General features: G+C 35.9%; 8 protein-coding genes and 1 pseudogene across 10 annotated transcripts; 5 read left to right on the top strand and 4 right to left on the bottom strand.

The window, feature by feature from the left end:
* Positions 1-3,829: 3,829 nt before the first annotated feature.
* On the bottom strand, positions 3,830-7,227 carry LOC139896325 (ubiquitin-conjugating enzyme E2 2). Of its 2 annotated transcripts, none has more exons than XM_071878950.1 (6): positions 7,076-7,227; positions 6,637-6,778; positions 6,494-6,519; positions 5,875-5,964; positions 5,353-5,441; positions 3,830-4,204 (listed from the first exon to the last, which is right to left on the bottom strand). In XM_071878950.1, exons 2-6 carry the CDS (start codon positions 6,759-6,761, stop codon positions 4,076-4,078), a joined length of 459 nt encoding a protein of 152 aa, XP_071735051.1. In that variant the 5' UTR covers positions 6,762-6,778; positions 7,076-7,227; the 3' UTR covers positions 3,830-4,075. The 2 variants fall into 2 exon arrangements, with proteins under 2 accessions (XP_071735051.1, XP_071735052.1); XM_071878951.1 differs by having other exon boundaries at positions 6,637-6,771; positions 7,076-7,226.
* A 20,554-nt stretch (positions 7,228-27,781) lies between these two features.
* LOC139896324 (FACT complex subunit SSRP1-like) lies at positions 27,782-32,938 on the top strand. 2 transcript variants are annotated; one of them, XM_071878949.1, is made up of 16 exons: positions 27,782-28,098; positions 28,321-28,506; positions 28,634-28,739; positions 29,042-29,178; positions 29,331-29,414; positions 29,494-29,588; positions 29,676-29,772; positions 29,855-29,941; positions 30,038-30,130; positions 30,555-30,752; positions 30,835-30,980; positions 31,061-31,211; positions 31,589-31,687; positions 31,777-31,953; positions 32,496-32,574; positions 32,648-32,938. In XM_071878949.1, the coding sequence occupies exons 1-16, from the start codon at positions 28,045-28,047 to the stop codon at positions 32,776-32,778; spliced, it is 1,920 nt and encodes a 639-aa protein (XP_071735050.1). In that variant the 5' UTR covers positions 27,782-28,044; the 3' UTR covers positions 32,779-32,938. The 2 variants fall into 2 exon arrangements, with proteins under 2 accessions (XP_071735050.1, XP_071735049.1); XM_071878948.1 differs by having other exon boundaries at positions 27,783-28,098; positions 29,664-29,772.
* Positions 32,939-33,110: 172 nt separating this feature from the next.
* LOC139900096 (probable pectate lyase P59) lies at positions 33,111-35,018 on the bottom strand (annotated as a pseudogene).
* Positions 35,019-35,891: 873 nt separating this feature from the next.
* LOC139896322 (probable auxin efflux carrier component 8) lies at positions 35,892-37,366 on the top strand. The gene is made up of 6 exons (XM_071878946.1): positions 35,892-36,384; positions 36,477-36,621; positions 36,699-36,784; positions 36,895-37,052; positions 37,126-37,202; positions 37,300-37,366. Exons 1-6 carry the CDS (start codon positions 35,892-35,894, stop codon positions 37,364-37,366), a joined length of 1,026 nt encoding a protein of 341 aa, XP_071735047.1.
* A 1,106-nt stretch (positions 37,367-38,472) lies between these two features.
* LOC139900095 (uncharacterized) lies at positions 38,473-39,123 on the bottom strand. Its single transcript, XM_071882899.1, has one exon. The coding sequence runs from the start codon at positions 39,121-39,123 to the stop codon at positions 38,473-38,475; it is 651 nt and encodes a 216-aa protein (XP_071739000.1).
* Positions 39,124-39,415: 292 nt separating this feature from the next.
* On the bottom strand, positions 39,416-41,163 carry LOC139896321 (thioredoxin H2-like). The gene is made up of 2 exons (XM_071878945.1): positions 40,841-41,163; positions 39,416-39,777 (listed from the first exon to the last, which is right to left on the bottom strand). The coding sequence occupies exons 1-2, from the start codon at positions 41,111-41,113 to the stop codon at positions 39,628-39,630; spliced, it is 423 nt and encodes a 140-aa protein (XP_071735046.1). The 5' UTR covers positions 41,114-41,163; the 3' UTR covers positions 39,416-39,627.
* A 1,171-nt stretch (positions 41,164-42,334) lies between these two features.
* Positions 42,335-44,505, top strand: LOC139896323 (probable prolyl 4-hydroxylase 6). The gene is made up of 7 exons (XM_071878947.1): positions 42,335-42,426; positions 42,521-42,595; positions 42,721-42,778; positions 42,898-43,002; positions 43,182-43,415; positions 44,034-44,094; positions 44,201-44,505. The coding sequence occupies exons 1-7, from the start codon at positions 42,335-42,337 to the stop codon at positions 44,503-44,505; spliced, it is 930 nt and encodes a 309-aa protein (XP_071735048.1).
* A 576-nt stretch (positions 44,506-45,081) lies between these two features.
* LOC139896320 (uncharacterized) lies at positions 45,082-47,875 on the top strand. The gene is made up of 3 exons (XM_071878944.1): positions 45,082-45,211; positions 46,118-47,022; positions 47,645-47,875. The coding sequence occupies exons 1-2, from the start codon at positions 45,107-45,109 to the stop codon at positions 46,970-46,972; spliced, it is 960 nt and encodes a 319-aa protein (XP_071735045.1). The 5' UTR covers positions 45,082-45,106; the 3' UTR covers positions 46,973-47,022; positions 47,645-47,875.
* Positions 47,876-48,687: 812 nt separating this feature from the next.
* On the top strand, positions 48,688-50,732 carry LOC139900094 (uncharacterized). Its single transcript, XM_071882898.1, has 2 exons — positions 48,688-49,566; positions 50,460-50,732. The coding sequence occupies exons 1-2, from the start codon at positions 48,688-48,690 to the stop codon at positions 50,730-50,732; spliced, it is 1,152 nt and encodes a 383-aa protein (XP_071738999.1).
* Positions 50,733-71,330: the final 20,598 nt, after the last annotated feature.

Raw genomic sequence — 71,330 nt, 5'->3', positions numbered from 1 at the left:
CTAGATAAAAAGGATTTCAGTTATAGTTTTCAATGCGATGGCCCAGAACGAGAGCAATACGAGCTGAATTAGAATCTCTCAATAAAAGAAAAGTTTTCGGATCAATCGTAATCACTTTTAAAGATGTGAAACGTATGATATATAAAATGAATTTTTATCCGAAAAAAGAAATGAAAAAAAATGAAGTTACAAGGTAATGCTAGACTTGTAACTCAAGATTTCTCTCAAAGACCATGAATAGATTATGAGGAAAACTTATTCTCCTGTTATGGATGCAATTACTTTTAGATACTTAATCAGCCTAATAGTTTCTAAAAAAATTAGAAATGCATCTCATGGATGTTATTACTACTTATTTAAATGAATCACTTGATAGTGATATATACATGAATATCCATGAAGGGTCTAAGATATCAGAAGCATCTAATGCAAAACTCAAAGAAATGTATTCCATTGAATCACAAAGATTTTTATATGGGTTGATACAATAGTATAACTAATTAAGTGATTACTTAATAAGAAAAAGGGTATACAAATAATCTTATTTGAACATGTGTTCTTAATAAGAAAACAACATCCGAATATGTGATCGTAGCCGTTTACGTCGATGATCTTAACATCATAAGTACAAATAAAGAGATCCATGAAGCCATTCAACTTCTAAAGAAAGAATTTGAAATGAAAGATCTCGGAAAAACCAAGTATTGCCTTGGTTTGGAGATTGAGCATATGCCTAATGGTTTACTTGTACATCAAACAACTTATACAGAAAAGATTTTAAAACGTTTCAATATGGACAAGGCAAAACCATTAAGTACTCATATGGTTGTTAGATCACTTAATGTTGACACTGATCCATTTCGTCCCTGTGAAGATCATGTAGATATCCTAGGACCAGAAGTACCATATCTTAGTACAATTGGAGCTCTTATGTATCTTATAAATTGTACAAGACCTGACATTTCTTTTGCAGTTAATTTGTTGGCAAGGTTCAGCTCAGCTCCTACCAAAAGACACTGGAATGGGATCAAACACATATTTCGATACCTTCGAGGAACTAATGATTTAAAAAATTATTTTATTCTAACAATTCAAAACAAGATTTGTTTGGTTATACAGATGCAGGTTATTTATCTGATCCTCATAAAACTAAATCTTAAACTAGATATGTATTCCTAAATGGAGGTACTGCAATTTTATGGCGTTCTCAGAAACAAACACTTGTTGCTACACTCTCAAATCATGCCAAAGTCATTGAATTACATGAAGCTACTCAATGTGTTTGTTTGAGATCAATGACACAACTCATTGTTGATTTATGTGGACTAGAACGCGATAAAAGCCTAACAACTATCTATGAAGATAATGCAGCTTGTATAGCACAGATGAAAGAAGGGTATATCAAAAGTGACCGAACAAAACACATACCTCCTAGATTCTTCTCATACACTCAAGATCTCATGAAGGACAACCAGATAGAAATGAGATATGTTCAATCCGGCAAAAACTCTGCTGATCTTTTCACCAAAGCACTTCCAACTGCTATTTTCAGAACGCATGTTCACAATATTGGCATTAGGCATGTTCAAAAGATGTAACAGCTCATCAATGTCTACTTGAGGGGGAGACAACTCTATACTGCACTCTTTTTCCCTTAGCTAAAGTTTTTTCCCACTGGGTTTTCTTTAGCAAGTTTTTAAGTTGATATCTAATGAAAATAAATTGACATCCAAGGGAGAGTGTTATGATAATAAAGTCAAAGAAGGTGGATGCCAATTTACACATGAATCCAAATTTCATTACTATTTCACCTAACATATATCATTGAAGACACGGATGTATAGTAAAATTTTAGTATTATAAATCTCAATCAGTTGTAAGGATATTGAGTACACAATCATTCAATAATATTTCATACTTCCTTATTTCTTCTCTATTATTACTCCATAGTAGATAGTAGATTATAATTAAAATAAACCACTAAAGGTAGTTATAAACTACTAAATTACAACATTATTAACCTTTTACATAAAAATTATAGTTGTATGTTTTTGATCTAATTTAAAAATAATATTAGATTGATAAAATATAAGTGCTTAATGGTTAAGAGGTATTTCAACTATGAATGGTTCAACACTGAATGATGAACTATTCAACATTGCAAGTCATTTAGAGATCAGAAACAAACGCGTTGAATGTCGAATAGTCCAATATTCAGTGGTAAACCATTTAATTAAGAGGTAATCAAACGCGCATTAAATGATTCTAGTGAGTGGTTTCGATATAAAAATATTTCACGTTTTCATGAAACATTGTTTTACAGAATATATAGGTAACATACAAAAATCATGTCACACTATGCGTTACAAGGCGTTAAATTCATATTTGACCGTGACAATTTTGCGGCGTCTTCCCATATGCAACCAGCAAATCAAAATTTGATACCAAATAAAATTTTGACCCCTCATTTTCACTACTGGAGTATTTATTTTTTTCATCCAACTTTCAATTACGAATATATTTTATCACATCACACAAAAACCTTCCACTCAAATTTGACATTCATCATAACACAACTTCAAAATTTGACATTGTCATGTCGCACTCAAAATCTTTATATCATCCACAAAACATCAAATTTGCATTTAGATCACAGTCTGTGATCTTGTGAATCATCCCAGAAAATACTTTTTTGTTTCATCATTGGTTGACAATATTTGTTATATAGGGGTAACTGGACTTAGCCAAACAATTGTCAAAATTACAAACCACAAATAACCATGAAAGTAAAAACATATCAACAAAGGAGATGATATTTCCAACATCCCCTTTACTTCTTCCACCATCATTTCATCATTTTTTCCGAAAAAACCCCTTCATAAATTATAATAAAAAGTTTTTAAAAAATTATGTAAGTTTATCATTAATGGCATTTTAGGAATTTCAAGTGAAACAAGTAAAAATCAATGTGGAAATATCAATTCCCAACCAACAATGTCAACAAAGGATAAATGACATAACGTACATCTAAAAACAATAAATATACATAGCTTAAATTAAACAGTGGCAACGGTTGAGAGAACGAGGACCGTTACTTCAACAAAACATCCCCAACTAGTATAAAACACCAGGAGCCATCCCGAAATGGTCCCAAAAAAAAAAAAAAAAAAAAAAAAAAAAAACGGGTGCACCCCCAGATTTGGGACCAGATCTCTATCTCGGACAGAGAGATTGTCGTGCGGTCCAAACCCAAAGTCACCACCGAAAAGTAACGAACCCCGTACACACCCACGGCAATAAGCTCCCAAAACCAGCGACCGAAATCACGCCCACCTCCTCCGAACGTGTTAACCCTAAATAAACTATCACCAACAGGATGGTGTACACTGCTACCCTTACCTTTGATCTATAACTTCAGCCGTACAACTAATAGACGTTATTAATAATCAATCAAACAAATCCAAATAGGAAAAGTGGTATACGTAATATTTGATAGTTATATTTTAATTACCAAAAAAAGAGATACAGTCTTTGTGGTGGGTGCACTATTATTTAAAGAATGGACAGCTATAAAATGATTAACAGGCAGTGGGTAACTATCGTGTGTCGTTGCCCATTTATTCTTATTAATAAGACATTAAATCAAATTAAATTAAATAAAACATGAATAGTTTTGGGTCAACTAATATATATTTTATACAGTACTTATTAAGTAACGAAGGTTACAAATATAGAAGATGCAATAAAGTAAAAAGGAAAGAAAACATATAGAAGACTTCTAATACACAAGTCAAATAACTATGTATACAAGAGTCTAATACACAAACCAGGAAGAAACCGATGAAACGTAATAGAAGCTTATAAATCCTACAAACTGTTGTTAAATGGCTTTAACTTAAAACAACCATAGTTTTCCATAACACACATTATTACTGAATCATTGGTTCTGGAACGTAAATATTAAATATTACATAGATGGAGATACAGAGAGACCATCCTACCAGAAGGGGGATAGACATGGGCTTTCCCAATTGAGTACCACCCCAAGCAAGCAAGCAAGCAAGCATATGCACTCTTAGTCCGCTGTCCAGCTCTGCTCAACCACTTCTCGCACTTTTCTGTTATACTCTCGCTTGTTCTCACTAAACAAACGGGCTGCTTCCGAGTTGGCTGGTGAGTTCGGATTCGGATCACAGAGTAATGACTGGATTGCAAATAACCAAATTAGAAAAAGACTATTGAAATTTGTAAAAAACATTATTCTACATTTACTCTAGAAATATGCAAAAAAAAATAATACTAATTGACTGCCGATCTCGTGAAATAGAAAGTGCTGTCGACACGAATGCTCACATTTTTCACCCACACGCGCGTTAGGAGGAAACCCAATTCACCACGATGTTGGCAGTACCATCGAAGGTTAGGAATACACCCCCCCCCCCCCCCCACCCCCACCCCCCAGAGACATTCCTAAATCGCATTAATGTTAGCAGTACCATCAAAGGTTGGAAGCTGCTTGGAGTGAGAATCGAACCTGGGTTGGCAGTACCCCAAGTTGGATCCCACCCCTATACCACTCAAGCCAAGCTTCGGTGGTATACTTGTCGCATGGTGTTATTTTAAGTATTCACACTGACACAAGAATTAAAATAAATGAGAATCCACATTCTTATACATTTTCATGCACACACGTAAAAATGCATAGTATTACTTGCCTATCATCTTAAATAGAATAGAAATTGATAATTCATTTCATTTCAAATACTCAGATTAAAATAAATAGAACAAAGAATAAATAAAGTAGAATCTTCAAGTTGAAAATCACATACAGCTCAGAAACAACCAACAAAATGAATCCCAATGGAAACATATGGAGTCAACAAACCAGTGTCCCAGCTCGTGTACTCATTTAGCATTTTAATTAGATTATATTAAATGCTACTTCTTCATGTTTCATATTTTCAAGTCCCCGGCAGAATTGTGAACAAAATCCATCGAAAAAAATAATTAAACAGAAAGGAGACCTAGTTTTGGCTCCATGTTCAAACAAATGGCGAACGATAAGCATATTCATATGTATCAATCAATCTTATAACTAAAATAATGACTGCTCTATCTTTTTGATCTATGAACAGTTTCTCACAGACCAAAAAAAGATGATGGTGAGTACTTTGCATTCATGATTGTTAAATAGTACTAATTAGAAATTTTAATTTGTTTAGACGGACTAAGAGGAATTGGATGCCTAGTCATGTAAGAACACGATTTTAATTACTTCAAGAAAACATAAATAATACAATACGTCATATATTTAACCAACGCTTATCACAGTATGTTACAGCTAATACCAACCTGAATTGATGTCAGTATAGCAGCAACATCATAAATTGGACTCCACTGATTTTGAAGGATGTCCAAGCATATGCTTCCATCGGCATAAACTGGTCATAACAAAAGGTCATGAGTATAAGGCATCATAATCATAAATAACATAACTACGTTTTAAAAAATTGAACATAAAAACTATTCTATAAACCATAAAACATAGATCCATACTCTTAAGCACTTTAAAACAAACCAGAGTTGTGTCAATAATAATATAATATGGCATTATACACAGTAAGCCCAAAATATATAAAATGGGAGAAGACTGTGCATCAAGGCATATGCTGCTTCTGCAAGAATTATGCCTCATCTACCGCCCCAATAAGTAAAACAGCTCAAGTAAGTAAATGAACTCTTAAGCATATAACCATAGCACAAAATAAATATCATAAAGCTCAATGACAAACTCAAGCCACAAAGCTATCACTCTACTATTCAATAAAAGTAAAAAAAAGGAATAGTTCAATCAAGTTGAAATTGAACACTTACTGTTTGGATGAAACATTCGAGAAATGAAACGCACTGTTGGTGGCTTATTCGGATAGTCTTCAGAAAATTGAAGAGTCAGCTTAAACGTACCTGAGTTTGACAGGTATATATTGTCATAAAAGATACGAAGTGCCACTTACGCAACACGCAAACAAAATAAATTGTACTGAAATCAAAAAGGGTATATAAGACAACATCTAATGATCATATCAAACATCTAATAAGAAATCAAAAGCGCCATTAACGGCTTAACGCTACAAGTAAGTCAATCACATTCAGGACAAAAACGCATACGTAATAATAACAGGATAACATATAAACCCTAATATCAAAGAACTCGAAAACTGTGGTTATATATTAGTGTACTAGTATTATGAATCTTTCCTACTTAAAATGGTGGTCCTTTGTATTTAGTCCTTCCAACTACCCCAAACCACAAATATAAGCAGCTACTCCCCTGCTTGTATATAGAAAGTACTGAAAATCACTTTTCAATGTGTGTTTTTCTTCTCCATCATGCACTTTTGCATGCATATGTGTACATATGTAACCATTGCATATGTGTACATATGTAACCATTGCATATGCTAGACCATGTAACTGAGAGCATGTAACTAACCTCCGTCCCAAGGAGTGTCATCTGGCCTGCAACGCAAACAAACAAAATCAGTAAAAGACCATTATATATCAACCAAAAATATCATCTTCAGCTATTAAATCATACAGAATAATCAACAAACACTGACACATGCTTTCACCTACCCAAATATAACAGCATTCCAAAGCATTATATTGTTATCATAAGGAGCACCACTGATTCCAGCAGGAGGATCTTGCTGCAACCTCTTAAAATCTCTCATTAATCTCTTTCTTGCAGGCGTTGACATCTTTTGTCAACTGTTACCTCCAAATTTAACCAAAAAATAAACAATTTCAGCTCCTAATTCAATTTAATAGCGAAATTTAATCAATTAACATTACAGCACAACAAAACTCAGGTACGGAGATCATGCTGCCGGTTATTAAACCCTAGATCTATTAATTGAGATTAATTACTTCACACGTCAAGAGATATGTAACCAAATAGCAAGCATAAATAAACAAATAAGTATGTGAACGTGTTATTTAGCCCTAAGGTTTCGTAATCGAAATATGAACGTAATTACATGAAATTGAATTGAATGAAAGGTAAGGAGGTTACTTGTGCTGCGTTAGACGCTTTGAAGAAAGAGATTGCTATGACGATGGCGGTGGTAAATCGGAAGATGATGATCGGCCGTCGGCGGTGGTGTCAAGTATCGATCACAGAAGGAAAAGGGGAAGTTTCAACAACGCGTCGTATGTAAGCTGGTAGATATTTCATTTGTTTTGTCTCTATCCATAGATTTATTTTTATCTTTTTAATTCATTATTTAATTTAATTTAATTTAGGGGATGATTCTCGCACACACTTTTTTTGATCCTCACACACCAATTTAAAGAAATGGATTATTATTAGAAGAGTAAAAAGTTAAAATAGATGTGTGAGGATCAAAAAATAGTGTGTTAGAATCATCTCCCTTTAATTTATTATATTAATTAATTATATTTATTTATTATTTCAATAAAACTATAATATATATACGGAGTAATAAAATAGTCAATTTCACCTAATCATTATGCAAGATTTTAAAATGGAGAAGAGATGAACATTGGATTAAAAAAACAACTATACATAACAACCATTAAATTATTTGATCATTCAACAATTGTCTCTCACTTCATTTAAAATTATTGAGTGACAAAACTGCCACTATCCTCTCACCAACTACATTCCAGTCACTACTGTCAAAAAAAATTACATAACACCATTTCAATTCAATCTTCAATCTTCAATCTTCAATCTTCAAACAAAAATGAACGAAATAACGAAATAGGGCAGTTGCCCTACAAAATTCATTAATCGACAAAGTGGAGTTACAAAATTGAAATGTGTTGATTATACAATCCTATCCTTTTACGATCCATGGTAAACAACATGTACCACTTTCTCATATATCATATATGTTGGAGTGTGAAGTTGGTTAAATTAAACGGAGTATAGATACAAGGTATCTTTATTGTATAAGAAATATACATACATCAGCTTTAAAATAAGATAAAAACGATTTAAGTTACTAACTATACATATCTCAAACTTATTTAATTTATTAATCCGTTAATAAATGTTAATAACTTAATTCTCGGTTAGAAGTTATAACATACAGTTTACATTTACGATTGGCCTTGGCGTGTTGCCGTATAAGATAAATTGATTTTATATTATTTAATATCACGGAGATAACTTTGATATATATGTACCACGATCAAACTTTTAGCCAACCCGATAACATATTTCAAATACCGTTTTCTTTGCATATCCCACTTTCACGGAGGATGTCCTTCACAATGATCTCTTCAACTAAAGTTGTTTCACGAACGAACAAGCCTTAAAGCCTTTTGAACATAAAATGTAATTCTAGAAGTATGTAATATGTACGCAACTTTGAACTATGTAGCGGTGATTAAGAAAGTTTAAACATATTAGCTCAAATATACACTAACATTAGTTTTTATCACTCCTTACCTTTAGAAGCTATGCACTATGTGTATGTAAATACTATCACCTAATGATGTCGCACAAATAATTGGTTATGTATTCTCGTACCTCACACATGTGAGATTAAGTATTGTTGTTATTGTTGTACTTCCGCCGTAACGTAGAGACCCCATCACCAGTTCATACTAATTATTGGGTGCGTTCGATAAAACTGAATGGTTCATAATCTGAATGATTCAAAAGTTATGGATGAGTTTGGTTATATATGACAATAAGCTGTTTGATAATCATTTTGAATGAACAACCCAACTATCCATCACGTCGGATGACCCAACTATCCATCAACAAGGGCAGGAAATAAAATCAAAAACAAAAAGAGTAACTCAAGCAAAGGATTGCGAAACCAACGTCAAATATCTTGAAAACGCCATCGGTGGTGTGGTCAAGAAGATTGAAACACTTGAATGCATTGAAGAAGTCTGCATTGCAGCGGGTTTACACGACTGTAACATTAAGTATTTAGGTGGAGTCTCTGTGTTACTAATCTTAAACAACAAGGCAGTGGTTACCAATATTTTGGAGAATGAAAATCATCCCATTCGTGATTGGTTGGATTCCCTTAAACCTTGGAATATCCAGGATAGCCCCCCGGGTCGACTCACCTGGGTCACGATCACAGGCGTCCCAACGATACGCTGGAATGAAAACACTTTCAAATCAATTGCTTTATGGTGGGGAGAACCCCTCGACACACAAAACTGCAACCTTTTAGAAGCTAAGAATCTTGTTAAAGGTAAAGTCCTCATCAAAATTTGGGATCCAATGATTGTTAGTGGGTATGTCAGACTTTTGGTAGGCACTCAACTCGTCTATGTCCATGTTATCGAAGATACTAACGACATTGTGGAAATTGTCTCGGATTCGGATTCATACACGTCGGATGATACTTCCAACTCTAGTGAAAGTGATGGTTACACGTCTAGTAACGATGATGGGATAAAATCGGTGAACGATTCCTTTCCGCCCCTAAATCCAGATTCCGATAACGTCAACATTGAAGGTCATGGTTCTTTTTCTGATTGCAACAGTCATACTCCGGCACCGGTCGAAACAAAGCACAATAAAGGTGGAACAAACGGTTTGTCTTCCGAATCAAAACGCCTCGAAACTAACAAGATTTTTTCACAGAGCAATAAATCCCCTCATGTTCCCGATACCTTCATTAATGTCGAGAATAACGGTAACCAAAATACCCCTGACCCTTCAACTATTTTTAACACGGTGACGAGCCCAATCAATACCTCCAGGCCCATTACTCCCCCTAAACCCAATTCACCTCATCAACCCTCTAGCCCAATTCCTGAGCCCATTATTACACCAAAGTCTACCCAACCCATTATTAATATCCCGGATCAACCCGCAGCTAATCCCAGTAATGATATTCACAATCCCATTTCAACTGCCGAACCTATCCCCGATCCAAACTCAGTTAACCCAACAATCCCTAATCCCAACCCCGAGCATAACTTAAACACTGACACTGTTTTGGCAACCAACGCTGCATCAAACCAATCACCAATTATTGACCTTGATCTCCAAAAGCTCTCAGATGCTTTCAACTCTATCAAGAAACTCGCTACCAACAATCGAAAGAAATTGAAAGATAAAAACACATCATCGAAACACATCAATGAAGCTTCTTCCAATGGTCTCTCTCGTTCCAGGAAAGGTAACTCTTCGGGATCCATCGGCAGCCTCAACCATAAAGAGCTCGGAAAAGAGATCGGCATTCGTTGGAAAGCGGATCAACATTGTTGATCTACCTCCAACCCTCGGTAAGTCATTGTTTTCATAATGAATATCTTATCTCTTAACATTCGTGGTATTGGACAGGATGATCGAAAGGATTGGATTCAAAAACTCTGTAGACAAGAAAAACCACAGGTGCTAGCACTCCAGGAAACCAAGTGTGGTGAGATCGAAGACAAAGTAATAGAGAATTTTTGGGGTTCTGAAAACTTCAAGTACATACAAAAACATGCAGTAGGTTTCTCGGGTGGGATGTTGTTAGTCTGGAACACTGATGTTTTTAATGTCAATCAAGCGATCGAAGGCGAATTCTTTTTAACTATCAAAGGACATTGGAAAGGTATCGATGAAGAAATAGCTTTTGTCAATGTCTACGGACCACATAACACCGCCAAGAAGAAACTAATGTGGGAAAGTTTAGAAAATCTTCTCAACTTTAAAGACATGCCTTGGTTACTTTGCGGGGATTTTAACGAGGTTAGAGGTTTAGACGAAAGATTAAATTGCGACTTCAACAAACCCTGGTCGGATATGTTCAACGATTTCATCAATAAGTGCTGTTTAATTGAAATACCTCTTGGCGGCCAAAAGTTCACGAGAATCAGCGGAGACGGTTTAAAATTCAGTAAGTTAGATCGTTTCCTTGTCTCCAGCAAGTTTCATAATATCTGGCCAACTCTTTTCGCAAACACCTTGGATAGATTCACCTCCGACCATTGCCCAATAATTCTCCGAGACCGAATCATCGACTTTGGCCCAAAGCCAATTAGAGTATTCAACGCTTGGCTCGATGATAAGGGTTCGGTGGAAGTCATTTCAAATGCATGGAATTTACATGTCGGTGGTAACCGTGGTGATTGCATACTTCGAAATAAGCTAAAAAACGTGAAAAAAGCACTCAACGATTGGAGCAAAACAAACTTTGGTAAACTCGATATCGAGATCCAAGAACTAGCAGATTCGGTTAGCGAGTGGGAAAAGAATGCTCAGATCAGAATTTTATCTCAAACCGAGAGGGATACGTGGTTGAACGAACGTAAAGCATGGATTGAAAAAGAGAAAATCAAATGTAAAATGCTTAAACAAAAAGCCCGCATCAAATGGTCCCTTGAGGGAGACGAAAACTCAAAGTTCTTCCACAATTACATCAAAAGGAGAAACACGAAAAATAATATTTTCGGCATTTCAATTAATGGTTGTTGGTCGGAGGAACCAAACGCAATTAAAGATGAAATCTTCAACCATTACTCGAACATCTTCAAAGCTAATAATGATTCTTCATGCTCTTTCAACCTTCAATCAAAGATCTTAAACGACAATGATAATGAGATGCTCGAAAACCCATTTAGTGAATCCGAGATTTGGGAGGCAATTCGTTGTTGTAGTAGCTCTAAAGCACCCGGTCCGGACGGTTTCAATTTGAAATTCTACAAAAAATATTGGTGGTTAGTGAAGAATGATGTAGTTAACGCTTTCAACTGGTTTTGGTCAAATATGGAATTCTCCAAGGGGTGTAATGCTTCCTTTACCACACTCATCCCCAAAAAACATAACCCGCTAACCCCCAGTGACTTTCGCCCCATTAGCCTTATCGGGTCTTACTATAAAATTGTGGCAAAAGTTCTTTCAAAGAGACTCGAAAAGGTTATCCATAAACTCGTAGGTTCCGAACAAAGTGGATTCTTGAAAGGAAGATTTATTCTCGATGGGGTTCTCATCGCAAACGAAACTATCGATGAACTCAAATGACAAAAAAGAAAAGGTTTCATTTTCAAGGTAGATTTCGAAAAGGCTTTTGATTGCCTAAAATGGGACTTCTTGATGGAAACCATGGAGAATATCGGGTTCGGTAATAGATGGAAAAAATGGATCTTCGCATGCCTTAGCTCCGCCTCAATATCCATTCTCGTTAACGGATCCCCAACCCGTGAATTCACCCCGGAACGAGGTGTTAGGCAAGGTGACCCACTCTCCCCCTTTTTATTCATAATTGCGGCGGAAGGTTTAAACCTCCTTGTAAAGCGTGCCATGTTGTCGGGGCATTTCAAAGGGATAGAAGTCGATAAAGAAAAAGTCATAATTTCGCACTTACAATACGCCGACGATACCATCTTTTTTGGTGAGTGGTCCCGTCACAACATATTGAACACCATGAAAATTCTCAAGTGCTTTGAAGATCTCTCGGGTCTAAAAGTTAACTTCCATAAAAGCAATCTATTTGGTGTTGGTGTTTCGAATGGGGACTTGGAAAGTATAGCTCTAAGAATCGGATGTAAAGCGGGTGATTTTCCTTTTACCTACTTAGGTTTACCCATAGGAGTTAAGATGAACAAACCCACTCATTGGCTTCCGGTGGTGGACAAATTCAAAAAGCGACTCGCGGAGTGGAAATCAAAAACTTTATCTTTCGGAGGTCGGCTCACATTGGTAAAATCCGTTCTCTCTAGTCTTCCACTTTATTACTTTTCACTCTTCAAAGCCCCGTCCTCTATCTTAAAACAACTTGAATCGCTTCGTTGTAATTTTTTCTGGGGCGGGTCCGGGTCGGGTAAGAAAATATGTTGGGTTAAATGGGATGACACTTTACTACCTTACGACTCGGGAGGTTTAGACATTGGATCGCTTTCCGCCAAAAACCTAGCCTTGCTAGGAAAATGGTGGTGGCGGTTCAAATCGGAACCTTGCTCACTTTGGACTAAAGTGATTTCTAGTATTTACGGTAGGGACGGTGGGCTTGTCACTAACGACTTTTGCAGGTTTAAGAAACTCGGTGCCACTTGGTTTAACATCATCAATATCACTAAGGATTTCGAGAAAGCTGGATGGGATTTTTCGCATATTTTTTGCAGGTTTCTAAAAGATGGAAAACGCACAGCTTTTTGGCACGACCGTTGGCTTGGGAGCTTCATTCTGAAAGAAAAATACCCCCGATTATTTGCACTTGATACTGATAAAAGTTGCACCGTCTTCGATCGGGTGGACTTAGCTGGGTCATCCTTTTCATTCAATGGCAGTTGGCTCCATTCTCCAAGGGGCAGAAGCGCTAGCGATATGGAGGAGCTATCAAGTTTGATCGAGAACTTTACTCCACCTCAGAATACTAATAACGTTACCGAAGACTCGTGGCTTTGCACCCTAACAGATTCGGATAACTCTTTTGAAATGTCCCGTTCTTATTGATTAAAAACGTTCCATATTAATTGATTTCGTTGCGAGGTTTTGACCTCTATATGAGACGTTTTTCAAAGACTGCATTCATTTTTAAAACAAACCATAACCTTTATTTCATAAATAAAGGTTTAAAAAGCTTTACGTAGATTATCAAATAATGATAATCTAAAATATCCTGTTTACACACGACCATTACATAATGGTTTACAATACAAATATGTTACATCGAAATCAGTTTCTTGAATGCAGTTTTTACACAATATCATACAAACATGGACTCCAAATCTTGTCCTTATTTTAGTATGCAACAGCGGAAGCTCTTAATATTCACCTGAGAATAAACATGCTTTAAACGTCAACAAAAATGTTGGTGAGTTATAGGTTTAACCTATATATATCAAATCGTAACAATAGACCACAAGATTTCATATTTCAATACACATCCCATACATAGAGATAAAAATCATTCATATGGTGAACACCTGGTAACCGACAATAACAAGATGCATATATAAGAATATCCCCATCATTCCGGGACACCCTTCGGATATGATATAAATTTCGAAGTACTAAAGCATCCGGTACTTTGGATGGGGTTTGTTAGGCCCAATAGATCTATCTTTAGGATTCGCGTCAATTAGGGTGTCTGTTCCCTAATTCTTAGATTACCAGACTTAATAAAAAGGGGCATATTCGATTTCGATAATTCAACCATAGAATGTAGTTTCACGTACTTGTGTCTATTTTGTAAATCATTTATAAAACCTGCATGTATTCTCATCCCAAAAATATTAGATTTTAAAAGTGGGACTATAACTCACTTTCACAGATTTTTACTTCGTCGGGAAGTAAGACTTGGCCACTGGTTGATTCACGAACCTATAACAATATATACATATATATCAAAGTATGTTCAAAATATATTTACAACACTTTTAATATATTTTGATGTTTTAAGTTTATTAAGTCAGCTGTCCTCGTTAGTAACCTACAACTAGTTGTCCACAGTTAGATGTACAGAAATAAATCGATAAATAATATCTTGAATCAATCCACGACCCAGTGTATACGTATCTCAGTATTGATCACAACTCAAACTATATATATTTTGGAATCAACCTCAACCCTGTATAGCTAACTCCAACATTCACATATAGAGTGTCTATGGTTGTTCCGAAATATATATAGATGTGTCGACATGATAGGTCGAAACGTTGTATACGTGTCTATGGTATCTCAAGATTACATAATATACAATACAAGTTGATTAAGTTATGGTTGGAATAGATTTGTTACCAATTTTCACGTAGCTAAAATGAGAAAAATTATCCAATCTTGTTTTACCCATAACTTCTTCATTTTAAATCCGTTTTGAGTGAATCAAATTGCTATGGTTTCATATTGAACTCTATTTTATGAATATAAACAAAAAAAGTATAGGTTTCTAGTCGGAAAAATAAGTTACAAGTCGTTTTTGTAAAGGTAGTCATTTCAGTCGAAAGAACGACGTCTAGATGACCATTTTAGAAAACATACTTCCACTTTGAGTTTAACCATAATTTTTGGATATAGTTTCATGTTCATAATAAAAATCATTTTCTCAGAATAACAACTTTTAAATCAAAGTTTATCATAGTTTTTAATTAACTAACCCAAAACAGCCCGCGGTGTTACTACGACGGCGTAAATCCGGTTTTACGGTGTTTTTCGTGTTTCCAGGTTTTAAATCATTAAGTTAGCATATCATATAGATATAGAACATGTGTTTAGTTGATTTTAAAAGTCAAGTTAGAAGGATTAACTTTTGTTTGCGAACAAGTTTAGAATTAACTAAACTATGTTCTAGTGATTACAAGTTTAAACCTTCGAATAAGATAGCTTTATATGTATGAATCGAATGATGTTATGAACATCATTACTACCTTAAGTTCCTTGGATGAACCTACTGGAAAAGAGAAAAATGGATCTAGCTTCAATGGATCCTTGGATGGCTCAAAGTTCTTGAAGCAAAATCATGACACGAAAACAAGTTCAAGTAAGATCATCACTTGAAATAAGATTGTTATAGTTATAGAAATTGAACCAAAGTTTGAATATGATTATTACCTTGTATTAGAATGATAACCTACTGTAAGAAACAAAGATTTCTTGAGGTTGGATGATCACCTTACAAGATTGGAAGTGAGCTAGCAAACTTGAAAGTATTCTTGATTTTATGAAACTAGAACTTTTGGAATTTATGAAGAACACTTAGAACTTGAAGATAGAACTTGAGAGAGTTCAATTAGATGAAGAAAATTGAAGAATGAAAGTGTTTGTAGGTGTTTTTGGTCGTTGGTGTATGGATTAGATATAAAGGATATGTAATTTTGTTTTCATGTAAATAAGTCATGAATGATTACTCATATTTTTGTAATCTTATGAGATATTTCATGCTAGTTGCCAAATGATGGTTCCCACATGTGTTAGGTGACTCACATGGGCTGCTAAGAGCTGATCATTGGAGTGTATATACCAATAGTACATACATCTAAAAGCTGTGTATTGTACGAGTACGAATACGGGTGCATACGAGTAGAATTGTTGATGAAACTGAACGAGAATGTAATTGTAAGCATTTTTGTTAAGTAGAAGTATTTTGATAAGTGTATTGAAGTCTTTCAAAAGTGTATAAATACATATTAAAACACTACATGTATATACATTTTAACTGAGTCGTTAAGTCATCGTTAGTCGTTACATGTAAGTGTTGTTTTGAAACCTTTAGGTTAACGATCTTGTTAAATGTTGTTAACCCAATGTTTATAATAACAAAAGAGATTTTAAATTATTATATTATCATGATATTATGATGTACGAATATCTCTTAATATGATATATATACATTAAATGTCGTTACAACGATAAACGTTACATATATGTCTCGTTTCAAAATCATTAAGTTAGTAGTCTTGTTTTTACATATGTAGTTCATTGTTAATATAATTAATGATATGTTTACTTATCATAATATCATGTTAACTATATATATAACCATATATATGTCATCATATAGTTTTTTTACAAGTTTTAACGTTCGTGAATCACCGGTCAACTTGGGTGGTCAATTGTCTATATGAAACATATTTCAATTAATCAAGTCTTAACAAGTTTAATTGCTTAACATGTTGGAAACATTTAATCATGTAAATATCAATCTCAATTAATATATATAAACATGGAAAAGTTCGGGTCACTACAGTACCTACCCGTTAAATAAATTTCGTCCCGAAATTTTAAGCTGTTGAAGGTGTTGACGAATCTTCTAGAAATAGATGCGGGTATTTCTTCTTCATCTGATCTTCACGCTCCCAGGTGAACTCGGGTCCTCTACGAGCATTCCATCGAACCTTAACAATTGGTATCTTGTTTTGCTTAAGTCTTTTAACCTCACGATCCATTATTTCGACGGGTTCTTCGATGAATTGAAGTTTTTCGTTGATTTGGATTTCATCTAACGGAATAGTGAGATCTTCTTTAGCAAAACATTTCTTCAAATTTGAGACGTGGAAAGTGTTATGTACAGCCGCGAGTTGTTGAGGTAACTCAAGTCGGTAAGCTACTGGTCCGACACGATCAATAATCTTGAATGGTCCAATATACCTTGGATTTAATTTCCCTCATTTACCAAATCGAACAACGCCTTTCCAAGGTGCAACTTTAAGCATGACCATCTCTCCAATTTCAAATTCTATATCTTTTCTTTTAATGTCAGCGTAGCTCTTTTGTCGACTTTGGGCGGTTTTCAACCGTTGTTGAATTTGGATGATCTTCTCGGTAGTTTCTTGTATAATCTCCGGACCCGTAATCTGTCTATCCCCCACCTCACTCCAACAAATCGGAGACCTGCACTTTCTACCATAAAGTGCTTCAAACGGCGCCATCTCAATGCTTGAATGGTAGCTGTTGTTGTAGGAAAATTCTGCTAACGGTAGATGTCGATCCCAACTGTTTCCGAAATCAATAACACATGCTCGTAGCATGTCTTCAAGCGTTTGTATCGTCCTTTCGCTCTGCCCATCAGTTTGTGGATGATAGGCAGTACTCATGTCTAGACGAGTTCCTAATGCTTGCTGTAATGTCTGCCAGAATCTTGAAATAAATCTGCCATCCCTATCAGAGATAATAGAGATTGGTATTCCATGTCTGGAGACGACTTCCTTCAAATACAGTCGTGCTAACTTCTCCATCTTGTCATCTTCTCTTATTGGTAGGAAGTGTGCTGATTTGGTGAGACGATCAACTATTACCCAAATAGTATCAAAACCACTTGCAGTCCTTGGCAATTTAGTGATGAAATCCATGGTAATGTTTTCCCATTTCCATTCCGGGATTTCGGGTTGTTGAAGTAGACCTGATGGTTTCTGATGCTCAGCTTTGACCTTAGAACACGTCAAACATTCTCCTACGTATTTAGCAACATCGGCTTTCATACCCGGCCACCAAAAATGTTTCTTGAGATCCTTGTACATCTTCCCCGTTCCAGGATGTATTGAGTATCTGGTTTTATGAGCTTCTCTAAGTACCATTTCTCTCATATCTCCAAATTTTGGTACCCAAATCCTTTCAGCCCTATACCGGGTTCCGTCTTCCCGAATATTAAGATGTTTCTCCGATCCTTTGGGTATTTCATCCTTTAAATTTCCCTCTTTTAAAACTCCTTGTTGCGCCTCCTTTATTTGAGTAGTAATGTTATTATGAATCATTATATTCATAGATTTTACTCGAATGGGTTCTCTATCCTTCCTGCTCAAGGCATCGGCTACCACATTTGCCTTCCCCGGGTGGTAACGAATCTCAAAATCGTAATCATTCAATAATTCAATCCACCTACGCTGCCTCATATTCAGTTGTTTCTGATTAAATATATGTTGAAGACTTTTGTGGTCGGTATATATAATACTTTTGACCCCATATAAGTAGTGCCTCCAAGTCTTTAATGCAAAAACAACCGCGCCTAATTCCAAATCATGCGTCGTATAATTTTGTTCGTGAATCTTCAATTGTCTAGACGCATAAGCAATCACCTTCGTTCGTTGCATTAATACACAACCGAGACCTTGCTTTGATGCGTCACAATAAATCACAAAATCATCATTCCCTTCAGGCAATGACAATATAGGTGCCGTAGTTAGCTTTTTCTTCAATAACTGAAACGCTTTCTCTTGTTCATCATTCCATTCAAATTTCTTCCCTTTATGCGTTAATGCAGTCAAGGGTTTTGCTATTCTGGAAAAGTCTTGGATGAACCTTCTGTAGTAACCAGCTAGTCCTAAAAACTGGCGTATGTGTTTCGGAGTTTTCGGGGTTTCCCACTTTTCAACAGTTTCTATCTTTGCCGGATCCACCTTAATACCTTCTTTGTTCACTATGTGACCGAGGAATTGAACTTCTTCCAACCAAAATGCACACTTTGAAAACTTAGCGTACAATTCTTCCTTCCTCAATACTTCTAACACTTTTCTCAAATGTTCACCGTGTTCTTGGTCATTCTTTGAGTAAATAAGTATGTCATCAATGAAAACAATGACAAACTTGTCAAGGTATGGTCCACACACTCGGTTCATAAGGTCCATGAACACAGCTGGTGCATTAGTTAAACCAAACGGCATGACCATAAACTCGTAATGACCGTAACGTGTTCTGAAAGCAGTCTTTGGAATATCATCTTCTTTCACCCGCATTTGATGATACCCGGAACGTAAGTCAATCTTTGAATAAACAGACGAGCCTTGTAGTTGATCAAATAAGTCGTCGATTCTCGGTAGTGGGTAGCGGTTCTTGATGGTAAGTTTGTTCAACTCTCGGTAGTCGATACACAACCTGAATGTACCATCTTTCTTCTTGACAAACAAAACAGGAGCTCCCCACGGTGATGTGCTTGGTCGAATGAAACCACGCTCTAAAAGTTCTTGTAATTGGCTTTGTAGTTCTTTCATCTCGCTGGGTGCGAGTCTGTAAGGAGCACGAGCTATTGCTGCAGCTCCTGGTACAAGATCTATTTGAAATTCAACGGATCGATGTGGGGGTAATCCCGGTAATTCTTTCGGAAATACATCGGGAAATTCTTTTGCAATGGGAACATCATTGATGCTCTTTTCTTCAGTTTGTACTTTCTCGACGTGTGCTAGAACAGCATAGCAACCTTTTCTTATTAGTTTTTGTGCCTTCAAATTACTAATAAGATGTAGCTTCGTGTTGCCCTTTTCTCCGTACACCATTAAGGGTTTTCCTTTTTCTCGTATAATGCGAATTGCATTTTTGTAACAAACGATCTCCGCTTTCACTTCTTTCAACCAGTCCATACCGATTATCACATCAAAACTCCCTAACTCTACTGGTATCAAATCAATCTTAAATGTTTCGCTAACCAGTTTAATTTCTCGATTCCGACATATATTATCTGCTGAAATTAATTTACCATTTGCTAATTCGAGTAAAAATTTACTATCCAAAGGCGTCAATGGACAACTTAATTTAGCACAAAAATCTCTACTCATATAGCTTCTATCCGCACCCGAATCAAATAAAACGTAAGCAGATTTATTGTCAATAAGAAACGTACCCGTAACAAGCTCCGGGTCTTCCTGTGCCTCTACCGCATTAATATTGAAAACTCTTCCACGGCCTTGTCCATTCGTGTTCTCCTGGTTCGGGCAATTTCTAATAATGTGGCCTGGTTTTCCACATTTATAACAAACTACATTGGCATAACTTGCTCCGACACTACTTGCTCCGCCATTACTCGTTCCGACACCATTTGTTCCTTTCGTTCTATTAACCCCTGGTCCGTAGACCTCACACTTCGCCGCGCTATGACCATTTCTTTTACACTTGTTGCAAAATTTGGTGCAGAACCCCGAGTGATTCTTTTCACACCTTTGGCATAGTTGCTTCTGATTGTTGTTGTTGTTGCGGTTATTATTGTTGTTGGGATGATTGTTGTAGTTGCTGTTGTTGTTGTTGTTGTTGTTGGGCCGTTTGTTGTAGTTGCGATTGATGTTGCGATTGTTGGGATAATTGTTGCGATTATTGTTGTAATTGCTGTTGTTGTTGTATTGGTGATTCTTATCACCGTTTTCCTCCCACTTTCTTTTGACTTGCTTCACATTGGCCTCTTCAGCAGTCTGTTCTTTAATTCTTTCTTCAATCTGGTTCACTAGTTTGTGAGCCATTCTACATGCCTGTTGTATGGAGGCGGGCTCGTGTGAACTTATATCTTCTTGGATTCTTTCCGGTAATCCTTTCACAAACGCGTCGATCTTCTCTTCCTCATCTTCGAATGCTCCCGGACACAATAGGCACAATTCTGTGAATCGTCTTTCGTACGTGGTAATATCAAATCCTTGGGTTCGTAACCCTCTAAGTTCTGTCTTGAGCTTATTGACCTCGGTTCTGGGACGGTACTTCTCGTTCATCAAGTGCTTGAATGCTGACCACGGTAGTGCGTACGCATCATCTTGTCCCACTTGCTCTAGATAGGTATTCCACCATGTTAACGCAGAACCTGTGAAGGTATGCGTAGCGTACTTCACTTTGTCCTCTTCAGTACACTTACTTATGGCAAACACCGATTCAACCTTCTCGGTCCACCGTTTCAATCCGATCGGTCCTTCGGTTCCATCAAATTCCAAAGGTTTGCAGGCAGTGAATTCTTTGTAGGTGCATCCTACACGATTTCCTGTACTGCTAGATCCAAGGTTATTGTTGGTATGTAGCGCAGCCTGTACTGCGGCTATGTTTGAAGCTAGAAAAGTACGGAACTCCTCTTCATTCATATTCACGGTGTGTCGAGTAGTCGGTGCCATTTCCTTCAAAATAGTTAAATGGAACAAGTTAATCATACAGAATATTAAGAGTAGTTAATAGTATTTCGTAGCATAATATGAACTCATTTATAAAAGCTTTTTCTTCATATTAGCGTTTTATAAGTTTAAATTCGGGTAGTACCTACCCGTTAGGTTCATACTTAGTAGCTAATATACAATTCAACTACTACAATTCTATATGAAAAACTGATTATAATAATATTTCGCGTTCAAACTTTTATACAATATTTTACAAACTTACAATACCGCTTATTTTACATAAAGCATGAAATATAGCACACAATAACTTTGATACAAGATAGTTGTGAAGACAATTCTAGCTAGTACACAAGTCGTTCAGCAAAGGCAATAAATACACGTAATTCATACGTCCAGAAACAAGTCATGCATTCTGGTTTTACTAGGACTACTTCCCATCCTTGGTCTTGTGCAACATAACCGTTATGGCCGTTGATAAGACAGCGTGTTGTAACGTCATCAAAGGGACGAGGGTTACGTAATGTCCAACAGTCCCGTAATAATCTAAAAACCTCATTTCTTACCCCAATTACCGACTCCGTCACTTGTGGAAACGTTTTGTTTAATAGTTGTAGCCCGATGTTCTTGTTCTCACTTTGGTGAGAAGCGAACATTACTAATCCGTAAGCATAACATGCTTCTTTATGTTGCATGTTAGCCGCTTTTTCTAAATCACGAAGTCCAATATTCGGATATATTGAGTCAAAATAATTTCTTAACCCGTTGCGTAAAATAGCATTTGGGTTCCCCGCAATATATGCGTCAAAGTAAACACATCGTAACTTATGGGTTTCCCAATGTGATATCCCCCATCTTTCAAACGAAAGTCTCTTATAAACCAAGACATTCTTGGAACGTTCTTCGAATGTCTTACAAACTGATCTCGCCTTAAATAGTTGTGCCGAAGAATTCTGGCCGACTCTAGACAAGATTTCATCAATCATGTCTCCGGGTAGGTCTCTTAAAATATTGGGTTGTCTATCCATTTTGTATTTTTAAACTGTAAAATAGACAAGAGTTAGATTCAAAAAAAAAAATACTTATTAATACAAGCAATTTTTACATATATCATAAAGCATAAGAACACTATATTCCATATATTACACCACACGAATACAACTATCTTATTCCGACTCGCTCGTTTCTTCTTCTTCGGTTTTGGTTCGTTTTGCCAAGTTTCTAGGGATATATGATGTTCCCCTAATACGAACCGTCGTTGTCCACATTGGTTTAGAAAAACCTGGTGGTTTAGAGGTTCCCGGGTCATTGTTACAACTTAAGGACTTCGGGGGTTGACGATACATATAAAGTTCATCGGGGTTGGAATTAGATTTCTCTATTTTTATGCCCTTTCCCTTATTATTTTCTTTTGCCTTTTTAAATTCAGTTGGGGTAATTTCTATAACATCATCGGAATTCTCGTCGGAATCCGATTCATCGGAGAATTGGTAATCCTCCCAATATTTTGCTTCCTTGGCGGAAACACCATTGACCATAATTAACTTTGGTCGGTTGGTTGAGGATTTTCTTTTACTTAACCGTTTTATTATTTCCCCCACCGGTTCTATTTCTTCATCCGGTTCCGATTCTTCTTCCGGTTCCGATTCTTCTTCCGGTTCCGACTCTTCTTCCGGTTCCTCTTCGGGAACTTGTGAATCAGTCCACAAATTATTCCAATTTACATTTGACTCTTCATTATTATTAGGTGAGTCAATGGGACTTGTTCTAGAGGTAGACATCTATCACATAATATCAAACACGTTAAGAGATTAATATATCACATAATATTCATATGTTAAAAATATATAGTTTCCAACAAAAATGTTAAGCAATCATTTTTAAAGAAAACACGGTCGAAGTCCAGACTCACTAATGCATCCTAACAAACTCGATAAGACACACTAATGCAAATTTTCTGGTTCTCTAAGACCAACGCTCTGATACCAACTGAAATGTCCCGTTCTTATTGATTAAAAACGTTCCATATTAATTGATTTCGTTGCGAGGTTTTGACCTCTATATGAGACGTTTTTCAAAGACTGCATTCATTTTTAAAACAAACCATAACCTTTATTTCATAAATAAAGGTTTAAAAAGCTTTACGTAGATTATCAAATAATGATAATCTAAAATATCCTGTTTACACACGACCATTACATAATGGTTTACAATACAAATATGTTACATCGAAATCAGTTTCTTGAATGCAGTTTTTACACAATATCATACAAACATGGACTCCAAATCTTGTCCTTATTTTAGTATGCAACAGCGGAAGCTCTTAATATTCACCTGAGAATAAACATGCTTTAAACGTCAACAAAAATGTTGGTGAGTTATAGGTTTAACCTATATATATCAAATCGTAACAATAGACCACAAGATTTCATATTTCAATACACATCCCATACATAGAGATAAAAATCATTCATATGGTGAACACCTGGTAACCGACAATAACAAGATGCATATATAAGAATATCCCCATCATTCCGGGACACCCTTCGGATATGATATAAATTTCGAAGTACTAAAGCATCCGGTACTTTGGATGGGGTTTGTTAGGCCCAATAGATCTATCTTTAGGATTCGCGTCAATTAGGGTGTCTGTTCCCTAATTCTTAGATTACCAGACTTAATAAAAAGGGGCATATTCGATTTCGATAATTCAACCATAGAATGTAGTTTCACGTACTTGTGTCTATTTTGTAAATCATTTATAAAACCTGCATGTATTCTCATCCCAAAAATATTAGATTTTAAAAGTGGGACTATAACTCACTTTCACAGATTTTTACTTCGTCGGGAAGTAAGACTTGGCCACTGGTTGATTCACGAACCTATAACAATATATACATATATATCAAAGTATGTTCAAAATATATTTACAACACTTTTAATATATTTTGATGTTTTAAGTTTATTAAGTCAGCTGTCCTCGTTAGTAACCTACAACTAGTTGTCCACAGTTAGATGTACAGAAATAAATCGATAAATAATATCTTGAATCAATCCACGACCCAGTGTATACGTATCTCAGTATTGATCACAACTCAAACTATATATATTTTGGAATCAACCTCAACCCTGTATAGCTAACTCCAACATTCACATATAGAGTGTCTATGGTTGTTCCGAAATATATATAGATGTGTCGACATGATAGGTCGAAACGTTGTATACGTGTCTATGGTATCTCAAGATTACATAATATACAATACAAGTTGATTAAGTTATGGTTGGAATAGATTTGTTACCAATTTTCACGTAGCTAAAATGAGAAAAATTATCCAATCTTGTTTTACCCATAACTTCTTCATTTTAAATCCGTTTTGAGTGAATCAAATTGCTATGGTTTCATATTGAACTCTATTTTATGAATCTAAACAAAAAAAGTATAGGTTTCTAGTCGGAAAAATAAGTTACAAGTCGTTTTTGTAAAGGTAGTCATTTCAGTCGAAAGAACGACGTCTAGATGACCATTTTAGAAAACATACTTCCACTTTGAGTTTAACCATAATTTTTGGATATAGTTTCATGTTCATAATAAAAATCATTTTCTCAGAATAACAACTTTTAAATCAAAGTTTATCATAGTTTTTAATTAACTAACCCAAAACAGCCCGCGGTGTTACTACGACGGCGTAAATCCGGTTTTACGGTGTTTTTCGTGTTTCCAGGTTTTAAATCATTAAGTTAGCATATCATATAGATATAGAACATGTGTTTAGTTGATTTTAAAAGTCAAGTTAGAAGGATTAACTTTTGTTTGCGAACAAGTTTAGAATTAACTAAACTATGTTCTAGTGATTACAAGTTTAAACCTTCGAATAAGATAGCTTTATATGTATGAATCGAATGATGTTATGAACATCATTACTACCTTAAGTTCCTTGGATGAACCTACTGGAAAAGAGAAAAATGGATCTAGCTTCAATGGATCCTTGGATGGCTCAAAGTTCTTGAAGCAAAATCATGACACGAAAACAAGTTCAAGTAAAATCATCACTTGAAATAAGATTGTTATAGTTATAGAAATTGAACCAAAGTTTGAATATGATTATTACCTTGTATTAGAATGATAACCTACTGTAAGAAACAAAGATTTCTTGAGGTTGGATGATCACCTTACAAGATTGGAAGTGAGCTAGCAAACTTGAAAGTATTCTTGATTTTATGAAACTAGAACTTTTGGAATTTATGAAGAACACTTAGAACTTGAAGATAGAACTTGAGAGAGTTCAATTAGATGAAGAAAATTGAAGAATGAAAGTGTTTGTAGGTGTTTTTGGTCGTTGGTGTATGGATTAGATATAAAGGATATGTAATTTTGTTTTCATGTAAATAAGTCATGAATGATTACTCATATTTTTGTAATCTTATGAGATATTTCATGCTAGTTGCCAAATGATGGTTCCCACATGTGTTAGGTGACTCACATGGGCTGCTAAGAGCTGATCATTGGAGTGTATATACCAATAGTACATACATCTAAAAGCTGTGTATTGTACGAGTACGAATACGGGTGCATACGAGTAGAATTGTTGATGAAACTGAACGAGAATGTAATTGTAAGCATTTTTGTTAAGTAGAAGTATTTTGATAAGTGTATTGAAGTCTTTCAAAAGTGTATAAATACATATTAAAACACTACATGTATATACATTTTAACTGAGTCGTTAAGTCATCGTTAGTCGTTACATGTAAGTGTTGTTTTGAAACCTTTAGGTTAACGATCTTGTTAAATGTTGTTAACCCAATGTTTATAATAACAAAAGAGATTTTAAATTATTATATTATCATGATATTATGATGTACGAATATCTCTTAATATGATATATATACATTAAATGTCGTTACAACGATAAACGTTACATATATGTCTCGTTTCAAAATCATTAAGTTAGTAGTCTTGTTTTTACATATGTAGTTCATTGTTAATATAATTAATGATATGTTTACTTATCATAATATCATGTTAACTATATATATAACCATATATATGTCATCATATAGTTTTTTTACAAGTTTTAACGTTCGTGAATCACCGGTCAACTTGGGTGGTCAATTGTCTATATGAAACATATTTCAATTAATCAAGTCTTAACAAGTTTAATTGCTTAACATGTTGGAAACATTTAATCATGTAAATATCAATCTCAATTAATATATATAAACATGGAAAAGTTCGGGTCACTACATCTTTCACCAAACAAGTTTCGGCAAACTTAGACATGCTTCGTCTCCAACCTTCAACTGTAAAACCACCTACAAAACGCAAGAGATCTGTCCCATTAAAAGTTGAACTTTTCGTTTGGCGAGCAAAACTTCATCGACTTCCAGTTAAACTCGAACTTGACAAACGTGGTTTAGACCTCGGTTCGGTTCTTTGCAATATCTGCCAAGACTCGTCCGAGACAACCGAACATATTCTTGCCACATGCCCCCAGGTTAAAGCTATATGGTTGGATTTTTACAAATGGTGGAATTTTTCTCCCCCGGCAGAACTAAACGTCGCGGATTTATTTTCAAGTAGCTGCAGCTCCAGTCTCTCATCGATAGGTTCAAAAATATGGGAAGCCACCAAGTGGGTCTGCGGTTATTCTATTTGGAGATATCGCAACCTAAAAATCTTTCAAAACTAAATCTGGGACATACCTTCAATTCTAGCGGATATCCAACTTTCATCCTTTAAATGGATTTCGGGTCGAATAAAGAAAGCTCAAATTCAATGGTCACAATGGCTCATTAACCCGAGCTCGTATTGCGTTGTTACATCAAGAGTGGGCATTGGCTAATACCCCACAGCATCCCCTATGCTTCTCGTGGCTAACCTTCTATAAGGCAAGATCTTCAGGGGTTAAACGGGCCTTGGAGTTTATGCTTTGTCGCTGCTCGATCAGCACTGTGTACTACTTCGTGTCCCTACTCGATTCGTTGAGTCCCCTCTCCTGGGGGTTTTACTTATAGTCGGTTTTTAATTCCATTTGTCTAGTAGTTATAATCGTTGGATGTTTGTTACTTTTCGGGGATGTATAATGTACATATATTTATATATTAATAAAATTATTTTGCCTTTCAAAAAAAAAAAACAATGTTAACAATGTAAAATTTTCTTATCAACCTTTATATAAATAATACTAGAATATAGTTGTTTAATAGACGTTCTTGATATAATTAAATAATATTACATAAAATTTATGTATTTAATAGTTAAGAGAGTATTTCAGCTTTGAATGGTTCAAAACTGAATATTTAAATCATTTAACATCATCTAATGCTAGAAACAAACACGCTATATGCTGAATGATTCAGCATAATGCTAGTGTTGTAACATTTCATTAAGAGGTAGACAAACCGAACCTAATCATTAAACTTTATTATGAAGTTTTTCTCTTTACCAAATTTCCGTTTGTAGAACATGGGCCAAAAGCCCGTACCAATTGTTTTTGGGGCCCATTTCTATTCCATCTCCCCGCCGACCCACTGTCGTCTGTTGTATGTATTTACTATTTAGCGGCAAAGTTTCTCAAGAAGAGGCCACACCATACTTCCCATGAAACCCTCCCACACTTGATTCTAACTCTTTTTATCTGTCTCCATTTATTTCCTTTCGCGCCATTCCGTTACTCTCACACATATTCATTTTCTGCTGTATAACTCCTTAAATACACACACTAAATCAAAACCCTAACCCTTTAATCATTATCACCTTCACCGAATAGCATGGCGGAGGGCCACATGTTCAACAACATTTCTCTCGTCGGCCGAGGTGGAGCAGTAAGTCACCCTTTTTTTACTATCATTTTCTACATGTTAATTTACTCTATTATGTTCAAAACCCTAACCCTAGCTTGCTGCGTAACTGTTACGCATATGTACGGCATATAGATATACGCAGCAATTTATTGTTTTTTCTAGTTGTTGTGTAGAATCGTGTATGATTTTGCTTTACCTTAGCGTTATAAACATCTATCTTGTTATGTGTGTTTTGAATTGCAGAATCCAGGGCAACTTAGGGTTTATTCAGGTGGTTTGTTGTGGAAGAAACTAGGGGGTGGGAAGGCTGTGGACGTTGATAAGGCGGATATTGTTCGAATTACTTGGATGAAGGTGCCGCGTAGCAATCAACTTGGTGTTCTAATTAAAGACGGCCTTAAGTATAAATTTGTTGGTTTCCGTGATCAGGTTTTGTGTTTCTTTCCGGTGAATTTGATAATACATCGTTGGGAATTTGAATTATAATTACTAACTAGTGAAAATTTTGAAAATATATAAATACAATTCAAGAAACACTTTATTACTCTGTTTGCAGGATGTGGTTAGCCTGACCAATTATTTCCACAACTCTTGTAACATAACCCCAGAAGAGAAGCAACTTTCAGTTAGTGGGAAGAATTGGGGAGAACTTGATATAGATGGTTAGTAATTCTTTCAGCTGTTACCGAAAATTTCAAATTAGGGTGCTTTAGTTGTTTAATTGAATGCTTTAAGACAAAGAGAAAATGTATTGTGGCTGTAGTATTTAGTTTGCATTCTGTTTTAGTTCCTTTGCCATCTCTTAGCACCAAACTATATAACTTGTATATGTAGTTGCTATCTTTCCTGGTTCACCTATTTGATAATGTTATCTGGACAAGCAGATTTATCTTACATTATTCAAGTAGTCTTGAATTACAGCACGATGCTTTTTGTTTCTGATGCATAATTTGATATTTCTCAGGTAATATGCTTTCTTTTCTCGTTGGCTCAAAGCAAGCATTTGAAATATCATTGGCTGATGTTTCCCAGACACAACTGCAAGGAAAGACTGATGTTATCTTGGAGTTTCATGTGGATGACACCACTAGTGCTTCAGAGGTCATAAATCTTTTTATTTATTTCATTACTTTGTTGCATTTCAATAAGCAATGTAAATGATACGGCTTGTACAGTAATTGATTCAATAAACTTATGGTACATAGAGAGTTTGAGGCTTAAAGTCTTAACTGTTAAACTTACTGATAATACAGAAAGATTCTTTGATGGAAATGAGCTTCAACATTCCTAGTTCAAATACTCAGTTTGTTGGAGATGAAAATCGTCCTCCTGCACAAGTAAGCTGTGCGATTTTATTCAATGCCACATTTACAAGTATGTTATATATCTTTTAATTCTTCTGTAACGCCTGTTTAGGTTTTTCGTGAAAAAATAATGTCAATGGCAGACGTCGGTGGTGGAGGTGAGGAAGCTGTAGTTACCTTTGATACCATAACAATTCTCACTCCAAGGTACGACCTTTGCTCGCCATTCTCTGTTTTTTTGGTGCTGTTTTAAAGAATAATGTAAGTCACTTATCATTGTAGGGGCCGTTACAGTGTCGAACTTCACCTTTCGTTCTTGCGGCTTCAGGGGCAAGCTACTGATTTTAAAATCCAATACAGTAGCATAGTTCGTGTTTTTGTCCTACCCAAGGTTTTTAATTATTTAACTTTACAACTTTTCTTATGGGAGTTGCATACTGGAAAATATCTCATAACCATTTTTGCCTATGTAGTCTAACCAGCCTCATACATTTGTTGTTGTTACTTTGGACCCTCCTATCCGTAAAGGTCAAACCTTGTACCCACATATTGTGATGCAGGTAACTTATCTACGTTGTTTTTCGAAATCTTTTATTATAAACTTGTTCTTACATTTTGACTTACGTATGATGCTCTATCGATTTATGTTGATGAAGTTTGAAACTGACACTGTGGTGGAAAGCAATTTGGTGATGAATGAGGAGTTGTATGCTTCCAAATACAAAGACAAGTTAGAATCATCATATAAGGTAATGATGCTAACATGTCTCACTTTTAGTTATGGTTGTACATTCAACTTTCTGTCTCTATACCTTCGGGTAGGGCCGTAGGGGTATGACTGTGTACATCATACCTCTCCAATACCCCGCCTTCGGTGGGATTGGGTAGTGTTGTCGTTGTTGTTGCTATTGTAGTCAACTTTCTGTTTGGATGATGGTAACAAGTGCATAAGTAATATTTTAGAATTTACTCGTTAAATCTGGAAACAAACAAGGCAAATGAGTTGAACAGGTGAAAATGTATTTAGAACCCCTAAAGTGGTTGCTAATACATAGTCAATCAACCTGATTCAGCACTACCTATTACTCGACTTACCAGACCACCTATTATAGCACCTCTAGCTTCTTTATGAAGTAATCACATTTGAATGACATAATGTCAATCATATAACAGGGCCTTATTCACGAAGTCTTCACAATGATTTTGCGTGGGCTGTCTGGTACAAAGCTAACTCGACCCGGGAAGTTTCGAAGTTGTCAAGATGGGTATGCTGTGAAGTCTTCTTTAAAAGCTGAAGATGGTACTCTATATCCTCTTGAGAAAAGCTTTTTCTTTCTTCCAAAACCTCCCACTCTTATTCTCCATGATGAGGTATGATGATATAACTATAATTGGATAATGGCAGGTCATGTGTTGTAGTTGAACTTATAGTGACTCATTTTACTTCTTATAGATTGACTATGTAGAATTCGAGAGACATGCTGCTGGAGGCTCCAACATGCATTATTTCGATCTTCTTATCAGACTCAAGACAGAGCAAGAACATCTTTTCCGTAACATTCAAAGAAATGAATATCATAACTTGTTTGATTTTATTAGGTGAGTACTGGTCTTGTTTAGTACTGTATTAGTAATATAATCAGCATGTAATACTAAAGTAACTTTTTGAATTAATACAGTTCGAAGGGCCTGAAGATAATGAACCTGGGAGCTGGTGTACAAGCTGCAAATGGTGTTGCAGCTGCTCTGCAAGATGAAGACGATGATGCTGTGGACCCACATCTTGAGCGAATCAAGAACGAAGCTGGTGGAGAAGATAGTGATGAGGAGGTAAGCCTTTATCATTTTCCTTTCTACTTGATTGTGCAGGTGTCAAATCTCTGGCTTGTATGTGTAATTGGATGCCAAGTACAAGTAAAAAGTTATGTTACTTAAATCAATATAGATACTTGAATATTATGATGGGTTTATGCACTTTGGTTTACATCTAAATTGTTTTTCCAGTTCTCCTCTTTGACTTGTTTTCTTTTATGCTATTGTTATAATCTTTTTGATTAATTGAAGATGCAGCATAAGTTGGATCGACCAATGTATAAGTAATTGGGTCGAGATTGCTACTATTAGATATCCGGATCTTCTACTCATTTCTCCCAAATAAGGGACAAAAATTTCTTGTTTTATTCAACTTTGTAACATGTTGATGACAGGATGAGGATTTTGTCGCTGACAAGGATGATGATGGTTCTCCCAGTGATGAATCTGGGGATGACGAGTCCAATGGTAGTGATAGTGGAGGTGGCAAGGAGGTAAATAAATATGTTGTTATACTTTAATAAAGGATCATTTTTTCCAAAATAGAATCGTTCATATGGTGCTGCCTAACCTTTGATAACAGAGAATTTTCAAAAAAGAGTCCAAGAAAGAACCTATCGCTTCTAAAACATCTTCAAGTAAAAAGAGCAACAATGATGATGGGTCTTCAAAGAAAAGGAAACAGAAGAAGAAAAAGGACCCAAATGCACCCAAGAGAGCATTGAGTGGTTTCATGTTCTTCTCACAGCTTGAAAGAGAGGTTGGTTATAAATTATGCTATGTTTACTACTATTAGTATATAGTACAAATGTTGGAAATTTCAATGCTTTCATCTGTTTTTTCTTAGGAAATATGTCCCTATATCTGATTCCTAAGTCGATTTGATAATTTAACCCTTTGCTCTGTTAATGGTTGTGACTCATTAACAGTTGGGCTAGGTGTAGGTAGTGCTATTCGTTAACTTGCTTGTAAAACATAATAGACAGATGATAGAGAATAGCCCATGGACATCCATGGACAGTGCTATTCTTTATATAAATTTTACATTTTAAGGGCTTACCTGCAGACACATCGAGGAAGAAAGTAGGGTGGGGTTTTTCAACATTTTCCCCCATTATATGTTAAATTCTACACGTTAATTTTCCGTTAAAAAATATATTATATATTTATATATATACACACATGTTAATATAACTGGACATGTTACAAGTTTGTGCATTTCCCATTAAATTTGTCACACGTCATTTAGCATCATCATGAAGTTGCACTGATGAGCTTTTGATGACTTTATGTTTCTTTCAGAATGTGAAGAAGGAAATTCCTGGAATTTCTTTTAAAGAAATCGCGAGGGTTCTTGGAGAACGATGGAACAAATTGTCAGGTTCGTAAGCCACCGCATAGCTAATCATGGTCAATGTTTTCTTCAATGCATTTTGATTTTTGTTGGTTTACAGCCGCAGAGAAGGAACCATACGAGGCAAGAGCTCAGGCAGACAAGAAGAGATACCTAAATGCAATCAGTGACTACAATAACCCCCAACAACCCACCAAAATGGATTTGATGGATGAATCCGACAGTAATTAGAACTTTGAACATATTCAGTAAATGTTCCTGGTATGGTAGTTTTCAGTTTAGTGGTGGAAAAATCTAAAAGCACCCGAAAACCTTCTAGCAGGTTAGTGTGGTCGTTTTTGTTCAGACTCAATGTTATGTTATGTGATGTGACGTTGACTGTGTTGTGTTAGCATGTTCGTATTATGGACGTTTGGCAGATGGTAATAGAATGGTGTTTGTATCAACAATGGTAAAAAAATGTTTTCTCCTAATATAATTTAAAACTGAATCTACATGAAAACTGTACATCGACCTGTCACTTGTATACATTGTAGAACCTAGCAACCCTTCCTACTATTTTAAGAAAATCATGACTATCAACATGTGGCTCCTGCTTTATAATTAAGGGATGCACCCATAGATTTGGTAGGTTGGCAACATTCGCTGCAGATTAAGCTGGAATCAACGGGGGACCCTTGTATCTTTCAGCCCAATTTGGATTTCCCGATTGCCGGAAATATGCCCCGTTCAGAAATAAATCACCCTCACTTCTCCATGTCCATTTACGCCATATAGTCTCTGGTACTTGCTCCCTTTTTGATCTCTTTCCATCCACCATCAGCAGCTATAAAGCTGTTTCCCTGGCTGATGATGGTGGGGGCATTTCCACCTCCAATGGCATAAGACTTCCATTCTATATGGTCATTATTAACCACATGTACGAATCCAAATCTAACTGCTGGCAGCCGCTGTGTTACTCCCATCACCAAAATGGTTGTAAGCAAGCGTCACTTCAATTATCTTGTCCTCTGGTGTCTTCTCACTCGCCCCAAAAAGCAAAGCCCGTGTAAAAGATACAACTGTTTAAACCAACAGACCCGCCCATCTTGCAACACATAGCTTTATAGTAAACAAAGTACCTTGTCGTGCTTGACAAAGTGGCAATTCGAAATGGTGATATTAGTAGATGCTGCAACAATATCGATGCCATCATAGCTACTGGCATAAGGAGCAGTGGTCAACCCATACCTGTGAGGCTTTAAAGATGGAAATGGCATCACCGTCCCGGTATGATCAGTTTCGATCGGATTATTCCACCGGATCCCTCAACAATGTCGTACATGTGGAGGCCATGGATAATGACGTTGTGAACGAGCTGGAGCATGAAACCAGCCCCACCTGCCATGTGTACTTCAAACCCACGACCATCAACGGTCTTGTCAGGCATAAAGATAAGCTCCTGGCTGAGTCTAATGGTCATATTACGTGAAGGTGATCCAGATTGGTTCGGGCTGGAGGACCGCATGGCGAAGGGTGCCCGGTTCTGGGTTAATTACGTTTTCGTCCGTTGAGTTGTTCACGATATATACATGGCCCATTTTTCCAACGAAGGTCCCATGGCCGAACCCCTGGGCACAATTAGCCAGCCTTTTTCGGTTGCCCAGTTGCGATCGCACCTCCAGCATTTGTCAATCGAGTTGAACGCTTTGCATTGTCCATTTTTTTCTTACCATGCGGTCTCCTGATGGCGATAGCAGTATTGTGAGCCATTAACAACGGGACAATTGCTACAAATATAATCAAAATTAAAACAAGTTGAGTGCATCGAGCCCCTTCAATCTTTAAACAAACTTAAATTGAAAGTATTAATTGTTGGTAGCTAGTCTGGCCCTCTGAAAATCTGATCTATGATCAAACTTGAAAAGATCAGATCGTTTATAAACCAGTCCAGCTACCGAAACCAAACTATTCCGCCTCTAATTATGAATTTCGAGATGGTTGAGGTCGAGTGAATGAAGAAACATATAGATGAAAATGGTCGATTTTTGTCACATTGAACCCCAAAAAGTTAGAAACTTGCTTCGTTAGAGAAAAATGGGGGAGGTCGTGGGTTTTGTACTTTTTATATATGTGGCTAAAATTCAAGTAGGTTTTAATGTTATGAGAAATTCAAATTATGTAGAAGTCATCATATATACTTGTTATACTCATATTTGACAACCTTCGAGTGGTTAAAAGCATGTGGATTAGCCCAAAATCTCTAAAAGAGAAAACAGTTGAACCCGGCCCATTTAACACAACCCAAACAGACACTTGAAGAAAGATGCATTCTGTTGGGACATTTCTGGCAAATTTCACTGCATGAAAAGCAAATTAACATCAACACTTATTCCAACACTTTTGACCATTTTAAGCAAAAATTCTGCCTTCATGTATCAACTGTTCATATCATTATACTTGGCTTGCAACTCATACCTATATTCCTCCATGCTATGTTTCTGAACCACATCTGAAAAGAAACTTCACAAAAAGTAATCACTAATTAATCACCAATCAACATTTCTTAATCATTATTAGCAAGATATCCTTTTCAAGTTAACCCCAGGTGCCGCATAAAGGTGACGTTATATGTATATTATACACTGATTCGCAACAGTTAAAGCCGTAAACTTGGGGATATATTCTAAAGTATTACAAACTAATACTGGCCTTTAACATATGTCTAATCTATAAAGACTGCCTACTGAACTAGGCTTATAATAATCATTTGTCCCATCTATGCCAAAAAGAACTATTAATTATGGTCTAAGCTGCACGACCACAACTTGGAATCAAACTTTTGACTAACTAGATGACTAGCTTAACCCAACTTTATATGATTATAGAAATCTTTGGTTAAATGTAGTGGGCCCATCTTAATTTTAATAAATTTCCAACCTTTATGATGTTTAATCTTGAAGTAAATATTGCCTTGATTGGTAAAGAATGTAACTTTTGTACCAGTTATTAGTAAAAAAAACATAAAAAGTTAGTTTGCTTAGATAAATATTGAAGTCTTTTTAGTTAATGTATGTAGAGACATCTCTGTTTTAACAAAAATTAGTAACCTTTTTATAGTTATATCATAGAGATTAAAGATTAAAGATTAAAGATGAGAACTTTTCAGCATTTAACGGAAACATGTTCTTAGAACAAGCTCAATGAACAAACAAGCTTCTCATTGAAGATGAAGTACAACTTTTTCTTCATCAATGAAGCTATCAAGAAAGCATAAATATCGTCCTCACGAACGGCTACAAAATATCATAATCAAAATCAAACACAATAGTAAAGTTACACAAACGAACACAAGATCAACGATTATGATATCCTTACACGAAGCTTATCAAATAGTCGCAGCTACAATTCCATTGTATGTTGCTATGATCTTGGGTTACATTTCAGTTAAGTGGTTGAAACTTTTCAACCCAGACCAATGTTCTGGTATAAACAAATTTGTTGCAAAATTTTCGATTCCCTTGTTATCATTTCAAGTGATTTCTAAAAGTGATCCTTACAAAATGAACCTAAGATTAATTAGTGCTGATGTTCTTCAGAAATGCATTGCATTAATCGCGTTTGCTGTAATTGCTAAAGTTCGATCCAATGGACACCTAAATTGGATCATAACAGGTCTTTCTTTATCAACTTTACCAAACACTTTAATCCTCGGGATCCCGTTACTAAAGGCAGTGTTTGGAGACGAAGCAGTTGTGCTATTAGCGCAAATAGTTGCACTACAAAGCCTAATTTGGTACAATTTGTTATTGTTAATGTTTGAGTTCTCAGCTGCAAGAGACGCTTATACGCTACAAGGTATGTACTCAGTACTTATATGTTAAACTTTACATGGTTTTAATGATTTTTTATAACAAAAAATGTATCGATGATTGACCTGTTGACTCGAGAAGAATTAGAGGCGGGACAAGAAGCAGAAAGAATACCAAGAAGGAAAGCAATGAGCGTTTTAAAAACGGTAGGGAAGAAACTTTTATTGAATCCTAATTCTCATGCAACTATAGCAGGCCTTGCATGGGCATTCATAAGTTTCGGGTAAGTGTAACAATATAATTGTGAATACAAAATTTTGGTATCAAGTGGACTTGATATAAGAATCGAGCGTGTTTCAGGTGCAATGTGAAATTACCGAAAGTTGTTAAGGATTCGGTATCTATAATGGCGGATGGAGGACTTGGAATGGCAATGTTCAGCATAGGTAACAACAAAATACATTACTCATTTTTTACTACTTGAAAGAATGCAAGAAACAGGATTAAAAAAAAAAAAGGTTTAAACTTTTGTAATTTGCATTATTTGATTTGATAGGTCTATTCATTGCATCACAGGCACGAATAGTAGCATGTGGTACCCGATTAGCGTTATTGACCATGGTCTTAAAGTTCATATTTGGGCCTGCTATAATGGCGGCGCCTTCTATTGCTGTTGGATTAAACGGCGTACTTTTTAAAATTGCAGTTTTACAGGTAGTACCATGTTTTAAGTATAATTCTGATATAAACTGATAATTAAAATTTAATGAACTGATATATGCATTAGGCAGCTCTTCCACAAGGGATTGTCCCGTTCGTATTTGCTAAGGAGTATAATGTTCATCCAGATATCTTAAGCACTGGGTATTAAAAATTTACAAGTGTTAAGTTGTTTATTTCAGTAAGTAGTTACATTTAAACTATAAGAAACAACATGATGAACGGTTAATACTTATTACAGGATAATTCTTGGCTTGATTTTCGCGTTACCTGTTGCACTACTGTACTGCTTGTTGTTGGGATTATGATCAGTACACAGAGGACAAAGAATGAAAGAGTTAATTAGTATCCTGATACGTACGAAGTGTTGATCAGGCAAGCGTAAATGGTAGGCATTATAAAAAATTAAGCTAGTGTATGTAAACAGCAGCATATGAGAAAGGATTCAAACAAGCAAAATAATTCAATGGGTTAAAATTATAAGCCTGGCAACAAGAACAAATAGAGTATTCTTCATTTGTATGTAAACTCCTTTTGGAGTAAACACATTAATTAGTTGGTGTATGGCCTAAAATTCTATAGTAAGTAGTAACTAACAAGTACTAATTTTTAGTAAGTTCCATAACATTATTTTAAGGAAGTTAAGTTTTATACTTTGGTGCTTCTTGAATTAATTATGTATTTAGTTTACTTTTTTTACTAGGTCAGATTAATTTGATTTTTATTAATTACTACTGTAGACAAATATAGATTGGAGAAAAAGGGTTACTAATTTTTAGTTTTTATTAGGGGGCTGCAGCCCCTCTCTGCCCTTATAATGCTCCATGCTCCATGCTCCGTTCTGACTCAGTGTTCAAATGAAGAAGATTAATTTAAACTTTATAATTAGATGGTCATGATTATTTGAAAATTACATTAACGATGGTATATTCTTTATTTGTTTATAATTTAAATTATAAATGTTTTTGAATGACTTTAAGATTTATTGAAGTAGAAAGGTAGCGAAAGAAAGTATATTCATGGATGGATTAGGGGAAAGAGTCTTCACATTACTTTCAAGTTTTAATCACTTTTATTGAAGCCAAGAAGGTACGAATGAAACGACGGGGCACAAAAGAAACAACATTTTGCACTATGTAAACAGACATATACACTTACATATACAACCAAACATAACATATACTCTCATATATATCAATACTATTACTATAATTTTATATTTTATATAAAAAAAAGAGTAAACAGCCCAAAATTCATATATACACACTCACACGCCTGTAAACATCCTAGATGTGTATTTATCCAATAATAAATCAGTCAATAATGTGGTACAGAAACGTAAGAGAGTGATATAATTATATACACTCACATATTTATATGATAAATCAAATAGCATTAACACAATGTTCACAATTCAAATAGTTTTGCAATTTAATCTATGTGAAAACTTCATTCTACGACCTCTTCCATTTCTCGTGTCTTTCTCATCTCCCTTATTCTTATCTTTCACTTTATGTTTTTCCGATACAAATGATCTCATACCAACTAACATTTTGGACATCATAGAATCCGAATGTTTCCACGTATCCGAAGGTGAGTCCACAATCTCAACGTGCCACGTAATCTTTTTGTTTTGAGAATTAAGCTTGTCTTGTTGAAGAAGATCATGTGTGATCACATTTCCTAATGGGGGTGGTCCGGAGTGTGATTTTAAGTAGCTCCCATGAAGTGTTTTTAACCAGAATGAATGTGGTTCTTGTGGGTCAGATTGACCCACGGGTAACCATAAGTGAGAAGTATTCTTTTTTACGGGTTGGTTTTGAATGATTTTGAGATTTCTAGCTATCATTCCTGGAATAGAAGGTTGGTTAGATGCAGTTAGGTATTTTTCATAACAACTTTTTAGGTATAAAGATTCTTTGTCGTTTAACTCGATTGTCCATTGTGCATTCTTGGTAAAACCATCTCGGGATTTTGAGACGGATATTTCATCTCGATGTGCAATTAGGTACCGATCTTGACCATTTTTTAAACGGATGATCATATTATCTTGGAATAACTCCATATCAAACGAGACTTGATCAGAATGATAAAATCTCGTTAGATTTATTTTCAACCTTAATTCACGTTATAAACATGCGAACGTGACGGATTGAAAATAAATCTAACACGATTTTCTTGTTAGCATGCAAATGCAAGATTCGGATGAAAGATAAGGAAGAAAGTGAGATTTGAAATGGTACCAGAGTTGAGATTCAATACAAAATTGGCTAAATTTGGATGTTCAAATCCGAAATGATAATTATTTTTATATAAGATTTTTGTTTCAACCCGACACGTTGCTCCAGTAGCACAAATTATGGGGGGGCAAAATCAATCTTGTGATTCATCTTAACCAATACCAAGAATATAAGAGCACATTTTAAGATCATTGTTATGGAGTTCAGTAATTCATACATCTTAAACAGAACCATGAAAAAACATCAACCATCATGAAAAACAGTTTTAATTTCATTTGACAAATATCAACTTCTGAGTTTTCATAAACACAATCAAACAAGTAAAGAAATTAAGCAGCAAATTTAGGAGCTTCCCTGTTTTTGAGTATCTTCCTCTCCAATTCGTCCTCCTTTGCACCAATAACTCTTTCCACCTCTTTTCCTTGTTTCAGCAATACAAGTGTTGAAATCGCCGTCACACAGAATTCTTTCGTTACATCCTACAATCATCCATTTATTTTAATCGTCAAAACTGCTCGAATATCTTACATTCATAAATATAGTTATCAAACCAAACTCGGCATGCAATGCATTCATAAATAGAATTTGAATATTTCAATTCCCATTGGATTTTTCTAACAACCATTAGGGTTGTCGTTAAGGTGCATTATTAAATTGTACATTTGAATAACCGCCACCAAAAAGTCAATGTTAACCGCTATGTACAATACACTTACGCATTTTCACGACAACCCTAAAGGCCGTCGTTAGAAATATTCTACCAAAAAACTTATAAAAGTTGTAGTTAAGGGATAATTTATACTCGTAATATAGAACGTCATAATAAGGGGCATGTAAGAGTTTCCCACTTCCAAAACATATTATACAATTCAAATTTGAAAGAAAATAAGGATTAGTAACCGAAAGTTCAATAAGTAAGCATCCACATGATGACATATGTCTACGTGGCAGACAACGTGACATATCATGCCACGCTCTCCACATACGTGCCTGCCTATGTGGCACTCCACGTAATCATTTGACCAGTTTAACTCTTTCGTGCACAATTGGATCTTGTAACACTTTTTCTGGGAGTTTGAACTTTTTACATACCTCGTATAGGGTGTTCGGATAAGGTTTGAGGGTTTTTAGCTTATTCTATCATCATAGTGCATTAAGCCAATTTTGATTACCAAATATCTTATAGCTATTTAGAAATACGCCCATTTTGTGAAGCCAACATATTGGGGCTTTCTATTAGAGCTTTTTCCATACTTATAGCCTAAAAATCTATTAATCTAATAGCTAAAGCTCAGTCACATAAACCAAGCCTAAAAATCAAAACTTTTGATGTTATTTTGGCATACATTTGTAAAAACTAATAAGATTAGATACAAATCAGTTCAACTATTGAAATTAAATCTGAACCCTAAACTTAAGTATTGAAATTAGGTCATTGAAATAACAGAATCAATCAAATAAACAAACAGCTAGATTAATCTAAAACATATAAAGTAATTTAATTTAATTAATAAATAAAATAAAACAGAGGTATAAAAACACCTGTAATTCATCAACATCGATTTTGATGAAATCGATATCGGGGAATTTAGAAGCGAGAGATCGAATAAAAGGCTCTAACGTCTTGCAAGGTCCACACCATGAGGCTGAGAAATCAACCACCATAAGTTTAGGTGATTGTTTAGATTGATTGTAATGAAGCTGCCATCGGTTCGAAGAATGAAATTCGATGACTCGTGATTCTTCCGACGGTGTATCTCCGTCGTTAGGTGTCTGTTCTCCGCCTCCGACCAACGCTGATAGCAACGATCCCATTATCTTTCACTTTCACTTTAGTTTTTACCAATCAGTCAACGTCAAGTTTTTTTTATGAGTAAAAAGGAATACAGCCGTAGCTTTATTGGAAAGGTTTATCTTAATTACATAAATAGTCCCTTGACTTGTATCCGAAATATGTTCGCTAATACTCCGTAAAAATTAATCTTCAAACGGGTTAAAATGAGTTGATTTATAACAATATAGTTTTTTTTTTGTTTTTTTTTTAACGGCGACGTTACTTAACCCTTCTCGATCATATGCCACCCACACACATATTTGGAGGAAACCTAAATCACAACAATCCTGAGAGTATGGTTGAAGGTTGAGAAAACCCATCCAAGAAGCTAATTGTTAGCAATATTAGTTCTAAGCTCTAGAATTCGAACTTGTGCCTAAAACTGGTCGATCTCAGATACCACTCAGGCGATGACTCGGTATTTTTTTGTTCGGATTCAACATAAATGTATTTTTTTTTTTAATTTTTATAAGATTAATTTAATAAAAAATTAGATTCTCTTTATTTAATGATAAAAATGTTACTCTTGATGCATTATCATTATCACTTACGGAGTAATTTATAAGAAAAACTAAAAACATACAGTCGAAATCGTGTAGATGTACGCGGACATACAAACCCGTTATATTAAGTAACCCACGAATACTTAAAGTTAACTAGTTATTTTGATATAGATCAAGGCTCTTATTATTGTCTTCGACAAAAAAATTAAGTTTAAGTATATATACACATATTAACTTGTTTAAATTGTTGAAAAATGAATAAATCCTGATTAATGAAGAATACAAAAAAATATTTTTATAGTTTAGATGAAAAATATTAGATTTTAGAAACATTGTAGTGTCACAATTCAGATGGAGTAATTTTAGACTCGTCAAAATAACATTATTAAATCTTCCATGAGCAAAATGTATATCCCGTTTCCCCTTTCTCAATAAATCCACTTTGTAAAAAGCTTATGAAATTCCGTAATCCACATGATCGCTCAACCAAAATCATAATAATCATATGATTAAGCTATCCCATTTACGTTTACCACAACAAAGCATGGATCATTGTATTAATCCAACTCTTGTCAAGTTTTTCTTTTCATCTAGCTTGATATATTAATTAATTAAAACAAATCATTCAATACATATTTGATAAACCCAACCATTTTTCCATTGCAACAATCATTAGCAGGGTTTCCAAGATTTCTAATTATGAATTTTTCAAATTCGTTCATCTCAATCTTCCTCTGTTTCTCTATTCTTTCACCCGAATTCTACCTCCAATCATCCGGCTTTCGCGAAATGTATACATTTTAATTTAACCATAATATGCCGTTTCTGTTATGTAAATTAAGATTGTATCATTTTTGACTTTGTAACGTTGTTTTTATTTTTCAGGAGACCATCGGTGATCAGATTGCCGGGTCATTCTTTTGATCCATCTCGGGTCACTCACATTTCATGGCATCCAAGGTTTTCTACCCACATTTTCAGTATTATATTAATATTATATTATGTGACTCTGTAGGCATACACATGATTTTATTGCATGCAACAAAAATATACAGTAACCATTTCTTGTTGGCCCATGTATGCAGGGCATTCTTATACGAAAAGTTCTTAACAGATGAAGAGTGTGATCATCTCATTCAAGTGGTTGGTCATTCAATTTCTTTATTGAACTTGACACAAACATTTGTGCTTTTTTATGTTTCTACAGAAAATAAAAATGCTTAGTGGTATATGCTAATTTTGTTATGATTTATGATGAGTAGGCGAGAGATAAACTACGGAAATCTATGGTCGCTGATGTTAAAACCGGTAAGAGCATAGAAAGTACGGTTCGTACAAGCAAAGGAATGTTTATTAAGAAAGCTCAGGTCAGAAAGCTTCACTACTTGTACTATATCTCATTATTTTGTCTAGTGTAATGTAATTAGTATGTTGATCGAGTCACGAATGATAAAGGTTCGACTTTCTGTTTTTTCAAAGTATGAAATATGTGATCTTTGGAATGATTAGTTATATAACAAGGTATTTGTAATATATTCTTTTGCAGGATGAATTTGTTGCTGGTATTGAATCACGGATATCCGTTTGGACGTTCCTGCCTGTAGAGAACGGGGAGGCTATACAAGTACTGCATTATGAAAACGGTCAAAAGTATTTACCGCACTGGGACTACTTTCAAGATAAGACGAATCAGGCGGTAGGTGGTCACAGAATAGTTACCGTGCTTATGTATTTGTCAGATGTGGCGAAAGGTGGAGAGACCGTATTCCCTCACTCAGAGGTATGTTGTATTTAAACCTGACTCTGTTAAATACAAATGGGTTGATTAAAGTTAGCTTTTATATCTAGTGGCAATTTTAGGATCAAACACAATGGTGTCCTATAAAAATTGAAAAGTTGAGTGATACTGTGTAAAAAAATGTTTCTAAAGAATGACTATTTATTTCCATAAAAACCACTAAATTTAAAAATATATGGGGTCCTAATTATAAATTTAGGTGTATCCTAAACAAATTTGAATAGTATTTTTTTTAAAAAGTTTTTTAGTGAGGTCAAAGGACCCCATTTGATACTACATGCATTTGCCACTGTTTATATCTAATTGATGTAAGGGTTAAATAAAAAGAAAGCAACAAAGCATGTCTAATGAATTGAGTGGGTCAAAAAGGTCTGAGTCATGCAAAATAATCATATGCATAAGAGTTCATACATTGTTCTGTTATGCCAATCCTTACCAAACCCATTTTGACCCACTGCAAAAAAGCCTACTTACACTGAACATGTATAAAGCTACTGTTTGACCCGCGAAGTATGTTTACTCACATTTAACACCTTAAATTATGCGTTTTATTGTTTGCTTATGTCTTCTTAATTTAACTTTGTGTTATGATGGTCTCAGATGAAAGAATCTCAACCAAAAACAGATGAGGACTCTGAGTGTGCTAAAAAAGGCTATGCTGGTATGTTTCTTCGAGTACGAAATACATCATGAAACTTTATTTTCTAGCTGGTAAACTTAAGTTGATTATAGTATATAACCCCGTTGACTTTATGTTGACTTTGCAGTTAAACCCAAGAAGGGTGATGCTCTATTGTTTTTTAGTCTTCATCCTAATGCTACAGTTGATCCAATGAGCTTGCATGGGAGCTGCCCTGTTATAGAAGGTGAGAAATGGTTAGCAACCAGATGGATCCATGTCAGAAGCTTCGAACGTAAACGAGTTAATTCCATTAAAAACCAAGACTGCAGGGACGAAAACGAACACTGCCCCGAATGGGCTGCTCATGGTGAATGTGACAAAAATGGACCCTACATGGTTGGCTTTGCTGATAGTCCTGGAAAGTGTAGAAAGAGTTGTAAAGTTTGTTAATTGGTTTGTTTTCGCTCATAGTTTTCGTATCAATGTTTACACGAGTCACTGTATTTTTCGAGTTTTATATTTTTTGTATATAACCAACAAGCTCTTGTTAGTTTTGTGCGTGTTACTCCTTAGGATTGAGATAATGTTTTGGTTAAACTGTAACTATATAATCTGAGTTTGGAGGATTTGGTTGAATATATAAAGTTATTATTATTAAGTTCGATGCCAAAATTGCCAATTGAAAAAGTATGAGGGATTTAAGTGAAAATATGTATACAAGTTGAAAAAAACACATACGACAATATTTCAGTTAGACGATAGATACAAAAAATATATGTATAGTCTTGTCATCGAAGGACCCTCTTTTCAGCCCCCTTTTACTTTCCCTCTCATTTCACGCAGCATTTCAATGGAAGATCAAACCGAAGTAATACATCAATTTAAACTCTCATTTCTTTCTTTTTAAATTCTCACACGTTATTCACAGATTAATGTTTATTTCCTACCTCTCTTTGTGTTTTAAATTTTGATTTTGTAGAAAATGGAAGCGTTGAAGAAGGCATATGCGGATATAATACTGAATACATCGAAAGAAGCAGCTGCTCGAGTAATGGCGTCTGAACGTAAAGCTCTTCGATTTCATTACGATCTGCGTAACACTAAAGATGAAGCGCTTCGAATGCTTGTTCGATTTAAACAAATGATTGATCTCAAGGTATTATTTTTTTTGTACTTTAAGTTAGGTTTACAAACTTTTTGTAGTCTAATTTGTTGTTTTCTGATCTATGTTTATTGATTTTTGTTGTGTTAAATTGAATATTTGCGGTGTTTGAAAGTAGGTAACAAAAGTTGGATACAATTATTGCTTATTGTATTAGGAACAGGTGTAATGCTTATGATTTTGGAGGCTGATATTATCATATGAAAGCAAAGAATATTAAAGTCTGTGGATTTGATAAAAGTGAACACTTAACTATATTTCGAACTATACCTGGTTACTAATTAAATTGTCAAAAGCTATCAGGCATCTTAGTAAACTGCTGAAAATTTATTGATGAATCAAAGCAGTATTTGTGGGATTTAGAAGCAATTTCCTCTTACTTTAGCATTTCAAAGACACCGAAGATGACACTAAGATAGACCTAAGTTATTTGGTTGGTGGAAATACCTTACTCTAGAACACTATTTAATTCTTTTCTAAATAGTCAAATGCATGGTAAATATTACTATACAGTATACACTAATGGTGTTATTATGCTACCGTTTATGAACAATCTGATAAAATATGTCAAATATAACATTACCAATTGGGGCAGAGGCAGTGTATGTGAGATTTAGTTATGTTTAGCAGTGTTTTTGTGTTTAACCCTCTCTAAACAATCATTTGGAACCATTAACCCCACCTCCCATTATCATCAGATAATTTCAGGGCAGGCACAACAAGATTCTAAATTTGAATTAAGGCAACTAGTTAATCGCGCTATCAGTTTATATTTGGAAGACCGTGAATCTATTATTTACAATTTTATCTGCTTCATTATACGTTATTTCTACATTTTTTCGTATACCAACACTGAAGACTATGACTGACACTAAACCGTCTTAATATTTCTTGATATAGACAGCTGAAGCAGAATTAACAAACTTGGGTCAGCAAAAAAGAATTAAAGAGTTAGACACCCAGCTCAATGAAGCGGAAGATGTGATTGTTGATCTTAGAGCAGAACTAAAGAAGGCACATGAAAGATTAAAGGAAATGAGAAACAGTCATATGCTGCAGTCTAAAGATGAACACGCACATCATGAAAATGGAGTTAATGTTAAGAAGCCAGATCTTATTGAACAGTTTAGGTGCTCTATTCAGTCTGGGAGGTGCTGCAATCCATTAAAAGAGTCTGCAACATCAAATTTTAATGTACCTTCCATAATCATTGGAAACACTCACAGAATACGAGCAATTGAGAGTAATTTAGTGGAGGTAAAAGTTATTTCTGAAGATGAACTTGCAGAGGTTAGTTGCTCAGAAAAGGAGTTAAACACTGAACATATTGCTGGTACCCTTCGTAGAAGCATTAGAAAAAGAGAATTTAGGTGTCGGGATCAAATATCTTCATTGTTCAAATCACGTACGGCTCTAACCCGTTGCAGGAAGTACTTGTGCAACACTGGTGTGAAATTTGATGAACACCAACATAGATCCAAATCTACAAATGCTTCCAAAGAAAGCACGTATGACGAGCACACCAAAAATACAAGTGAGTCGGTGGTTGAAAAACAGGAAATTGCTGTAAAAGAATCTGTTGAAACTAAAGCAGGCAAGGTACTTAATACAGATTATGTGCAAGCTGAAAATACTGATGAAAACAGACTTTTGAAGTATACATTCAGCAGAAAGCGCAAGAAGGTTATGTCATCTGATAAATGCCCGTCTGTAGAAAAAAACTATTTGGCCCGTGAAAACGAGAAGACGGTATGATAGAAGCCTTATCCTGCAAAATTCAAAACCTGGTTGAAGTTGCTTGCCAGGTTAGTTTTCTGTTTATCAAATTTTATAGTATGGTAATTAAAATATTGGTCATCTTATCACGTATTCACGTATGTTGGGATATATGATCATACATATCTTTAATGACAAGCAATTAAAAGAGGAGATGGTTTAACAATTCCTTTTTCATCAGCAATTGCTGTTTTGTTCTTATCATATCATTTAACGTATATTGTTAAAGATATCTTGCAAGCATAAAATATAAAAATTGTCTGTCTCATTTCAAGAACAAATTTTTCGACAACTTTAGGCTCGGGCCTCAAGTCATTTACTCCAGTGTACAGTCTAAATGGTGATGGCCAAAACGGTAAAGCTCTTCACTGTTTCATGTTTGTTAAGTACACACAAATTGTGTCTGTTGAGTAAATAGTCAAACCAGGTCGCTTAGGGCTGGCCTAACATTTAATTACTTTAGATTCGAGAATACATAATATAATATTTTCTCCTTATTCAATCAATTGATCTGACCCTTTTAGTTTTTAGCTAAATGCTTTAGCTTGAACCATTAATGATTAAACATAACCCAAATGGACCTTTCTATAAGCAGATGGGTCAACATCATATCTAGACTCATTTAATCGTCTGTATTCTCCGTTAATGCAGTTAATTTCTTTGCCCGGAGAGCACTAGTTGGTGAGGAGCATTCATTGCTTCCAAGATGTCATCTGCAAGTAACAACAGGGAGAGACTTCATCTTTGTTTATGCCTTAAAGATATGTTTTATTTATGGAAGTCCTTGAAGGCTGTTGGTCATATTTAATTCATGGAAAACGAATTCATGTATTTATTTATACTCCTATTTATCTTTTGGTGAGAGTATATAATAAGTTATTCAAGGTTAATCATTGTTATCATGCTTGCATAGCCATCTTTTGTGTCTCCAACAATTATTCCAATAATCACACATCCGATTTGACTAATTGAGAATATGAGCATCTATGAATACTCAGTTTCATCTCGGAAGCTACTTTTTTAAGAAACTATTCGAGTTTCTATCTCTATATGATCATATACATAGCATTGTATATGTATATTTTATTTACTAAAGGCTAAAAACAGAAGTAACGCGAAGTATATTCGAAAGGCTTGGAGTATTCGCTGAAAACAATGATAGCGGATCAGTTGTCGCGTTAATAAAAGACTGCGGGTCACTTCGCTAAGTGTCCGCGGATAGTTAAACAGTCCGCAGACCGGGGATATTTTGAATACTATAAATAGAGAGCTCGGCCTCTCATTTATAGGTTGTTGATTCTCTGCCATTTGCCCAGACATTTGTAATTTTCACTTGTGACTTTGCCCAAGGAAGATTTACATTGAGTTAAGGTGAATCATGCTAATTAACAATCAAGACCGGGTCGGGGTGGTTGATCACTTGATTGAAAAGTGAAAGACGATCATCAGGGCCTAAAATAATAATCAAACATCTCATCCTCCATCTTTATCATTTCACTCAATCCTTAATTAAGTAACTCATTGATTATGGATTGATCAATTGGCGCCATCCGTGAGACACATTTTAAAATTAAACTCAGAATTTTTTGTTTTGTGCTATCAAACAATTAATTGGCTTGTTTAATTCTGATCGTGTGTTATTTTGATGATTCATAGGTGAATACATTCATAATTTGTGGTAAATTGCTTGTCTAATGGAAGTAATGATCGATAAGGGAATTGATCGCGGCGTTGCTGTCGCTATGCAAGCAAATGCCCAAAAACGGGGAAGAAAGCGAAAATCAGCTAAAATATATCAAACCTGGCAATTTGCACGGCTAAGCTTTCCAAAAATGCAAAGCGACGATTTCTCTGAAATGCCGATAGTAATATCATGCAAAATTGCGCAAACTGGAATTACAATTATGAAAGTTCATGTTGATAATGGCAGCAGTGTTGACATTGTTTATGAGCAATGTTTTGTTCAACTGCCAGAGAGTATTAGAGCAAATTTACAACCAACCGCAGCCTCGCTAACTGGTTTTGCGGGAGAATCTTCATTACCTATGGGAGTATTGCCTTTAGATGTTAAGCTTTTTGATGAAAATGATGCTAGTTTAGCGCGTCAAGTGCGGCTAGATTTCTATGTTATGGGGACTTCTTCTCGCTATAACATATTGTTGGGCAGATCTGCATTGGGAAAATTCGGAATTGTTCCATCTACTATTCATGGTATGATTAAATTCACAACGCATAAAGGTGTTGCGACGATAAGTTCAGCGAGCATCATGCCTATTTGTGCGGCTGTTAATGTGAAAAGTGCAGTTCAGGAAACCGCTGATGTTGTGGACAACATGGTAGTGGTTAATCCTGAATATCCCGATCAAAAAATTAAAGTGGGATGCAATGTTAATGCGGATACTAAGAAACATATTGTGCGGTTACTCGTGCAGTACATGGATGTTTTCGCTTGGTGCGAAAATGATATGACTGGTGTTCCGCGTCATATTGCGGAACATAAACTTAATGTAAACCCCGCTTTAAAACCTGTAGTACAGAAGCGTAGATGCATGGCCCCAGTAGGGATGAGCACGGTACGGAACCGGTACCGAACCGTACCAGAACCGAAAAGTACCAGTACCGAATTTACCCAATTTCGAATACCGGTACCGTACCGTTTTTACAAAACCGGTACCGGTTCGGTACCGGTAATTTTCGGTATTTTACCTGTTAGTACCGAATTTGGACTGCAAAAAATATGGACTTCAAACAACATCATTCATACAAAAAACAACATCATTTTATACTAAAACAACATCATTTTATGAGAAAGAAGATGTTGCACATCTGAACGCATGTTTTCAATTGCTCTTCCACATAAAGCCAATACATCTGGGTCAATATGGAAACTCAATATGGAGACCACTCGAATGAATGTAATAAGTTGACATGAGAGATAATAAAATGGTCAGACAGATTCGGTTAGCAGGTCAATATGAAAACTCAAGTACACGCCAAAATAAGGTCTGGTTGAGCTTGCGTGAATTACCCAAAAATTTTAAAGTTGGTACAAGTGAACTAGTGTGCCAAATCCGAGTCCAAATATTATATGAGATTTTATACATTATATTCTACACATTATTTGACCTTAGGCTTTCAACAATAACTTAACTTATTTCCATTTATAGTAATACGGGACAATACGGGAATTTCCCGGTACCGTACCGGTACCGCATCTTATGTACCGAAACCGAAAAGCCAAAAAAATGGAACCGGAACCGGTCCCGTTTACCATTCGGTCCGGTAAAACGGTACCGGTACCGGGTCGGTACCGGTACGAGATCGGTAAATTGGTACTTCTGCTCATCCCTAGGCCCCAGATCGCGCCAAGTGGCTATGCGAAGAAGTAACGAAGTTGGTGGCAGCCGGAATTTTACGCGAAGTTTAGTATCAATCCTGGATTGCGAATCCAGTTTTGGTGAAAAAGCCTGATGGCTCGTGGAGAATGTGCATTGATTTCAAGGATCTAAATAAAGCGTGCCCTAAGGATAACTATCCGCTTCCAGAAATTGATCTGAAAGTGGAATCATTACATGCTTTTCCATATAAATGTTTTTTGGATGCGGCAAGGGGATATCATCAGATCCCAATGGCTAGGGAAGATGCTGATAAAACCGCTTTCCATACAGGTAAAGGCATATTTTCTTACAAAATGATGCCTTTTGGTTTAATTAATGCGGGTACGACATATCAACTGTAACGACCCTACTTTTTCCGTTATTTTTTACCGTTAATTATTTAACGACCTTTAATTGTTATTTGTGCCACGTCATTTCTATGACCTATATTATTATTTTTGTAATAATATATTAATTATTATGTGTTAAATGAATATTTGTATTCATATTTTTAAGTTATGCGTTTCTACGTGTCGCGAATTTCTATCCGGCGAATCTTTTCGGTTTTCAAACCAACGGTAGAGCTTTTGGGATTTTTAAATCCTAATTATTCTAAATATGATATTTTAATGTCATATATTTATATATAGTGTTTATATATATTTTTCGTAGCGTAATTAATATCTCTTCGAATAATTAATCGCGTAGTCGTGTTTTCGCGTTTCGGGTTTCGTTCGAGCGTTCGGGCCACAAGCATTTTATCTAAGTATGAAGATGGCCCACTATGGGGCCCACCCTCTCAAAAATTTGGCCGAACCCCATCATATGGGGGGGGGGGGGGAGCCTTCACTTTTCATTTTTGTGATTCATTTTGCAAGTTTTCACTTTTTATTTCACAAAACCTAATAATCATTTTCTCTCAACATTTCTCTCCTTCCTCCCTCCCTTTGGCCGCCGTTTTTCATCACCACCATCATCGTCATTCTTCAACAAATTAAATCTTGGATGAAGAAGCTTCCAACACAAACGCGTTCCTCTCGTTCTCCTCTACACGTTCATATCTTTCTTTTCTCGATTAGGGTATAAACCCTAACCCTAGGTTTTTAATTTTTCTTATATTTTACTGTTTTTACATGATATTATGATAGTATGATGATTATATGTTATTGTATTGTTGATTGTATGCGTAGAAATGCTCGATTATATATGTTTTCGGTTTGATTATTTTGGGACAGCAGTTTGATTGTTGTTTTCTGTATATATATATAACTGATATAAAAGTGAAATTAAAGTGTTTAGATGAGTTCCTCTCATCAAGACATTAATTTTAGACTCCGGATTCATGCTATTTCGATTCCCGGAGCTCTAGATATGCTTAAAATGGTGTTTTGTTGAGATTATTGTGAAAACGAATTGAATCAGGTATGGTCCGACTTTGTGATCATTATTGGAGTCTTTAGGGTGTACCAGTGTGTTAGGATTGATTATGGGATGAACTTTCATGTTCGGGTCATCGAAATCCGAGCCACGGATCACCCGTTATGGCTAAAACATGTTTTTGAACGGATTAAAGCTCCAAGTTGAATAATGGTTGTACGTCACGACTTGTTTGCTGTTCTTGGGGTGTTCTTGAGCACACTAATGTGTCGGGTGGGTTGGTTAGGCGAAGAAATATATATAAGACTCGCCGAAAACTGATTCCCGGGGCTCAAGTTGTGACCCGATGAACTTTTAATTAAAACTTATGGTTATTAATTATAAATAATGAATTTCATTATTAATAAATTACTTATGATATAAAAAGTAATTATTTAATTTAAGACTTATGATATACATATTTATTATATCATTTATTAATTAATTATGATTTAATTAAACATTTAATTAAACTTTTGATTAATGAAACTTTTATTATTAATGAAAATACTTATGGTAAGTATTAAACTTATATTATGAGATTATTATAATAAGACTTATAATAAGGATTAATTAATTATTTAATTAATATAAGGCTTAGTTATTATTTAATTATTAAATACTTATGATTTAATAATTATAATTAGAAACTTATGATATGATTAATAATTCATTATTAATTAATAATACTTATGATATGATTTAAAATCTATTATTAATTAATAATACTTATATTATGATTAATATTTAATTACTTAATTAAATACTTATGTTATATTAATTATATCATTTAAACTTATGTTAACTTTAATAATTTGTAACAACCCAAACCAATCCACGACAAAACCCCGTCAAAATTTACAACTAAAAAAAAAAATTCTGGTGCAGTTCATTTGCGCGGCGCGCCAGGTGGGTGCGCGGCGCGCCAAACCACCTGGACAGCCCGCTGTCCCCGGAAGTCAATTTAACGAAAATGTTTGACTAGTTCCCGACACTTTTAGGCGTAACGCTTTTAACCACACGTTCTATATATAAAAACTAGCACGTTCAATTAATAAAATTAAGTTTACGAAGCGGGGCCCACATCGACCCAAATTACCCTTTAAGTATCAAAATACAATTTTTGACCATAAGACTCTTAATACGAAACAAGGCCGAGCATGGAGATTGGGGATACGCTACCCAATCCTAAACAATCCAAAAGCAAGCCTCTAAAGCAACTATGCAAGTCTTCTAGTCCCCGCGCTTACCCGAGCCAACGTCCGCATGCAATCTATAAAAAAAGAGTCAACAACGAGAGGGTAAGCTAACGCTTAGTGAATGATAATATACTACATACATATATATGCATAAAATGGACACGCCACATAAATAAACAAATACCGCATACCGGAGCGTCCAAGCCTAAAGGCAAGCTAATCTAAGTATACCATACGATCACTAAGCAACAAGCTAATAATACCATCAATAAGGTAAGTTCACCAACGCCAATGTGAACAACGCCAATAACTACCCCCGGAGGGTTAACTACATCACGACAACACAACATTAATCACGAATTAGCAATTCGACAATCATGCAACATATCGTGCATATACCAATAACCGCAAGTCCACAATAGCTAGCAATACCAAAAGCATATAGTTCATAATTAAATATGCCAATACATAACTCATACAACCATGGTTAACCAATTCGAACAAGGGAAACGGTACATACAAGACCGTTGGAGTTCATAACATCCGTTAGTGCTACTTAATCAACGCGTAGTCACTAATCCCCCGGGTGATGTCTTAAACAACGCGACTCACTCACCCTTTCCAATGTGGCGTCTTAAACAACGCGACGATTCCACATGCCATTCAATACGATGGGTGGTGTCTTAAACAACGCGACATCCACTCCAATACATTGTGGTGTCTTAAACAACGCGACATCCACTTCTTTACCATGTGGTGTCTTAAACAACGCGACATCCACTTCTTTACAATGTGGTGTCTTAAGCAACGCGACAATGCCACATTCATACGACACAAATAAATACATTATATACACATACGCATAATTATTCCACTCACAACCACGTGTGATAACGTACACCCAAAATGTGTACTTTGCCAAAGGTAGTCAACCAAAACGCACAACCGTGCCAATTGGACCTATGCACAAGTCCATCAAATCCACCTATATGTGAAGTGAGCTCTATAGCCGAGAATCACTTCACCCGACCCACACCCATCCTACACATACATATGCATATAGGATATTAACACTCACCTTGAAGTCTTGATGAAAGCTTCCAAATAATCCGCAACTCGCCAATGGAAAATACCTATTCCATTATCATAATTACAACAATACACTTAGAATGGATTCACAAATCAACCCAAATTGACACTTAGTGCAAATTTGACCCAAAAGCACTTCCAAGTACAAAACGCGCCCAAAATTAACCAATAATCACTAACACAAGTGAGAATGGTCTTAATACGCCAATTAAACCCGATCATAGGTGTTAAACACCTATCTTGCCCAAAATGACACTTAAACCCTAGTTTGACCCATAAGAAGTCAATATCACGCTATTAGCAAGTTTTGACACCAAAACATATTTAACTCGGTTTAACACTTCAACTTAATCCATTTTAAGTTTATAAACTTTGTTAAATCGCCAATTGGGTCATAATCACCACCAAACCCTAATTTGACCCAAAGTCAAAGTTAGTCAACCAAATAACCCTAAATAGGTTTCAATACTTCCACAATCACTAAACCTAGTGATTAAACCCAATTTCAAGTTCTAAACATAACCAATTTGTTCACCAAACCGAAATCCACCAACAATAACAATAAACCCGATTACTAGCATCACTAAAGTCACTTCATGAGTCTAAATGGGTTTATCAACAAATCAAGTTCAAACCCTAACTTTGAATAGCAAAATCAACAATGAAATTCGGAGTTAGAACTTACCAATACCGCCAAAATGATGCCGTTGACGAGTGGAACAACTTTAATACCCGAGGTTTGACCCGAAACACCCTTCTTCTTCTCCAATTGGAGCTCTCTCTCTCTAAAACTCTCCTCTCACTCTAGGGTTTGAAGAGAGTGTTTGTGGTGGGTGAGAATGTGATCCAAACTGATCAAAGGATCAGTTTTGATGACCCTAAACCGTCCCCAAGTGAAAAGACCAAAGTACCCTTCATTTAAAGCCTTTAAAAAGGCTGAAAATTGCTTCTGACCCATTCGGCGCGCCGCGCCACATTGTGGAGCGCCGCTCCACTCTGCAGGTCAGATTTCAGAAACTTGTTTTGGCCATAACTTCTTGACCGTAGCTCCGTTTTCGATGAATCAAATATCGTTGGAAACGTAATAAGATTTTCTTTCCAATGGTAAGGCTTTGAAACATTAACACCAACTTTATTTGGGGTTGAAAAGATACGTACACTCCTTGTCACTTCAGACAATGTCCAGTTTCCTCCAACGTTCGAGCAAGCAACACGTACATGCTTCGTACACTTCATACATGCATAGTACACCATAAATACATTATCTACAATAAATATTTGGGTCTTACAACTCTCCCCCACTTAAACTCGATCACGTCCTCGTGATCTTCTCCACTTAAACAATCCGGACCTGCTTAACGATCCTCACTCAAGTCCCAATACGAACTTTCCTAGACCATTCTTCCCAATGGATCACTTTCAACAACTAAAGTCGTCAACCGTGATTTATCAAAACCACAATCCGAGCACTGAAACCTGCTCAATTTCCCATATCGGGAAAAACTCGATCCATCTCGTACCGAGATATCAATTCCTTAGCGTACCTTTACCAAGGACAACGCTAAAAGCAACCAAGTCTCAACTTAAAGTCAACAATCCGAAACGATGAAGACCGAACCAAACAAATCCTTACGGATAACATTAATCACTAACATCCCTTGTAGTGCGCAATACGACCTATACGCAACTACCATAGCATCAAAATCCAACGGCTAAAACCAAAAGCGCCCAAAACGACTATGGCAACGCTAAACCTAAGGTGTACAAAATCGACTATTGTCACACCCGTAACAACATGTGAGCGAAACACGGCTATCGCATCCCTAATCACACAACATGGTCCTCACGATCCCACCATCGGTGTATAAAACAACCGATAGATCACTCAACACCCGATGAAGTCAGCGGACCCCGTCAACGGTCATGCTTCACCGATATAATCCCATGATGAAGTCAGCGGACCCCGAAGGTCATGCTTCACCAATCTCATACGCACTTGGCCTCAAACATCGAGTAGTGCAACATCGCGCTCTGCTACACTATGGGGAACCCTAACGGATACCACTAACCACCCACAATCGAGCAAGAACCACCTATATCAAACATAGGAACCAAACAATAATTCTCTAAAAGAGAATCCGACACACACACATCCCTTAACCGAGGGATTTCACCTTGCTCGCCAAACACATCCATTATCTCTCAATGAGATTTACCACATTACCACCTCGGTGGTAATTTAAATCCAAACCAATAGTACAACTTGAACCAAAATTGTACTCCACCACAAATCGACCAAAAAAACTAGGTCTCGACCAATTTTCCGGATCTAATAAAAGCATCATCCGAAATCTCACACTAAAACCTCCTCGTGCGGGAGTGCCACTCCCTCACTTGGAACTACGTTCCATATCCATAACTCGTACTACCGTACAGTGCTACAAAATGTAGACTTTACCAACGATTGGGTACACACGACCCATCACCACATCTCGCTCTAACCTCGAGTTCACGAAGGATTTTAACCAATCCTTATACACTTTGAACGAAAGCGTACCGCAACACAATCGGAGTCGAACACCACGCTAGTAGGTATAAAAGAGGCACCTAATGTTGCATCATGTAGACTCCATTACCAACACACATCGAGATTAAAAACACTCGATCTCAAGGGTTCCAACCACCCGACGAACCTCATGGTTCATCACTTCAACATAAAAGCGAACACGCGCTTAACAATCGAACACCAAAACCATTTCCGTGGCTTGGTAGAAACATTTCTCAAATATCAAGGAATGCTTGGTTGCACCAAGTCTTACGCCATTCGCCCGACAATCAAACGTCACCATAGGGTACTTCCATTAGGAATGTCACCCATAACAACAATATGCACAACACAAGGCATTAACAACTCAAACTCAAACAGCATCGAACATTCCCAAGACTTGTGACCCCTCATGCCACCATTGTAACATCTAGACGCGCTAGAATTCGATATACTCGTCTGCGTACCACCCGTGCTCACACTCGGACCCTTATTCCTCTTACTCGGAGCACCATAAGAAACAACCCTTCTATCCCTTGAAGGCTCACCCTTCTTCGATCGTGTATGCGACTCGAAACCCCTAGCCAAGTCGAATAATTCCGAAAACGATTTCGCTTGACCACGTCTAATTTTTCTTTTCAAGTCGTCATTCAAAGTCCGATAGAAATCCCCCATTAATAAACGATCACTTCCCAAATACTCCGGACAAAAACGAGCCTTCGCCATAAAGGTCGTCTTGAGAGTATTTAAATCCATAGATCCTTGTCGCAAATTTCGCAACTCATTACGCAATTCCCACAAATCGGCCGGAGTCCGGAATTCCTCGAAGAATTCCTCCTTAAATTCGTCCCACGATAAGGCCATAAACGTTTCACCACCGACAAGATCAATCTTACCATCCAACCAATCCCTCGCCCTACCCCGCAACAAACTCGTAGCGAGTCTCGTCTTTCTCTCGGGAGGGCAATCAATAGTACGGAAACACCCTTCGACGTCCGAAATCCAAGTTGTGCTCACCAAAGGATCCGACTTTCCGTCATACATCGGGGATTTAGTCCTCATGAAGCTCTTAAGATAACGCTCCATTTCACTACTACTTTGAAGTTCGGAATACCTCCTTTCCATTCTTTCTTCCAACGCACCCATTTGCTCCGCAACGGCGGCCGCAACTCTAGCGTTAAACTCCGCGTCATTCGCCTCGGTCTCGTTTCGCGTCGTCATTCAAAAGAATGCAAAACGATTAGTCCACGAACGTATAAAACCGCACGCACAACACCGTCCCATCTTGCTAAACACTCGTCGTACATCACTTGTTAGACACGATTTGTACCCGTAATAAGGTTTGCAAGTTCTTATTACGCACACACGCCGCATCGACTCGTTAGTACAACGACCGCCTCGCTCGATGATAAGAACAAACACAACCAAAATTCTACGCGATACAAACACACGCGAGAATTATTACCACAACACAAAAGCATATTAATAATATCCGCATTACTAATATATACGTTAGTCGACCTATAAACAAGGCACTAACTAAACCCATTCCGACCCGAAATCCTACAAGTCCCGCAACAATTTAAGCACACACAAAAGTCTAAGTCTAGGCACCTATCTCAAGTCACCTAAATCCCTTAGACCATGCTCTGATACCACTTGTAACAACCCAAACCAATCCACGACAAAACCCCGTCAAAATTTACAACTAAAAAAAAAAATTCTGGTGCAGTTCATTTGCGCGGCGCGCCAGGTGGGTGCGCGGCGCGCCAAACCACCTGGACAGCCCGCTGTCCCCGGAAGTCAATTTAACGAAAATGTTTGACTAGTTCCCGACACTTTTAGGCGTAACGCTTTTAACCACACGTTCTATATATAAAAACTAGCACGTTCAATTAATAAAATTAAGTTTACGAAGCGGGGCCTACATCGACCCAAATTACCCTTTAAGTATCAAAATACAATTTTTGACCATAAGACTCTTAATACGAAACAAGGCCGAGCATGGAGATTGGGGATACGCTACCCAATCCTAAACAATCCAAAAGCAAGCCTCTAAAGCAACTATGCAAGTCTTCTAGTCCCCGCGCTTACCCGAGCCAACGTCCGCATGCAATCTATAAAAAAAGAGTCAACAACGAGAGGGTAAGCTAACGCTTAGTGAATGATAATATACTACATACATATATATGCATAAAATGGACACGCCACATAAATAAACAAATACCGCATACCGGAGCGTCCAAGCCTAAAGGCAAGCTAATCTAAGTATACCATACGATCACTAAGCAACAAGCTAATAATACCATCAATAAGGTAAGTTCACCAACGCCAATGTGAACAACGCCAAATAACTACCCCCGGAGGGTTAACTACATCACGACAACACAACATTAATCACGAATTAGCAATTCGACAATCATGCAACATATCGTGCATATACCAATAACCGCAAGTCCACAATAGCTAGCAATACCAAAAGCATATAGTTCATAATTAAATATGCCAATACATAACTCATACAACCATGGTTAACCAATTCGAACAAGGGAAACGGTACATACAAGACCGTTGGAGTTCATAACATCCGTTAGTGCTACTTAATCAACGCGTAGTCACTAATCCCCCGGGTGATGTCTTAAACAACGCGACTCACTCACCCTTTCCAATGTGGCGTCTTAAACAACGCGACGATTCCACATGCCATTCAATACGATGGGTGGTGTCTTAAACAACGCGACATCCACTCCAATACATTGTGGTGTCTTAAACAACGCGACATCCACTTCTTTACCATGTGGTGTCTTAAACAACGCGACATCCACTTCTTTACAATGTGGTGTCTTAAGCAACGCGACAATGCCACATTCATACGACACAAATAAATACATTATATACACATACGCATAATTATTCCACTCACAACCACGTGTGATAACGTACACCCAAAATGTGTACTTTGCCAAAGGTAGTCAACCAAAACGCACAACCGTGCCAATTGGACCTATGCACAAGTCCATCAAATCCACCTATATGTGAAGTGAGCTCTATAGCCGAGAATCACTTCACCCGACCCGCACCCATCCTACACATACATATGCATATAGGATATTAACACTCACCTTGAAGTCTTGATGAAAGCTTCCAAATAATCCGCAACTCGCCAATGGAAAATACCTATTCCATTATCATAATTACAACAATACACTTAGAATGGATTCACAAATCAACCCAAATTGACACTTAGTGCAAATTTGACCCAAATGCACTTCCAAGTACAAAACGCGCCCAAAATTAACCAATAATCACTAACACAAGTGAGAATGGTCTTAATACGCCAATTAAACCCGATCATGGGTGTTAAACACCTATCTTGCCCAAAATGACACTTAAACCCTAGTTTGACCCATAAGAAGTCAATATCACGCTATTAGCAAGTTTTGACACCAAAACATATTTAACTCGGTTTAACACTTCAACTTAATCCATTTTAAGTTTATAAACTTTGTTAAATCGCCAATTGGGTCATAATCACCACCAAACCCTAATTTGACCCAAAGTCAAAGTTAGTCAACCAAATAACCCTAAATAGGTTTCAATACTTCCACAATCACTAAACCTAGTGATTAAACCCAATTTCAAGTTCTAAACATAACCAATTTGTTCACCAAACCGAAATCCACCAACAATAACAATAAACCCGATTACTAGCATCACTAAAGTCACTTCATGAGTCTAAATGGGTTTATCAACAAATCAAGTTCAAACCCTAACTTTGAATAGCAAAATCAACAATGAAATTCGGAGTTAGAACTTACCAATACCGCCAAAATGATGCCGTTGACGAGTGGAACAACTTTAATACCCGAGGTTTGACCCGAAACACCCTTCTTCTTCTCCAATTGGAGCTCTCTCTCTCTAAAACTCTCCTCTCACTCTAGGGTTTGAAGAGAGTGTTTGTGGTGGGTGAGAATGTGATCCAAACTGATCAAAGGATCAGTTTTGATGACCCTAAACCGTCCCCAAGTGAAAAGACCAAAGTACCCTTCATTTAAAGCCTTTAAAAAGGCTGAAAATTGCTTCTGACCCATTCGGCGCGCCGCGCCACATTGTGGAGCGCCGCTCCACTCTGCAGGTCAGATTTCAGAAACTTGTTTTGGCCATAACTTCTTGACCGTAGCTCCGTTTTCGATGAATCAAATATCGTTGGAAACGTAATAAGATTTTCTTTCCAATGGTAAGGCTTTGAAACATTAACACCAACTTTATTTGGGGTTGAAAAGATACGTACACTCCTTGTCACTTCAGACAATGTCCAGTTTCCTCCAACGTTCGAGCAAGCAACACGTACATGCTTCGTACACTTCATACATGCATAGTACACCATAAATACATTATCTACAATAAATATTTGGGTCTTACATAATTCAATTTAATTTAATTAAACTTATGTTATGACATAATTATACATATATGACTTTAAATAACATTATAACTTATATTATTAATATAACTTATACTTTTAAAATTTATGTTGACTATGTTTGACCAAGGTTGACTTTTGAGTTGACTTTCGGTTGACTTTGACTTTCAGTTGACTTTTGTTGACTTTCTAATTAAGGAAACTTTCTCAACTTATAAACTTTCCAAAAATAGCAACTTTCTAAATATGGAAACTTTCCTAAAATAGAAACTTTCCTAAAATAGAAACTTTCCTAAAATAGAAACTTTCCAAAAATGAAAACCTGCTAAAAATAGAAACTTTCTAAAAATAGAAAGTGTGTGTCCGTACGCTGTTCCGATCAAACCGATGCATGTTGAGTATTGTTCTATGTCTACTTGCAACATGTACAATAGCTATCATACTAAGACTTGACCTAAGTTAGTTATTTATATCGACCTGCTTTATTTATAGGTCGGCGTTGTGATCATTCCTGATCACTTTACTTCGTTTGTTGTTCGCATTTTTGTGTGGTTACTTCATTTACTTTAAGGTGAGTTATAGTCCCATTTTTCTATTTTAAATCTTTTGGGATGAGAATACATGCATTTTATTTTACGTATTGGACACAAGTAGAGGTTGGTTTAAATTATTCATTGTGAGTCGAACAAAAATATTCCCTAATCTGGTAATTGTAATCACTGGTTTCTACTGGTGAACGCGAATCCTATGGATAGATCTATCGGGTTTGACAACCCCATTTCGAGCTAGTCGCGCTAGCAATTTATAATCGGAATGTTTAGTACTTTGTATTTAGTTGAAGATACACTTGTTCGGTGTATATTATTTATTGTGTTTGGCAAGGGTAAATAAATGGTTAAGTGGTTACCAGGTGGCTCACGGAAAATGGAATAATGTTTTTATATGTTTTCTAGCATATAATTTTGTGGTCCAAAAAGGAGTTTTTGGGATTTTCAAACGTAAATTTTTATGGTTTAAATTAAATATTGTTTTGCAATATTAAACCTATAATTCACTCAACATTTTTGTTAATAGTTACTCGCATGTTTTATTCTCAGGTTCATGATTGATTGCTTCCGCTGTGCTTAGAGGGTCCGCATATTTATGATGGCAGCTTTTGTTAAACATTAACTCGCATTCTATTTTGATACATTTAATAGTGGATGTTGTTGACTTGTTTTGGTCAACTTTTAGTTAAGTAATAATGTATGGTTTTTCTAAACTTATACATTTTGGTAGGTTTCCTTTATAGAAAATCATTTTTAAATAAAGAATGCAAGGTTATTTATCAAATTCATATAGAGTTATGATCAAGCTGTGGGACCAAGATAACGATGGTTGTCAAGTGTACTTTGACGGGTCGTTTCAGTTGGTATCAGAGCGTTGGTTGTAGGGAATTAGGCTGCATTGATGTCATTATCCGAGTCAATAGGGTGTATTAGTGAGTCTAGTCTACAGCCCGGCCTATAATATATTATTATATGTGATCATTTGTATCGTATTGGTATGTATATTGTTATCATACATACATCTCCATTATGTTCTGAATCCGGGAGGAACTCCCATTCCTATTTAAACATATTCTCCGACTCATGCGAACTTATCCTTATAAGATCACCTCGGGTAGTGAAACCGAGGGATGTCATTCTTGACTTATGAAATTCTCGACATTTCTATGTCATCTATTATGGTTATGTATATAACGTTTGAGTTATATTACGCGAGATGTCATTCTTGACTTCTAAATGCTCGGCATTTCAATGTCAGCTATTATATTTAGGTATATAACATTCTTGTTATATTACGTGCCTTTGTGCCGTTGTGCCTATGTGCTTTGGTTTTGAACCGGAAAACGTCATTCTTGACTTTTAGAGATTTTTAGTACTTCGAAGACATTTCTATGTCATCGTTACTCCTATTCGTTACTTATGATGTTTTGTCTCTTGTGCTATCCTTATCATATTGTTTAAGAAATTGTTTTAGGGAAATTGTGTGGAAATCCGAGGTTGATCGCGTGTCCCTACCTCATGTAGTGCTATTGGAATGGAACTATGAATTAGTGAAATATAATGGCTTCAAGCCAACGTGATTATATTACGTTAATCCATAAAGAAGTCCCAATATTGTGACATGAGGAATAGTAAGCGAGTCAAAGAAAATTTTTACACTACTCATTCAGAAATTCCGATGTATTACATGGGTAGGGAAAATATTCATTATCTTATTTGTTGATATACGATAAGCTCGTTTTAACCAGATTATCTATCTCATGCTCTATCCTTCATAACTCACTTGTTAGCAACAGCTTCGCTCGGGAACAGTTTTGGCCCAAGGACTTATGTCCTGATAATAGTCAAAACAACATTTAACTCATTGGTTTTCATGACCTCGTAACATTTGTTGGTCAAATGTCGCACGACGATTCAAGTCCTTTACTCGATCTTCCACGATCTTACTTCAACTTGTAACCTCTGAAATGCAGATACTTTGTTATCATCGGGAGTTTTACACATTTGTTTAATTGGGCGGTCCTCACGAGATTATGGGCGAATAGAAGTAATGAAATATTTTGTCATGTATACAACTTATAAAATCATATATGTACGTATGGATTCAAATGAATAAATTTACCCTTACCTATTTTGGCTAGTATATACTAAATCATACCTTCAATTTTTTTTATTTTTAAAACCACTCATTTATTGAGTTGTTTGACTAAGTCAATTTGCTTTATATAAAATGGTAACGTTGTACATGCTTCTAAATTTACTAAGAACTTCGTTCCGTTTATGTTGTCACGTCAAACGTTTAGAGCTTTTTCAAAACTCCTTTGATCGATTTTATCAAATTTTCGCATTACTTTACAGAGTGTTTGGATCACAGTTCTTCTCATCCTCCGTTTAAGGATGAAACTTACCATTAAGTTCATTGATAGAAGCTCTTACACCACTTTGGATGCCGGTTTTATAAAATTTGTTGGAAAGTCTTTGCACTCATAAAATTTTCCCTCTTATGGTTGGACATGGCCGAAACGCGGGCCGATAAATCAGTTTTCTGGGGTACACTCGGTGGCCACCTTGTTCTCAGGAAAGGCACTGGGTGGGTTTCTACCCCAACTGTTGTTATAATTGGTATCACAGATAGATATCACACTAGACCATCTGGGGAGTTTCTACTCTCAATAATTCGATGTCAACCGCAACACCCTCGTAAACATCAATCCTAGGATTCAATACTTTGAGGTACACAAAATTATTTTTGGAGATTCATCTCACCTGGAGTCGACCATTCCTTATAACCCATGATTCGCGTTCTTTTCATCCGCACATAAATTAAAGAATATGGATGAATCCTAGATTTCCTCGCTCATTGTACAAGGAATTTCACTCTCGTTGAAGTATCACACCTTTCGTGCGTCTTCCTTTCGAAAATGTAATGAAAATTTACTTTGAAGTCCATGATCCTCGTTATCTCCTTTGAGAGAATTGCCTTATATATATTTATGCCACCGATGTGACTACTCCATATATTTCTTCCTTCATTGTTGCAACTATATTTCATTCGTTCCAGTTCGTCCCCTTGGGGAGCTCCTGTTTTGTTTGTTAAGAAGAAAGATGGTTCGTTCCGATGGTGTATTGGTTATCCTGAGTTGAACAAGCTTACTGTTAAGAATTGTTATCCTCTTCTGAGAATTGATGATCTGTTCGATCAGTCCCAAGGTTTGTCCATTTATTCTAAGATTGATCTTCGTTCTGGTTATCACCAATGACGCATTAAAGAAACTGATATTTCAAAAACCGCTTTTCGTACCCGTTATGGTCACTACGAATTTCTTGTTATGCCGTTCGAATTGACTAACGCACCTGCTGTGTTCATGGACCTCATGAATCGTGTGTGTAGACCTTATCTGGACAAGTTCGTTATCGTTCTCATCGGTGATATTCTTATCTATTCCAAGAGTGATCAAGAACACAAAGAACATTTGAAGTTGGTCCTTGATTTGTTGAGTACGGAAGAGCTGTACGCTAAGTTCTCTAAGTGCGCGTTCGGGTTAAAAGAAGTTCAATTCCTTGGACACGTTGTTGGTAAGAAGGGAATTCAAGTTGATCCTGCTAAGAATGAGGCGATTAAGAAGTGGAAAATTCCGAAAACTCCTACTCAGATTCGTCAGTTCCTAGGTTTGGCAGGCTATTATAGAAGGTTCATTCAAGATTTTTCACGAGTAGCAAAACCTCTGACTGCTTTAACGCATAAGGGGAAGAAGTATGAGTGGAAGGATGAACAAGAGACTGCTTTTCAAACTCTGAAGAAGAAGTTGACTACCGCTCCGATATTATCACTACCTGAGGGTAATGATGATTTTGTTGTTTATTGTTATGCATCGCGTCAGGGCTTTGGCTGTGTTTTGATGCAGCGAAAGAAAGTTATTGCGTACGCGTAAGATCAGTTAAAGATCCATGAACAGAATTATACAACCCATGATTAGATTTGGGAGCTGTTGTGTTTGCACTTAAGATTTGGAGGCATTATCGGTATGGGGTCAATAGTACAGTGTACACTGATCACAAAAGTCTTCAACATATCCTTGATCAGAAACACTTAAATTTGAGGCAGCGTAGATGGGTTGAGACGTTGCATGATTATGATTGCGAACTTCTGTATCATCCGGGGAAGGCCAATGTTGTGGCCGATACGTTAAGTCGTAAAGAGAGGACTGAACCTCATAGGTTTAGGGCCTTAAATATGACCATTCGAACAAACCTCGCAAGGCAGATTCTTGCAGCTCAACAAGAAGCCTTGAAAGAGGAGAATTTTTTAACGGGAAGGTCCGAGGCTTGAGTAAACAGTTAGAGGCACGAACCGATGGTACTCGGTATTTTGCGGGACGTCTTTGGGTTCCGAAATTTGGTGATCTGCGCCAACTGGTTTTAGATGAGGCTCATAAGTCTAGGTACTCTCTTCACCCTGGTTCAGGAAAGATGTATCATGATCTTAAGAAGCTTTATCGGTGGCCTAATTTGAAGGCTAATGTGGCTACTTATGTGGCTAAGTGTTTGACCCGTGCTAAGGTTAAAGTTGAACATCAAAAACCGTCAGGACTGTTGGTGCAACCTGAGATTCCCGAGTGGAAATGGGAAGGTATTACTATGGATTTTATTACGAAGTTACCGAGAGTTGCGGGTGGCTATGATACCATTTGGGTGATTGTAGATCGACTCACTAAGTCAGCTCACTTTTTGCCGATTAAAGAAACAGATTCGATGGAGAAGCTTACTCGTTTGTATTTGAAGAGAATTGTTTCTAGACATGGTGTTCCCGTATCAATCATTTCAGACCGAGACAGTCGATTTATATCGAGGTTTTGGCGATCCTTACAGGAAGCTTTAGGAACTAAGTTTGGATATGAGCACCGCTTATCATCCTCAGACGGATGGTCAGAGTGAAAGGACCATTCAAACGTTAGAAGATATGTTACGAGCGTGTGTTATTGATTTTGGTAATGGGTGGGATAGATATTTGCCGCTAGCTGAATTTTCTTATAACAACAGTTATCATGCAAGTACTAAAGCTGCACCGTTTGAAGCGCTGTATGGTAGGAAGTATAGGTCTCGTGTCTGTTGGAATGAGGTTGGGGATGCTCAACTCACAGGTCCATAAATTATTCATAGATTAAGGAAAGATTGAGAACCGCCAGAAGTAGGCAAAAGAGTTATGCTAATAAGAGAAGGAACGCTATTGAATTTCAGGTCGGTGACCGTGTTATGTTGAAGGTATCACCTTGGAAGGGCGTGATACATTTTGGTAAAAGGGGAAAGTTGAGTCCTCGTTTTGTTGGACCGTTTGATATTATTGAGAGAGTTGGACCAGTGGCTTATCGTTTGAAATTGCCACAAGAACTCAGTGCTGTTCATGACATTTTTCATGTATCGAATTTGAAGAAGTGTTTGGCTGAAGCCGATGAGACTATTCCTCTGGAGGAACTTCATGTTGATAAGCAACTTCATTTTATTGAGGAACCTGTTGAAATTATGGACCGAGAGGTTAAGACTCTCAAGCAGAGCAGAATTCCTATTGTTCGAGTAAGATGGAACGCCAGATGCGGTTCCGAGTTCACTTGGGAGTGTGAAGATCAGATGAAGCAGAAGTACCCGTATTTGTTCCCAGATGCTGAGTCAACCCCTGCACCTTCTTAAATTTCGGGACGAAATTTCCGTAACGGGAAGGTACTGTAACGACCCTACTTTTTCCGTCATCTTTTACCGTTAATTATTTAACGATCGTTAATTGTTATTCGTGCCACGTCATTTCTATGACCTATATTATTATTTTTGTAATAATATATTAATTATTATGTGTTAAATGAATATTTGTATTCATATTTTTAAGTTATGCGTTTCTACGTGTCGCGGATTTCTATCCGGCGAATCTTTTCGGTTTTCAAACCAACGGTCGAGCTTTTGGGATTTTTAAATCCTAATTATTCTAAATATGATATTTTAATGTCATATATTTTTATATAGTGTTTATATATATTTTTCGTCGCGTAATTAATATCTCTTAGAATAATTAATCGCGTAGTCGTGTTTTCGCGTTTCGGGTTTCGTTCGAGCGTTCGGGCCACAAGCATTTTATCTAAGTATGAAGATGGCCCACTATGGGGCCCACCCTCTCAAAAATTTGGCCGAACCCCATCATGTAGGGGGGGGGGGAGCCTTCACTTTTCATTTTTGTGATTCATTTTGCAAGTTTCCACTTTTTATTTCACAAAACCTAATAATCATTTTCTCTCAACATTTCTCTCCTTCCTCCCTCCCTTTGGCCGCCGTTTTTCATCACCACCATCATCATCATTCTTCAACAAATTAAAGCTTGGATGAAGAAGCTTTCAACACAAACGCGTTCCTCTCGTTCTCCTCTACACGTTCATATCTTTCTTTTCTCGATTAGGGTATAAACCCTAACCCTAGATTTTTAATTTTTCTTATATTTTACTATTTTTACACGATATTATGATAGTATGATGATTATATGTTATTGTATTGTTGATTGTATGCGTAGAAATGCTCGATTATATATGTTTTCGGTTTGATTATTTTGGGACAGCGGTTTGATTGTTGTTTTATGTATATATATAACTGATATAAAAGTGAAATTAAAGTGTTTAGATGAGTTCCTCTCATCAAGACATTAATTTTAGACCCCGGATTCATGCTATTTCGATTCCCGGAGCTCTAGATATGCTTAAAATGGTGTTTTGTTGAGATTATTGTGAAAACGAATTGAATCAGGTATGGTCCGACTTTGTGATCATTATTGGAGTCTTTAGGGTGTACCAGTGTGTTAGGATTGATGATGGGATGAACTTTCATGTTCGGGTCATCGAAATCCGAGCCACGGATCACCCGTTATGGCTAAAACATGTTTTTGAACGGATTAAAGCTCCAAGTTGAATAATGGTTGTACGTCACGACTTGTTTGCTGTTCTTGGGGTGTTCTTGAGCACACTAATGTGTCGGGTGGGTTGGTTAGGCAAAGATATATATATATATATATATATATATATATATATATATATATATATATATATATATATATATATATATATATATATATATATATATATAAGACTCGCCGAAAACTGATTCCCGGGGCTCAAGTTATGACCCGATGAACTTTTAATTAAAACTTATGGTTATTAATTATAACTTATGATATAAATAATGAATTTCATTATTAATAAATTACTTATGATATAAAAAGTAATTATTTAATTTAAGACTTATGATATACATATTTATTATATCATTTATTAATTAATTATGATTTAATTAAACATTTAATTAAACTTATGATTAATGAAACTTTTATTATTAATGAAAATACTTATGGTAAGTATTAAACTTATATTATGAGATTATTATAATAAAACTTATAATAAGGATTAATTAATTATTTAATTATTATAAGGCTTAGTTATTATTTAATTATTAAATACTTATGATTTAATAATTATAATTAGAAACTTATGATATGATTAATAATTCGTTATTAATTAATAATACTTATGATATGATTTAAAATCTATTATTAATTAATAATACTTATATTATGATTAATATTTAATTACTTAATTAAATACTTATGTTATATTAATTATATCATTTAAACTTATGTTAACTTTAATAATTCAATTTAATTTAATTAAACTTATGTTATGACATAATTATACATATATGACTTTAAATAACATTATAACTTATATTATTAATATAACTTATACTTTTAAAATTTATGTTGACTATGTTTGACCAAGGTTGACTTTTGAGTTGACTTTCGGTTGACTTTGACTTTCAGTTGACTTTTGTTGACTTTTTAATTAAGGAAACTTTCCCAACTTATAAACTTTCCAAAAATAGCAACTTTCTAAATATGGAAACTTTCCTAAAATAGAAACTTTCCTAAAATAGAAACTTTCCAAAAATGAAAACCTGCTAAAAATAGAAACTTTCTAAAAATAGAAAGTGTGTGTCCGTACACTGTTCCGATCAAACCGATGCATGTTGAGTATTGTTCTATGTCTACTTGCAACATGTACAATAGCTATCATACTAAGACTTGACCTAAGTTAGTTATTTATATCGACCTGCTTTATTTATAGGTCGGCGTTGTGATCATTCCTGATCACTTTACTTCGTTTGCGGTTCGCATTTTTGTGTGGTTACTTCATTTGCTTTAAGGTGAGTTATAGTCCCATTTTTCTATTTTAAATCTTTTGGGATGAGAATACATGCATTTTATTTTTACGTATTGGACACAAGTGGAGGTTGGTTTAAATTATTCATTGTGAGTCGAACAAAAATATTCCCTAATCTGGTAATTGTAATCACTGGTTTCTACTGGTGAACGCGAATCCTATGGATAGATCTATCGGGTTTGACAACCCCATTTCGAGCTAGTCGCGCTAGCAATTTATAATCGGAATGTTTAGTACTTTGTATTTAGTTGAAGATACATTTGTTCGGTGTATATTATTTATTGTGTTTGGCAAGGGTAAATAAATGGTTAAGTGGTTACCAGGTGGCTCACGGAAAATGGAATAATGTTTTTATATGTTTTCTAGCATATAATTTTGTGGTCCAAAAAGGAGTTTTTGGGATTTTCAAACGTAAATTTTTATGGCTTAAATTAAATATTGTTTTGCAATATTAAACCTATAATTCACTCAACATTTTTGTTGATAGTTACTCGCATGTTTTATTCTCAGGTTCATGATTGATTGCTTTCGCTGTGCTTAGAGGGTCTGCATATTTATGATGGCAGCTTTTGTTAAACATTAACTTGCATTCTATTTTGATACATTTAATAGTGGACGTTGTTGACTTATTTTGATCAACTTTTGGTTAAGTAATAATGTATGGTTTTTCTAAACTTACACATTTTGATAGGTTTCCTTTATAGGAAATCATTTTTAAATAAAGAATGCAAGGTTATTTAGCAAATTCATATAGAGTTATGATCAAGTTGTGGGACCAAGATAACGATGGTCGTCAAGTGTACTTTGACGGGTCGTTTCATCAACGCTTAATTGACACTGCGTTTGAAAACCAAATTGGGCGTAATCTCGAGGCTTATGTGGATGATTTGGTAATTAAAAGCACAACGCAAGAGCGTATTATAGATGATATGCGAGAAACGTTTGAAACATTGCGCAAAATAAACATGAAGCTTAATCCGCTAAAGTGTAGTTTTGGCAAAACTGAAGGAAAGTTTTTGGGATATCTTGTTACTGAGCATGGTATTCAAGCTAATCCAAAGAAAATCGCGGCTATTGAAAATATGACTGCTGAAATGTCCCGTTCTTATTGATTAAAAACGTTCCATATTAATTGATTTCGTTGCGAGGTTTTGACCTCTATATGAGATGTTTTTCAAAGACTGCATTCATTTTTAAAACAAACCATAACCTTTATTTCATAAATAAAGGTTTAAAAAGCTTTACGTAGATTATCAAATAATGATAATCTAAAATATCCTGTTTACACACGACCATTACATAATAGTTTACAATACAAATATGTTACATCGAAATCAGTTTCTTGAATGCAGTTTTTACACAATATCATACAAACATGGACTCCAAATCTTGTCCTTATTTTAGTATGCAACAGCGGAAGCTCTTAGTATTCACCTGAGAATAAACATGCTTTAAACATCAACAAAAATGTTGGTGAGTTATAGGTTTAACCTA

The sequence above is a fragment of the Rutidosis leptorrhynchoides genome, chromosome 3 (genome assembly GCF_046630445.1).
Source record: "Rutidosis leptorrhynchoides isolate AG116_Rl617_1_P2 chromosome 3, CSIRO_AGI_Rlap_v1, whole genome shotgun sequence".
NCBI classification, from domain to species: domain Eukaryota; kingdom Viridiplantae; phylum Streptophyta; class Magnoliopsida; order Asterales; family Asteraceae; genus Rutidosis; species Rutidosis leptorrhynchoides.
The sequence above is the reverse complement of the archived record's forward strand: the minus strand, read 5'-3'. Positions and strand labels throughout refer to the sequence as shown.

What these genes read in the sequence shown, in the direction of transcription:
- LOC139896325 (XM_071878950.1), bottom strand. Translation starts at nt 6,761, where the DNA reads ATGTCAACGCCTGCAAGAAAGAGATTAATGAGAGATTTTAAGAGGTTG. An exon ending in TGGAATGCTGTTATATTTGG is followed by an intron (nt 6,520 to 6,636) that starts GTAGGTGAAAGC and finishes TTTGCGTTGCAG; the next exon opens with GCCAGATGACACTCCTTGGG. An exon ending in TGACACTCCTTGGGACGGAG is followed by an intron (nt 5,965 to 6,493) that starts GTTAGTTACATG and finishes TGTCAAACTCAG; the next exon opens with GTACGTTTAAGCTGACTCTT.
- LOC139896324 (XM_071878948.1), top strand. Translation starts at nt 28,045, where the DNA reads ATGGCGGAGGGCCACATGTTCAACAACATTTCTCTCGTCGGCCGAGGT. An exon ending in TTGTTGGTTTCCGTGATCAG is followed by an intron (nt 28,507 to 28,633) that starts GTTTTGTGTTTC and finishes CTCTGTTTGCAG; the next exon opens with GATGTGGTTAGCCTGACCAA. An exon ending in TCTCACAGCTTGAAAGAGAG is followed by an intron (nt 31,954 to 32,495) that starts GTTGGTTATAAA and finishes TGTTTCTTTCAG; the next exon opens with AATGTGAAGAAGGAAATTCC.
- LOC139896322 (XM_071878946.1), top strand. Translation starts at nt 35,892, where the DNA reads ATGATATCCTTACACGAAGCTTATCAAATAGTCGCAGCTACAATTCCA. An exon ending in TGGGCATTCATAAGTTTCGG is followed by an intron (nt 36,622 to 36,698) that starts GTAAGTGTAACA and finishes AGCGTGTTTCAG; the next exon opens with GTGCAATGTGAAATTACCGA. An exon ending in CCAGATATCTTAAGCACTGG is followed by an intron (nt 37,203 to 37,299) that starts GTATTAAAAATT and finishes TACTTATTACAG; the next exon opens with GATAATTCTTGGCTTGATTT.
- LOC139900095 (XM_071882899.1), bottom strand. Translation starts at nt 39,123, where the DNA reads ATGGAGTTATTCCAAGATAATATGATCATCCGTTTAAAAAATGGTCAA.
- LOC139896321 (XM_071878945.1), bottom strand. Translation starts at nt 41,113, where the DNA reads ATGGGATCGTTGCTATCAGCGTTGGTCGGAGGCGGAGAACAGACACCT. An exon ending in TCGATGTTGATGAATTACAG is followed by an intron (nt 39,778 to 40,840) that starts GTGTTTTTATAC and finishes GGATGATTGTAG; the next exon opens with GATGTAACGAAAGAATTCTG.
- LOC139896323 (XM_071878947.1), top strand. Translation starts at nt 42,335, where the DNA reads ATGAATTTTTCAAATTCGTTCATCTCAATCTTCCTCTGTTTCTCTATT. An exon ending in GTGATCATCTCATTCAAGTG is followed by an intron (nt 42,779 to 42,897) that starts GTTGGTCATTCA and finishes TATGATGAGTAG; the next exon opens with GCGAGAGATAAACTACGGAA. An exon ending in TGTTTATTAAGAAAGCTCAG is followed by an intron (nt 43,003 to 43,181) that starts GTCAGAAAGCTT and finishes ATTCTTTTGCAG; the next exon opens with GATGAATTTGTTGCTGGTAT.
- LOC139896320 (XM_071878944.1), top strand. Translation starts at nt 45,107, where the DNA reads ATGGCGTCTGAACGTAAAGCTCTTCGATTTCATTACGATCTGCGTAAC. An exon ending in AACAAATGATTGATCTCAAG is followed by an intron (nt 45,212 to 46,117) that starts GTATTATTTTTT and finishes TTCTTGATATAG; the next exon opens with ACAGCTGAAGCAGAATTAAC.
- LOC139900094 (XM_071882898.1), top strand. Translation starts at nt 48,688, where the DNA reads ATGGAAGTAATGATCGATAAGGGAATTGATCGCGGCGTTGCTGTCGCT. An exon ending in CCCCAGTAGGGATGAGCACG is followed by an intron (nt 49,567 to 50,459) that starts GTACGGAACCGG and finishes TTGGTGAAAAAG; the next exon opens with CCTGATGGCTCGTGGAGAAT.